General features: G+C 43.3%; 1 protein-coding gene across 1 annotated transcript; it reads left to right on the top strand.

The window, feature by feature from the left end:
- Positions 1 to 30,834: 30,834 nt before the first annotated feature.
- LOC147906074 (uracil phosphoribosyltransferase-like) lies at positions 30,835 to 71,361 on the top strand. The gene is made up of 13 exons (XM_087382976.1): positions 30,835 to 30,936; positions 30,983 to 31,308; positions 31,418 to 31,546; positions 32,118 to 32,196; positions 32,304 to 32,362; positions 32,499 to 32,576; positions 32,735 to 32,816; positions 32,929 to 32,977; positions 42,119 to 42,180; positions 42,314 to 42,381; positions 70,122 to 70,177; positions 70,270 to 70,317; positions 70,404 to 71,361. Exons 3-13 carry the CDS (start codon positions 31,418 to 31,420, stop codon positions 70,453 to 70,455), a joined length of 762 nt encoding a protein of 253 aa, XP_087239102.1. The 5' UTR covers positions 30,835 to 30,936; positions 30,983 to 31,308; the 3' UTR covers positions 70,456 to 71,361.
- The last annotated feature ends 728 nt before the right edge of the window (positions 71,362 to 72,089 follow it).

Below are 72,089 nucleotides of genomic sequence, written 5' to 3'. Positions count from 1 at the left end.
GAAGCGTGCGTGGAAAAGTGCCACGCATTCAACAGGACAGTCCTTCCAAGTGAATTGCGCATTATAATGTGTTGCGATGCTCTCGATCACATTAATTTCTTGCCACCGTGTATCGGTGACCTCGTCTGCAGTGAATGTCAGAAAGAAATCTGGGAGGCCCCAAGCATCGACCATCGTTATGATGTCCTTCAGTTGTCGTCGATGCCACGATGGGGACCCCGGCATTGTTGATGGCATGTTGTAGCGAAGCATGTGTCTCATTGCGTCTTCATCGGTCGTGGCAGGGTTGGCTTTCCTATATTGGTCGATGTCTCGTTGCAAGCATGTAGAGTTGCTTGAATTGGCAATCATCACTGCCTGTTTTAACTGGAACATGATCAACAAGTACGGCTTGTAGAGCGTGTAGATAGAGAATAAGGTGCATATTCTCATTTTCACATAGTTGCTGAACTGTATGCAGCCATCATAGTAGCCCTGTCCGAAAGGGAACAGGAAGGGGAACACTGCTGACTCCATGGTTATGTCAACGCACGCACTGCCAGCTATTGCTACTCCGTCGACGTGGAATGAAGCGACCCTCTCTGAAAGCATTTCTGTACCCCGTAGCTGTATGGAGGCAAACTCATGCTTGTCCCTTGCATCAAAGGCGCGACGGTTCACGGGTTCCACCATGTTTTGCAAAAGCAGGAGCTCAGGCTGAGATTCCGCTATTGACATTAACTCGAAGGGAGCTATCTCATCGTGTAGTTCCAAGATACCTGCAATGGTTTGAGGACTCAGGATGCACATACCCATCTTGATGTCCGCACGCTCTGCTAAAGAATTGTACTTGTGCAATATTGGATTGTTCTCGATGTTGTATGCGAGCACAGCTGACAGCTCGTTCGTCACGATTTCTTGAGCCGAGCTTAGTGGGACGTTTCGCCAAGATATCAGAGGATTGTCTAGAAGTGACCTTCGATCGAGGGTGCCACGAGCAATCGCATTTGCAGTCGTGGTAACTGAAATGGATACATCTATGATGCTTAGCAGTTGCGTGTGGAGGTGGTTTGTTTTAAGCGACTGTCGAGAGTACTGTGGCATCAACCGCACAATGTATCTGCTCCGCTGGGCATCTCGTGTGCAGCTTTGGCATTTCCAGTAAGTCACTTGCATGCCCATATTCTCGCAGGCATCCAAAAGTATCATGTTTCCGAGTGCAGCGCTGTGGCTCGAGATGCTTATGCCTTGCAAAGAAACGATCCTTAGGTTTGCAGACAAAAGCGTGGTTATGCCACAGACACCGCAGATTTGAAGGCTAGAGAAAATAGCCGCGCAATTACTAACCCATTGCTTGTATCTATCTGCGATGGTCAACCACGATGACGTAGCTGGCCTCAAGGACATCTTTCTTGATGTTATATCAAGTTGAATAGCTCGACCTCTGGCTGCTCTGAGCGTTGACGAATGGTCATGTTCGAAGGAGTTTCCGGTGGTCATTTCTACATCATGACATGAATCGATGTCTTATGTTCCGGTTTAAAACACCTACAGGGATTAATAATAAAAACCATCCGAAACTTTGCTACAATTTCACTCACGTGGTTTTGTGTAAACGCAACAGGAAAAACAAAATGGACTGAACCTCTATCTTTAGAAGGTGAAAGAATTGATAAAATAACTTGAATCAAGCAAATACATTTTGTTGTGCGTACCTTTAGGAGAAGACACTCGTTTGGAGGCTGCAAACATCTTGAAAACAGAAGTGTTGCAGACATGATTAGTATGTTGGTCGAACCAAGCAAATGTAATGTTCCCTTGCGGAAACAGAATGTGCGAAGAAGTGTGCGTGCTCAAGATGAGGTGTAAAAAAAAAAAAACCATACGTAATGTATGGTGGAGAGCCGGCACATGTCTCTCCAAAAATTATATATCATAGGGGAACGTGCCATCCCCCCGTTTCGAATAGTCACCTCCAGTGTTGGAGGTGTAGCGCATTAATGCAGACTAGAGCAACAGACGGTGCAGAAACATTTCAGAATTGAAATGACCATACATTCTACTTACATGGAGTATCCTTTGTGACATCCACAGCTCGACGAGAAGTCGCCTATTTCTTTGCTGGAATGTTGGAATCTGAAAAACAATCATGATTAGTCAATATGCATTCCTCATGTTCTGCATGTTTGGATATGTTGGTTAGCATATGTGCAATTTCCTAAAGATGATAAATTCAAACACAAAAGCTATACACAATCCAATGATCAAAGATGTAGACTATGGTCGTGTATCATGATGCCGACTATGTAGACACAGTACCTATGCATAGTAGAGAATGCATGCGCAACTCGAATTAAGGAATGAAAGCACTGCAATTCACTGCACTTCATCATCAGCTAGCCGGGGTGCCTATGCACAAAAGAGACTAATGCCTAAATCCTCGCGGTCGACTACGATTTAGTGTAGAGCACCAGAAACGACGTCACAAATTATGGGAGCTATTGAGAAAGGATCGCAGAGACTTTTGGCAAGCTTACAGCTACAGTTAGTTACTGGAGCATTGGCAGTATATAGTAAGCTAGGTATAGAGAGATTCAACCATTTATTTAGGCCTGGGTGAATGCCTCCTTTCACACTGTAACTAGGCTTGAACCTTCATCTCCTCCATCAAGTATTAGAACAATTTGCTAATGCCAGCAGGAGAGAAGAGGGTAATGTGCAATTTGAAATCTTGTTCCAAAAGGATTCCAATTCCTCTTTCAAAGAAGCTTGGGTTTTGTATATTTCAACGGTGACGCTTGCGCTTTACCTCTGCCAGACGTTTAGCCACAATGCTAACAAATCAAAGCAATTCGCTTCAGTTTCGCAAGAACAACGAGCTTCTGAGGCTGCGTGCAGGTCGCATGAGCAGAAAGTGAACTACACTAGCAAGCAAGAGTCTTCGATTGCCCTTGTAGTCGAGCATTAGTTCTCGTAGATGAGAAATTGACGGTAAACCGAATCAGCGAGCTGCAAAGAGTGCTCAGATTTTAGCTCAAACAGAGAGCTTCTAGCTTCAAGCAGAGCTATGGAGAAATCTCCCATTTCATATGGCACGATCTTCGCCTTCCTTGCCTTCCTGCAAACTTTCCTCAACACCTTCCTGCCCCCTGAATTGCAAGATACGATCAAACGGATCGCCCGCAAGCTCTTCCAAGGTTTCTCCAATTACGTCGACCTGAGAATCGATGAGCATGATGGGGTAAACACAAACGAGCTCTACTCTACAGTTCAGCTCCACCTCAGCCAATCTGCTGCTATAGCTGCGCGAAAAGTGAATCTGGCGCTGCCCAAGAATGCAACCTCTCTTATGTAAGGCTTTGTTTTCACGTTAGTACATAACAACAAAGCATCTGATCGGTGAGCACACGCCTTGTTTTTTTCTCAGAAAGCTCGGTTGTTTTGAAAAATTGAAGGTCAAAAAGCCCGCATTCCCCTTGATCTCACTGAGGGCATCGTCTCAATGCACGAATACATGGAGCAGATTGCCACCGCTGCGAACTCACTATCTGATCTCGACCTGGCAATGGAACAGGAATACACAGAGTACCTAGGATGGTGCCTTTCGCAAAGTTTTTCTGGCATGAAGTGGACCGTTTACAAGAAAAGGCAGTTGCGTGTATATACTGAACAAGGGACAAGAAGAGGTTTTATACATACGACAGGCTCCAAGACTAATCACAGGGAGAGAATGAGCTTGAGAGATATGGAATGAAGAATCTGCACCAGAGATCATCTACAAGAGGGAGAGAGAAGGCTCATGGAAGAGGCTTGATAAAACTAGAGCTACAATAGCATGAGGCTTAATGGTGGAAGATATGATGAACAAGGGAGAGGATGTCTCCTTTTATAGAGATTTTGTCACCCTCCTTCACCTGTTTACAATTGTTGCCTATATGTTCCTTTCTCCATCAATCACATAAGCCCTTATGTCACCATCCATGTCTTGTTTGGCTACTCTTGACAAGTGTCCCATCAAAATATGCTCATGACCCTTAAAACATTGAGAGATTCAAGAGTCTTCCCACATGGAACTCATAGGGACCCTCTCTTTTCCAATATGCCCACAACCTCCATATTCCACATAGGAATTCTAGAAGGATTCCTCTTGACTAGACATTCCACCACATGCCTTCCATATGCTAGGCATGTGATCTCTCTTACATTATTGGAACACCTGGAATGATACCCATCTCTTTGTATGACTCACTCTTCCTATTTTCTAAAAATCCCATAATATCCCATACACAACTAACTCTCATCCCATACCAAGGTATTTATCACTCATACACATGGTGGTTACAATGATCCATTCCACTCATCCTCTCAATTTCATACAATATCTTAGAAAATAAAATATAATTGAGAGCCACTAGGTTATCACTTGATACTCAGACTCTTATCAAACATAGATACTAGTAACATCAATGCCAAATAAAAGATATCAATTTTTGGTGTCGCATCTTTCCTTACTAGATTTGAAACATAGGTGCAAATATCCATTTGTTCAAAGCATCCTTTTTCCATGACAACTCTCTGATGATCAACAACCCCATGCTTTTAACATGTCTACTATTGGTCCAGGTTGGGGCTTGACTTAGTGAATAGGATGAGGCTAGGAGGAAGCTTGGCTACACTTTGACCATGTCCACTAGGTTAAAGGTTGGACTACCATGGGTGCCCATGTGTATGACCCTTTCATCAGAGAGCTATTAACAATTGCTACTTGTGAATTCAAGCTTGAAGACACTTGAGCACAAATAAAGTTTTGGGATCTCATTAATGACCAAATAACAATGGATTTCTCTTACCAAAATTCAGAGGCTTTATGGCAAACAGGGCAGGTGCAAACTGGCTTGCAATTCAATCAATCTGTAATGATGGACCTAATAATGCCATGGAGGGTAAAGAGAGAATATGCAATTTCTGTTGGGTGATGAGCATGAAAGAGCACACTAGAAAACTCATTAGGCCTCCCTTTCAAGAAGAGCATAAGTTCCTATGGAGGAGAGTGATATCGGATGCCACTGTAGACATTGTAAAGAGGTTCTTCAAAAATGGTGGACACCCATTCATGTGAAAGATGGTGAGCTTCCTACCTTGGAGACATGGTTGGCATGGTGGGATATACTGGATTCTCCATGGGGAGGATCGGTCATGGAACACCATAAGGATGTTGAATTTGTGCCTTCTATAAATCTATCTAAAAACTAAGCATTCTAGTATGAGGGCTCATGGGTATGCTAACCACATAAGGCTATATGAGGCCAGTGCATCATATCTAGCATTGTCTGTTCTTCAAAGTGCACACTGCAATGCATTCATGGCCAGCAACCATTCCGGAACTGGACCTAGTTTGAACAAACTACGTGAGAGAATTTTGATTGGTGGTTCTAGCAATGTATCAACAAAGGTTCTAGCAATGTATCAACAAAAAGGCTAGTTGATGTTGCACATAGTGTTATAGAAGAAGATGTGCTTCAGACACCTAAAATGCAGAGACCATCAATGGATAAATCCAAATTAAAAGGAGAAGAGGCTCCATCACAACTGCTACAATGATCGAGCATGATAGCCATAGGCCAGATTACATTTATGTTACTAGCGAATGAGCAGTTGGTGGGATAGGACATAACTCTACAAGTGTGCAAGAATGGGATGTCCTATGCAAGGAGAAAATTGTCCATGATGCTATTTGGACTATCAGAAGAACAGAGGCATGTAGTGTGGTGACATGCTTTGGGTACATCATGGCAACAAAGGCTTGATGTGGAGCACTCATTAATCCCTTGGGCCGAAGTGGAGTAGAGGGTGTACTTTGTTGGGGTGTAAAGGCCCTATGTAACATTTATAGTTTGTATACAATGTGAAACCGGTTCGTTGAACCGGTTCCACCCTAACCCTAACACATGAATAAAACTCATGGGTTGTGGTGTGCCCATAATCCATTCTTCACACCCACACATTGTTGACTCTCGTCTCCTACTCTCTCTCACTCTCCACTCACTCCATCAACTGGTATCAGAGCCTTGCTGTAACTCCTCCTGCCTCTTCAGCTCCATCCCAAACCTATCGTTGCTAGATTGCATTGGCCTTCCTTTGAGCGCTTACTACAGTAGCTGCTCCTCCTCGGTCGGCTTCATCACCTCCAACCTCTCGCCACGTGATTGCAATGGTCTCTCGCTCCGAGATTGATACATTCCCTGTTGCAACTCCTCCTCCACAGCCGATTCCTATCTTTGGCATTCATTATCTTTATCTTTGATCTTCCACTAAAGTGGTGGGTCGATGATAGCTACGAAGACTAGTGGATTTGAGGACAGTTTTGAGTCATGTCTTCTCTCCCGTAGAGGGCAAGAGCAGAGGAATTGCTCCTCTCGAGCTCGTCGTTGGCCTCATAGTCTAAGAGCAGAGGGGCTTGAGAAGACGGAGGTGTTATTGTGCATTGGACAAACTACAGCAGGAAGTATTGGGCACTTTGGCAGTGAAATTGCATGACCTTCATCACATAACACTATGATTGCACCAGTGGGTATGCTATTGATGCATTGAGAGCACTTTTGATGCCTATTGTGCTTGGATAGCACTTGCCGTTCAAAGGGCTTTTGTGGTTTGGATGCATATGCATTTAGGAGGAAGCTATTGGATGCCGTACATGCCTCACATGTTTAGAAATTGAGCTCTAATCAAGGGGCTTTTGAAGACAAAGGTGTTATTATGCATTGGACAAACTACAGCAGGAAGTACATGCCATAAATCCTCGTCAAAAGTGTTCAAATCAAGGGGCTTTTGCCTATTTGCAGTTCTGAATTGTTTGCCACAGTTTGGGGGACTATTACATGCCTTTTGGTCACTAATTGAGCACTTTAAGTTGGGGAAATTGTGCCATTTTCTAAGTATAACAGTAATTCAATGTTTCGGGACTGTTTAAGTCTCATTTCATCCTCAAACACTCATTTTTGGTGTTGTACCATCATTTACTGTTTTTGGACAGTTTTGGTGGAGCTTTCCTGCTGTTGTACCACATTTTCGAGTGCTCTAATTGTCATTAAAGCTTGCTGTACCATTTCTACAACAAGTGGGAGGTGTTATTTATCTGGGAGTGTTTCCGCACTTTGGAGATACTTTGTTGAGCACTTCTAAGTGCTTGCAGGGAGTCACACACTTTATTTCTTGGTTCTATTTGCTGATATGGCTTCATCAGGAGAGAGCTCATCTTTGCTCCACATCCGGAAGCTTGAGGGTGCTAAGAACTACGACATCTGGAGGACCCAGGTGTACAATGTTTTGTTGCAGAAGAGTCAGCATCTCCCTATAAGGGAAAATGGTGTCAAGCCCTCTGCCATTAGTGATGAGCAGTGGCTCAACATAGATGAGCTTACGCATTCCACACTCATGCTATCAGTTGTGGATTCTCTTCTTCCTGGGATACGGGATATGTCCAATGCATGGGCAATGTGGCAGCGGCTAGAGAACACTTACTCTCAAAAGAGTGCCACAGGCAAGGTTTATTGGCTCAAGAAGCTTACAAGTCTCGAGATGAAAGAGGGAACATCAGTCAGTGCACACATAAATGAGTTTAAAAGCATATTCAGCCAAGTGCTTGCACAAGGGCTGAAACTAGATGAGGAGGTATAGGCTGTAATTCTCTTAGGTTCATTGCCAGAATCTTGGGACACTTTTAGGATAGCCACAAGCAACTCCAATCCTCTCTTAAATCTGGTAGATGTGGAGGGTGCCATCCTGCAGGAAGATATGAATCAAAAGAACAACTCAAGTGGGAAAGGGAATGCATTGCAAGCACGTGGCCAAACCAAGAATAGAGGCAAGAGTCAGGACAAAAATGGTAGGAGCAAGTCCCGCTCCAAAAAGGATGTTGAATGCGATTATTGTGGCAAAAAGGGACATCTTAAAAAGCAATGTTGGAAGTTGAAAGCAGAAAAGAAAGAGGGCAAGCAAAAGGCAGATGCAAGTGATGATTCGAAGGCCATTGTGGCTCATTCTAAGAAGTATTCTGTCAATATAGAGGAGCTGAATTATGTGTCTGATGGCAGCTCTTCAGATCTTCTTTTTACCTCTACTATCAGTGCACACTCTCTACATGCGAGGTGTCTCTCAGATCTTAACACATGGCTGATTGATTCAGGGGCTTCTTTCCATGTTACTCCTTTCAAGAACAGCTTCAGCAAGTACCGTGTTCGGAAGCCTCAATATGTGTATTTGGGAGATAATCATGCATGCCTCATAGAGGGAATGGGTGACGTGAAATTGCAGCTCTATGATGGTTCAGCTTTCATGCTTCATGATGTACACTACGTCCCTGAACTTAAGAAGAATCTCATTAGTACGGGACAGCTTGATGATATGGGATATCACACCACTTTTGGTGCTCAAAAGTGGAAGATAGTAAAGGGCTCCATGGTTGTTGCTAGGGGTCCTAAGATGGACACTCTCTATCCATTAGTTGCTGGAAAAATTGTTGTATCTGGTGATGCTTTTGTTGCCGAGCTGCCAAAGGTTTCATTGTGGCATAGCCGGCTTGGACACATGAGTGTCAGAGGAATGGAAGAGTTGTCTCGTCTTGGTTATATCCCGTCTCTTAAATTTTCAGAATTGAAAAATTGTGAGCATTGCATTTATGGTAAACAGAATATGTGTCCTAATAAGAGGGGTTTGGGTAAGAAAAGCTCACAGTTAGAGCTTGTGCATACAGACACATATGAAATGCCAAATCTATCACTGGGGGGGGCAAAGTATTTTTTTATATTCATTGATGATGCCACACGTAAAGTGTGGGCCAGTCCTCTTCGTTCGAAGAGTGATACCTTCATGAAATTTAAGAAGTGGCTTGCCTTGGTTGAGAACCAAATGGGTAAGACACTCAAATGCCTGCGTTTTAACAATGGAGGGGAGTATGTGTCGAAGGAGTTTGATGCATTTTGTGACTCCAAGGGTATTAAAAGAGAGATTACTGCTCCTTATAACCCACCTCAAAATGGAACTGTAGAGCACATGAATCGAACCATTCAGGAGAAGGTTCGGTCAATGTTGTCACATGCTGCACTATCCCATGGATTTTGGGCAGAGGCCATGCAAACAGCCATTCACCTCATCAACAGATCGCCTAATAAGAGGCTAGATAATAAGGTGCCAGAAGAGATATGGAGTGGAAAGCCTCCTTCTTATAAGCATCTGCGAGTCTTTGGTTGCATAGCATACATACATATCCACAAGGATTTGTGCAACAAACTCGAGCCTAAGTCTCATAAGTGTGTATTCCTAGGATATGGTGATGATGGGGAGATGGGATATAGACTTTGGGATCCCGCACAAAGGAAAGTCATACGCAGCAGTGATGTGATCTTTGATTAAAATAGCATGCACAAATAGCCCATGAATGCTCCAGAAGGCAGAAGGGTTGTATATGATGAAGATGCACATCCTGGACAGTGAAACGAGAGGGCTGTACCACAGCAAGAACAGCCCCAAAATCAGCCCAATCATGCTGCAAATGATGGTCTTGATGACCAACAGGAAGAGGGAAACGATTTCCCAAATGTTATGCCACCGCTTGAGGAGCTTCCTGACATTATCTTACAACCGTACCTTGAAGGACACATGCCAAATGATGATGATATGTAGGCTGAACAGCTAGTAGAAGGTCAAGAACATCGGGTTTGGAGGTCCACTAGGATCACAAGACCACTTGATAGGTTTGTCCCAGGGGCTGATTATGTCATGCTTACGGATAGTGGTGAACCCTCATGCTTTAAGGAAGCAATGCAGAGGGATGATAAGTCAAGTGGGAGCTTGCCATGAAGTCAGAGATGGATTCTCTGAAGAAAAATGAAACTTGGGATTTGGTGCCATTGCCTAATGGTAAAAAAGTATTGCCATGCAAATGGGTTTACAGGCTAAAAGAGATACCAAATGCTAGGCCGAGGTATAAAGCCAAACTGGTTGCCAAAGGCTTTAAGCAGGAATATGGTGTTGACTTTGATGAGATCTTTTCTCATGTGGTTAAGATGACTACCTTAAGGACTATGTTAGCCTTGGTTGCACATGAAAACATGGCATTGGTTCAAATGGACGTGAAGACTGCTTTTCTTCACGGTGATCTCCATGAGGAGATATACATGCAGCAGCCTGAGGGTTTTGCAGTAAAGGGGAAAGAGGAGCTTGTGTGTATGCTCAAGAAGAGCCTTTATGGTTTGAAACAGGCACCAAGGGAATGGTATCATAAATTTGATGCTTTCATGAAATCCCAAGGCTTCAGGCAAAGTGACACAGATCACTGCTTGTACACCAAGAGGGTATCAGATGGTAGTTTGCTAATTCTCATTATATGTGGATGATATGCTTATTGCCGGTAAATCTCTCAAGGAGATGGATGTCTTAAAAAAGGGTTTGCATCAGACCATCGACATGAAGGATTTGGTACATGCCAGCCACATTTTAGGTATGCATATCACTCGGGACAGAAATCAGCATTTGCTTTATTTGTCTCAAGAGGAATACATTGGCAAGGTCTTGCATAGGTTTCATATGGAGGGGGGGAAGACTATTTCTACTCCGTTGCCTCCACATTTGAAACTCAATGCTAAGGACAGCCCGCAGAGTGATTCTGAGAGGGCAAAGATGGCCAAGATACTTTATGCTTCAGCTTGCGGTAGTCTCATGTATGCCATGGTTGCTACACAGCTCGACATTGCCTTTGCAGTGGGAGTCATTAGCAGATATATGGCAAACCCTGGGAAGAAACATTGGGATGCCGTGAAAGGTGTCATGAGATACCTAAAGGTTACGAAGGAGATGTGCCTTTGCTTTGGTAAGCATGATGCCATTGTTCATGGGTACATAGACTCAGACTATGCAGGTCATCCAGATAACCGAAAGTCTACTACCGGTTATGTTTTCACTTTTACAGGTGGTGCAATTTCATGGATATCTCATTTACAAGGATGCATTGCCTTATCTACTACTGAGGCAGAGTATGTTGCAGCTGCTGAGGCTTGCAAGGAGGCCTTATGGCTTGCAAGGCTTGTGGTAGATTTGGGATTCCCTGGTGATGTTCCATTCTTGCATTGTGATAGTCAAAGTGCCATCCAGTTGGCACGAAATCCTGTTTTCCATGCAAAGACGAAGCATATTGATGTGAAGTACCACTTTATACGTGAGGTGATTGATGACAAGTTGCTTCAGCTTGTCAAGATTCGCACGGATGATAATCCTGCAGATCTTCTGACGAAGAGTTTACATGCCAAGCGGTTTGCACATTGCAGATCACTCATGGGTGTTGGATGAGGCCAATTTCAGATTTGTGTTGGTCTTGTATATCATTGTATACTTGCTATTTTTTTTTCTCACTCTCCTACGGGAATATTGCCTTTAAGTGGGAGGTTGTTGGGGTGTAAGGGCCCTATGTAACATTTATAGTTTGTATACAATGTGAAACCGATTAGTTGAACCGGTTCCACCCTAACCCTAACACATGAATAAAACTCATGGGTTGTGGTGTGCCCATAATCCATTCTTCACACCCACACATTGTTGACTCTCGTCTCCTACTCTCTCTCACTCTCCACTCACTCCATCATACTTGCACCTTTTTTTTTTTTTCAAAAAAGAGACCTCTATCAAGTATTAAAGTACTTGCACCTTTTTTTAAGGGGAGAAGACAATATCTTAATGGTTTGAAAGAACAATTTGGTTTTGTAATACTTCTATAGCCCATACATGGAATGTTGACCAATCTATCTTGGGTGTGCTCGGTCATTCACCTAGAGTGTGGAAGGATTTTGTTGGAATATCCATAAGAAAATGTAAAAAAGAGTGGTTGCTAGAAGCTAGTTTTGTACTTGAGGAGGATGAAAGTTTATAGTGTGGAAGGTTTCTATTGGAACATACATAAGAAAATGTGAAAAAGAGTGGTTTCTAGAAGCTAGTTTTGTACTTGAGGAGGATGAAAGTTTACATGTTTAGAGACCAAACGTGCAGAGGAATGTTGTGGTTATGAGTCATGTTTGTCCTGGTCAAAGAGACTATAGAAAAGTGAAGTGGAGATCTAAACTGAGCAAAGACTTTCAAGATATGATTCAAAAGGCCGAGTGTTTGAATATAGAAGTGGTCCAAGAGAAAATAATAAGTGCTAATGAAACGCATCTTTTTCATGCACGTATTCTTAGTTCTATTGCAAAGGGCCTAACATACACAGTGACAATATTATTGTTCCCATGTTACACTTGCAAAGATTTCATGCAACAAGATGCAAAGAAAGGGATGTATATTCCATGTAAGCACATAGACTATATCTTCATTGGTGTTCTAGGATTTAGCGATAAAGCGCACGAGTTCATGCACCAGCAAGTAGGTCTTACAACGGTTGAATTGTTCCAAGAACTTGCTTCTAATAGAAACCGACCAAGTATTGGCAACCTAGTGGTATGAATTTTGAGACTTCCTAGGATCATTTTGGACCATTACTATTTTTTTAGGGGACTTGTATGTGGATATGTTAGCATAATTTTGGAAATGCTTTTCAAAAAGTAAATACTACAGTTTGATATGTCTACAATGTAATTTTGGGAACTTGTTGTTACGAAAATTAAAAATCAGACATTTTCACAAATTCAAGATTTACCAAAACCATAGAAACCAAGAACCAAGAAACAAGTGGGGGAGAGAAGAGAAAGAGAGAGCGACACTGCATGGGGTCCAATCTGCCCCCCCTAGATGGTGGTTCTTTCTTCCCATCTAGAGTATTTATAATTCTAATTCCAAAAAGCAAAGAGCCAATAATAGTACATCCAAAAGAATCCCTTGTCCATAATTAGAGGGATTGCTCAACATAGCTCCACGAGCTTAAAATATCCAAGGCTTAATATGCCCTCATCCACAATTAATTAAAATAAATTAGCCCACGGCTTAAAATTCATTACTTTACAATATGGTCCATGACCTTTGAGGACAGCCATTAGATACTTCGATCAATCCAAATCACCTTCACCATCTCCGTTCCTCATTATCCAACTCATCATCTATACTCAAGCCACCAAATGTGTTAGTTGTTACAATCAATTGATGAATCATCACACCAACTAATCCCAACACAATTATACGCTTAATATAAAGACATCAAAATACACACCTTGCGACCAATTGCAATAGCACCAGTAACACTAGCGACATTAGTGTTAACATGGAATCACCCATGATACTAACCATGTAGCCTGGCAAAAACACAGGTAGTTAGGCGTCCCCAACTAAACCCCACAAAGCATCCACTAGGACCCCCGCCACGTCCGGTGCACTCCTATGGAATACTTTGCCATAGTCACACTTGAATAAAATAAATAATTTCCATTGCAAGAAATATCAAAAATACAATTCTGTAACATCCCTCTTGCTTGATTGCAACTCACCTTAGTTATGTATTTGACTTTCCGAGTGAACGAGTGGAGAAGTGAAGAGTAATCTCTTGGATATTCATCAAGTATCATCATGGTCAAAAAAATTCTTCAAGAGACATTAAGCTCTCATTAACCAAGAGATAATGAATTTAGCCAATTCAGAAACTTATGAAAGAATATTTTTATTCTTATCTTATACATTTTCTCTAATTCAATTCACTTTAGCATATTACTTTATCAAAGCATATCGGTAATATGTATTACACAATAATAGATTTGTTATCTACAATGGCACCTACTCAAGCAAGTTATGAGGATACAAGCCTTTAAGTAATTGTATTTCTTATGATATACATCTCATCCTTATCAATGCACATAATCATGCCTATTTAATCATTTAAAAAAACGCTTAGCTTACCTAGATTATCCTAGATCTTATATAGGCTATCATATTTTATTCTCTTTTTTTATGCTATGATTTATCACTCTTCTTCAAATTCAATTATTCTTTTCCATTGCAATACCATTCTTTCTTGTCTCTACATGAGTATTTCTATGAGAGTAAGAAAAATGAAAATATAGGAAAACAAAAATATGGAAATAGATACATATCTCCTTTGTCCTTCCAAATCTTTGCTTGCTTGGTTGAGCCCCAATCAACTTTCTTTTGCTTCCCGTTCAATCATCAGTCTGATAACTTTTGTATTTTAAAAGAGATTCCTTGCAGAGCCTCTCTTTCATAGTGACCTCATCATATGCAACTTAAGAAAAACAATTAAGTAAAGCAAAAAGAAGAAGGATAAAAGATGTCTCCAGAGATGCATTGAAGCAATAACATGCATATCATGCATCTATTTGTCCTTCTCTCATCTATAGCTCTCGATTCTTAATTTAGTCCTATTTCTTTCTTCCAAATTAAATAGCCATGGTCTTTCCCTTTGGAGAGTGACATTCGGGTTGCAATTTTCATATGACTTCCATTCTTGAAATCACATCATGATGCTACTATTAATTTGAATATAATTAATTCTATAAGAATATGAATCTTTACTGTCCTCATGCCCTAAGGTTTAGTCATATTTGGTCATGGCTATTCATCTTTCTATCCAAAGACTACTTCTACCAATTCATTGACAGTAAGCACTAAAAAGAGACAACCATAAATTTCTTACCTTAAGTCAGAATACATTGAACCAACCACTCACAAGATCAATTGTTTACCTCAACTCAGTGTACACTCATCAATACTTTTGGCTTTAAAGAAATCCTTGATGCAAATACCTTGCCATTGTTAGAGCACAGTCGTTGCCATGGCCACTTGGACACTTGTGGCACAAGGAATTTTTCTTGTTGATGCGGGAGCTAGTACTTAAACTTAGTAAGAACAAGTTATGCACCAAGGGGATTTGCTACACCCTTGTATAAGCTATGAGCATATTGCAATCATTGAACCAAGTCTTTCCCTCCCATAAGTTGTCCAAATTTTTGAAGAAGACTAGCTTTTCAAGTGGCAAGTTGAAAGCATCTCTTTCACAATTTTTCTAGCTAAAAAAGCCTACCAATATGTTTTCAAACTCCATGAAACAACACTTTATATGCCACACATATAGAAAATTTTCACACAATGCCATATGAGTGCATCAAAGTAGATAGTTGTCCACCACATGAAGGAATATGCATCTTTTCACACAATGTGTGTGACACCCTCATTCTCTTTCACAATAAAAAAGTGTCCATGATTCCCATTCTAAAATCCTTTCATGCATAGTATGGAATGACTACATCAACAAGCAATTCATATCTAATATATGTGTATGCCTCTCTAGATTCTTGGGGGGTGGAGATTTATGAGGTCAAGTGCATAACAAGGAAATGGATTCCCAAGTAGCCTTATGGAAACTTTATTTGCAAGAGTCTGCTAGAATATTCTTAACTTTTATAGGTGCAATCTAATTAAATTCATCATCATTATCCTTTAGGGTAAGAACATAAGTAGTGTTGTGTAATGGGTATCTACGTATCCCTCCTTAGTATCAAAGTATCTAGAGCATAGATAGTATGAGGTACATGCAAGTATGGTGGCTTAGAATAAGATATATGTTATGTACATAGATGATGAGCATTATTGATGGAACATCAAGTTATATTGCCATCAATGTGACTTGTATTTAACATTTTGAAAATGGAATACGTGAATGGTACCATGGCAGCATTCACCTATATTGATGTTTTTTATATAGATGATGAGCATTTTGGGTGGAAGGTCAAGGTATTTTGTCATCAATGTGACTTATATTTAACATTTTGAAAAATTGCATATGTGAATGAAACTATGGATCATCTTGTTTCAAGTTTGGCTTTTAGTAGAGATGATTTATATGACTAAGTAAAGGTATTTTTGTGTATTTTTGTGTTTCTAGGGAATTATTTTCCATGGGTTGCTTGTTATGGGCTATTGGTGTTTGAGAGTGTAAGAGGGATGAATGTCCCAAGTGATTCATGATGTTACATTTGAGGTGGAGCTCTATGTTTCATATGATGGTTATAGTCTTAATGAAAGGGCTAGTCTATTTGCATGCTTGGCATTCCATGAGTAAATAACCCATGAGGCTTCAGGTCCCACTTGAAAGGGTCTACTATGATTGCACACTCATGGGAAGGGTTTCTTACTACGCTAAAGCACATGTACCGCACTTGTTACTTCACCATGGGTTGTTGTGCATTGTGTTTATCCATCTGCTATTATATAAGTTCCACAACATATGCGGTGCACTTGGTTGTGTTTGGGCACTAAGGCACCTATTTCAAATGGTTATTTTGTTTTGTTGCTTATTTTTTTGAGTCTAGCATTAAGTGCTAAAAGGGCTTTTGGGAGTTTGCTAGAGTGATGGTCAACAGTCCTTGAGAGGAGTTTATTTTTGCCAATGAGGTAGGCAATGATTGAGTTGATTAGGCACTATTATTACAAGTACAAATGTTCAAGTGATCATGTAGGGCTACTTCTTGTGCATGAAAAAATAAGGGAATGTGCATGGCTTCTGTGTCATGAGTGCATCATCATATGTAATCCAGTAAGGTATCTTGCAACCCTCATGGAAGTAAATCCCCATGGAAACACTCAATATCATTCCCTCACTAACTCATTTTTATTTACTCCACACACCCATTACATAACTTCACCCTTGGCAATCTAAAATGCCTCTTTCCAATCATTGAAAAACATATATAGGCACCCATATCCAAAAAATATGTGCTGTAATGCCCAAACCTAAACAAAACAAGTGCATACAACCCATGCTGTCACCTGTGCAAGGAGCATAGGCTATCTGAAATCCATATAATAAGTATTAAATAGAGTGGGTGTAGGTGATACTAACCATGTTAATCCCATACTTGTGGATGCATACAACCTTATAGTTCCCTCTAGGAAAAATCTAAGGACCTTATGAGGATACACCGCGTGCTACATTTGCACTCACATGAGAGATGCCATGCACATTTTCATTCTAGGATGATGTTTTTGTTATTATGATATGGAAATATTGTGGATTGCTATTATTGGTGCCATGTGCATGCCTCCTCAAAGCTACAAAGGATTTTTTATGACCATGATTGCAAGAAAATGGTTGGCTCTAGTCTCATTCAAGTAGTTTGGTGGATCCAAAGGCAAGGCCTACCTAGTGAAAGGAAATGACAAAGCAAGATTCAATGAGGCCAAGACAAATAAGGGTTTGAAATCTATAAAGGTGCAATTTGATAGGAAGCACAAAATGTATTTCAATTGTGGCAAACCAAGACATTTTGCTAGAGACTTCTGAAGCAAGAAGGTCTTGTTTAGGTTGCTAACAAAGGCATGGTGGGAGCTCAAGGGTATGTTTGAGCTAAACAATGAAGCTACTTGTCTTCAACACCAACCTTTACAACATGAAGATGGGATTTGATTCAAGACTATATCATATAAGTGAAATTGGTTAGAGTGCAACTCGCAATAGTTGGTCGAAAAATGAAATCATCCAAGATTACCATGATCATAGGATAAAGGTCAACTCTAGTCACGTTCAAAATGACAAACATGAAGATAGAGCTATCTAATGCTAACATCACGAAGGAAGACCTATTCAAGGAAGATGTTCAATGCTCTGATAAAGAGTCATATGCAAGTATAAAACATGACAGTGATTTCAAACCATCAACGAAGTGGGGTTTGAAGCAAGTACCACATGATAACCGAAGCTATGCCATAAAAGGAACCAAAACAGTGCCATTTAAAACAACCACCACAAAAGGAAAAAATATTAGGGAACTATTTTATATTGAGATCCATGTATTAACCTACTATTTGCATCAGCTAGCTTGCAAGAAATCCAATGAGTATAGTCTTTGGAAAAGACGATGTTGTGATTTGATCCAAAGCCACCAAAGCAATGATTGCTAGAGGAGAAAGGCCTCTACAACATACATGCTATGCTAAGAATTTTTAGCATTGATCCTAGGCAAAGACACTCAATATATGTGTCAGTGTTCTAAATCAAATTGCAACAAAGGCAATCGAAGGAAAGGCACATCTAGATCCATACACTGGGAAGAAGCCTATCATTGAGCATCTCTAGGCATTTGGTTCTAATGCTTGGATCAATTTCCATATTGACAATAGGACCAAGCTAGATTCAAAGAGCTAGAAGTGCATCTTCATTGGCTACACTAAAAATCCACAACCTGTAGGTTGTTCAATCCAATGACACAAAAGCAAGTGATCAGATAAGATATGATTTTTCAATATATCAACTCCTTAGATAGTGGAGTAACCTTGAGATCACACTTAGTGAAGAACCAAATCGAATTGTAGTACCCAACCTAGATCCAAAATCTAGGATCAAGACACGCTATGTCAAATCCTGAATCAAAACCCAAAGAGATGGAATATTTTATCATAGAGGAGACTGTTGTGGTGTAGGAAGACATTGGAAGACTCCAAGAATGCTAGCATACTAGAGAATAGTTATGAAGTGGTGCAAGAACATAGTTCGATGGAGACTAGTTTTAAGGTAGTGCACGAAGGTCAACTTTGAAACATACTTTTAATGAACAGCTTAGATCAAGTTGATATAAGGGTTAAGGCCCTTTTGCCAGCATAAATATTTTGCACATTATGAACCTCTTAGTTTTCCTTTAACTTCCCTTATGTCATGGATACCCTATTCAAGACAATTGAGTCCAAGGACTTTGTCTTTCTAAGTAATTTTCCTTCTAATTACCTTGAGGAAACTTTTGGTTCTCTCTATGAATTTTATTGACTTTGCTTATAAAAGCATTAGAAAATGAAGGATAAATTGATGTAATGGGATCTAGAGTCCTAAGGTCTAAGGTTGTGAGTGTGTGAACACATGTTGTGCTTGGATAGGTGTCAGTAGGTGTGATTGAGTGAATCTAGGTGTGTGGTGTGTGATTGAGACAATCATGGAACTAATTGAGAGATTTGTGGATCTAGATGCTCTACTGAGCTCACATGTGATGTCACTACTGGATGTAACTAGTACCTATATATTAGGCCTATCTCTCTTGAATAAACTTTGTCGTTTGCTTCACTTGCTGAATCCTTATTGCAACTCCAACATGTGGTATCAGAGCTTTGGTTCACCTTCCTTGAGACCTCCTTGAGTGCCAAGTCATCATCTTCTTCACGATGAAGGATTTTGAATCTTTTCTCCCCTTTCTTCCCTAGAAATTTCCTTGAGCTTGTTCTCCTTCATCTGTGAACCATTCCCTGCGCCCTTTTAGCTCAAGTATCTCCTTGATGAGTCTAAAATGATGGCATACAAGTCAGGTTAGTTACATAAATCCATAACAACAAACCACACCCGATATGTAAAGTCGAAGGTCTTGATCATGATATCTCGGAGGACTCCCATGGGTCTAGTTGTACCTCCGCTGCCAATTTAACCACTAGAGATGTGGTTTCCATCTTCGGTTTACCCCATTTTTTCCAACATCTTTGGATGATGATACTTACTCCTACTCCTCCATCTAGAATGGCAATGACCTTTTTGTCTTGATGGATGATGGGTATCATTGCGTTTGAATCATCGCTCTCAAAGTATTGGCCTAACTTGTGTAGGAATACCTTGGGCATCTCTGTTTTTCCTTTTGGTTGAGCAGTCTTGCTACAAACTACATGCTCCTGAGTTACTACTTGTTCGTTCATCCAATCCGTAAGATCCCTCCATAAGACGGGACTACTTCAAAGAAGTGAACTAATTGGCACTTTGACTTCTGTAGACAAGAAGTTTGACAAGCTTGCTATATCTCTCGGTAGGTCCATAACATCTTGGCCTTTCGACTGGGGTGTGTCAATGTCATAAAAGGATAGATTACCATCCTCTTGTAGTTGTCATAAGGTAGAATCCTCTTCTAACATTTTTTGCATTAGGGTAGGCTCTCCATCTGAATGTTCAAACACTGACTCTTCAGCCACCATCTCTGGAATTTGTAGGATTCTTGTGGGTTGTCTAGATATTTTATACCTTGGGTGAGTTGTGTCTGTTGCCCTACTATTCTTGAGTCTCTCTTTGAATTTCTCTTGGCACTCTCGTACCAGTTTTTGAGCTTCTTCGAGGCATTGCATCTCAACAAGAGGGTGTGGATACTCCTCTTGTCCCTTATGAGTGGTTGTGCTAGCCTCTATGTGAAGATAGTGGGAGAGGGGGAAGGAGTCTCACTTGCGGCTTTCTCACATACACAATGGGGGAATACACACAAAGGTGGAGGCTGAAAAACAGTTTTCCTCTTCTTAGTTGTGTAAGGCAAAAGAACTCTAGTACAAAGAAATAGAAGAAACCTATATGTGGGTCTCAAACCAAACTCAGCTAACTAAGGTGGCATACTAACTGAGCCACGAACTAGAGTAGAGAAGGATAACTATCATCCAGCTATTATTCATGGGCGGTGTACCAACTGCATCTGTAGCTAACAAGTCGGTGACATAAATGCACAATGGTCACCCTGGCATATCACAAGTGGAGCTTGATATCTCAACACTCCCCCTCGAGCTCAATCCCAATTCTTGCACACCAAGCAAGTCTTTGAACTTGCGCAGCTTCTCTACACCCAATGCCTTTGTGAATATGTCAGCTACTTGATCCTCTATGCTGACATAAACTAGATAAATAAGACCTAATAAAACCTTCTCCCGCACATAGTGATAATGCACCTCAATGTGCTTTGTTCTAGCATGATAGACTGGATTATTTGCTAAGTGTATACTGCTCATGTTGTCATAATAAATGACAACTGGCCCATCTGTAGACTGATGCATATCATAAAGTAGCTTATGCAACCAAGCTACCTCACATGCAGCCATTACTGCACCCCTGTACTCAGCCTCTGTGCTTGATAAGGCAACTGTAGGCTGTTTCTTACTGCTCCAAGTGACTGCAGCACTCCCAAAAGAGAACACATATCCACTAGTAGATCATCCATCAGAAATACTACCAGCCCAATCAGCATCAGTGTATCCATGCAATTGTATCTGAACCCCAGCCTCATAAAATAGTCCATACTGCAATGTGGACTTCACATACTTGAGTATGCGTCTAGCTGCATCAAAATGCAGTTTCCTTGGAGCCTGCATAAACTGACTTACCAACCCAACAGCATAGCTCAAATCTGGCCTGGTAATAGTCATGTAAATCAAACTTCCTACTATGCGTCTGTACATAGTAGGGTCTTCCAGAAGCTCACATGCATCTGCGCTCAGCTTCACATTCTGCTCCAAAGGAACTGAAATAGGCTTACAGCCTGTCATCCCATATTTGGACAGCATGTCCAATCCATACTCCTCTGCAAGAGCTGTATCCCACTTGGTGATCTAATCACCTCAATGCCCAAGAAATAACGCAGCTCTCCCAAATCCTTCATCTCAAACTTCTGCCTCAATAGCATTTTCACATGAAGGATATCTTCATCACTATCACCTGTGATGATCAAATCATCAACATAAATGACAAGCAGCATAATCCCTTTCTCTGTTTTTCTCACATAGAGTGAGAAATCAACCTTGGAAATCTGAAAGCCAATAGTGACAAGATACTGTCCTATCTTGTCAGACCATGCTCTAGGTGCTTGCTTCAAGCCATACAAGGCTTTCTTCAACCTGTAAACAAACTCAGGATGAATAGCATGAACATAACCTACTGGCTACTCCATAAAGACCTCTTCTTGCAAATCACCATGCAAGAAGGCATTCTTTACATCCATCTGATGTAAAGACCATCCCTTTGATGCAGCCATAGCAATGGCTGCTCTTACGGTTGCCATCCTTGCAACCAGACTGAAAGTTTCTTCATAATCAATGCCATATGTCTGTGCATACCCCTTGACAACTAATCTTGCCTTGTATCTATTCACAGAACCATCTGCATTGTGCTTGATCTTATAAACCCACTTACAGCCAATTGTATTCTTGTCTTTAGGCAAAGGCACCAATTCCCATGTAGCATTAGCATCCAAGGCATCCATTTCTTCATCCATGGCTTTCTCCCATTTTTCATTTCCCATGGCTTGCTCAAAAGAAGTGGGTTCTGGTTCCTGTATCACTTTGACCATATAGGCATAGTGAATGGCTGTAAATCCATCATATTTCAGCCTATCCACAGGATACCTAACCCTGGTAGACCTACGCAAAATAGGCTCACTTCCAGGTGCTCTCAAAACATCCCTGGTCTTCCTTACTCTAGGTGTAACAACAGAAGGAATACCCAACTCATCATCAATGCTCTGTTCTGAGCCACTGGATTCACCATCCACATAAGAGTGACCTGCATTCACATCAAACATGGGCTGATCTACCTTCTCTTTTCCTTTTCGTGATACCTGCATACCACTCTCTGCATTGCTTTGAGGAGATTCTCCTGATCTCAATCTGCCTGTCCATGGTGAAGTATGTGAACCACTACTAGAGGACACTCCAGGTCCACTAATATTTTGTGATTGCTGCTGTGAATTCTCTGCAACATTACCATTTTGTGCATCTACATCAATCATTACATTTACCGGTTTATACCAACTGCTCATCTCATCAAAAACAACATCTCTGCTCACTGTGAACTTTCGTGTAGAAGGGTTATAGCATCTATACCCTTTCTGCTGCAGAGAATAACCAATAAAGACGCACTTCTCAGCTTTTGGATCCAACTTGGACCTCAACTCATCTGGCACATGGACATAGGCAATGCAACCAAAAATTTTCAAATGAGAAATATGTGGTTTCCTACCAGTATACATCTCCTCTGGCGTCATGCCATGTATTGCTGCAGTGGGAGTCCTGTTCATTATATAAACTGCTGTAGCAACTGCTTCATCCCAATAATAATATGGTAGATCTTTTTCATTTAGCATAGCCCGAGATACCTCTCCAATATGCCTATTTTTCCTTTCTGCAATTCCATTTTGCTGTGGGGTATGACTGCATGAATATTGCTACTTTATATCATGCTCCTGCAAGAACCTTGCAAACTCATTTGAGAGGTACTCTCCCCCTCCATCTGACCTTAGGCATTTTATTTGCAGGCCTGTTTCTTTTTCAACCATAGCTTTAAAAGCTTTGAAGTGCCCAAACACTTCACTTTTCTTTTTCATAAAATATACCCAAAGTTTTCTGCTGAAGTCATCAATAAATGTGACAAAATAGTGACAGCCTCCAATAGATGTAGCTTTAGTAGTCCACACATTCGAGTGGATTAATTCCAATGGCTTTTTACTCTCTTGAACATGCTTAGGAAATGGTTTCCTTGCCTGTTTTCCAAATTGATAGGCTTCACACACCTTATGCATTTCTGCAACCTTGAATTTAGGCAATCCTACAACAATATTTTGGGCCTACATTGATTTAAGTTGCTGTATATTAACATGACCAATGCATTTGTGCCAGATATCAATATCTGCAACTACACCGGTCCCATGTGCAAACATTGCTGCACTCAATTCAGGCATGTCCGCATCCAACGTAAACATCCTGCCCTTCTTCTTTCCTTTTGCTATCAAGCGACGATTATTTTTCATATCCTCAACAAAGCATCCATGAGGATTAAATCTGACTTGCAAGCCCTGCTCAACCATCTGACCAATAGAAACCAGGTTCTTGGTGATGTTCGGGACATGAAATACATCAGACAAGTATTTCTTTTTCCCATCCTGCATAGACAAAGGAATTTTGCCAATCTGCACAATAGGATGTGCAGTATCATCACCAGTCTCCACAAATCCTAGTTTTTCCATTTTCCTTGCATCCTGCATCCATTCAGCATGACCTGTCATGTGGTTTGACGCACCTGAGTCAACATACCACACATCATTGCTTTCTTCTGCACTTGTCACATAATTTGTCATATGCTGCACCATAAACAAATGTTCATTTCTGTCATCACCCTGTCTACTAGAGGATGCATAATTGCCTTGCTGCAATTTTCCATTCATAATGTCATTCTGCTTTTTGTAGCAGTCTTTAGCCATATGCCCCATTTTACCACAGTAGTAGCATTCAACATTGCTGTTTGCATTTTGGCCTCTCTGCCATCCACCACGACCTCTTTGGCTCCCCCTGCCTCTAGAGTTACCACGTCCTCCTGCATAGGACTGGTTTTCTTGCGTTTGCTGCATATTCTGATTTCTACCACGGCCTGCAGATCGGCCTCCTCTACCTCTGCCAGCATTTGAGTAGAAGATAGTTTCTTTTGAAGTTCCTGCTGAAGAAGATGCACCACCATTTCTCTGCTCTTCAGAAATAAGAAGAGCAATCAACTCCTCAAAATCAGGAAATTTTTCACGGACGGCAATGGATGTCCGGAACTGTGCATAATCCTTTCCTAGACCATTCAAGGTCACAGAAACTAAATCGTCATCATCCACTGGCGACCCAATGGAAGCAAGTGCATCCGCAATTTTCTTCACCTTCATGTGGTAGTCATTGATACTCATATTTTCTCTCTGCACATTGTGCAGCTCCTGCTTGAGCTGCATTTTCCTGGCTTGCATATTTGTGCTGTACATTTTTGCCAAAGTATCCCATGCCTCCTTTGGCGTACTTACATCCTGAATACGCACAATCATGGAGTCCGAAATACTGATAGACAGCCAGTACATAACTTTCCTAGCTCTCTCATGCCATCCTTTAAATGCCTGAATTTCCTGTTGATTGGGAACATTAGGAAGAACATGTTCTTCTTCATTTCCTATAATGAACTCCCAATAGCCTTTTCCCATAAGGAAATTCGTCATATTAAACTTCCATGCTTGGAAGTTGTTCTTATCAAGCTTTTCAGTGACAATCTGTGAAAGAGAATCAGATGCCATTACAGAACACTGCAAAATATTCTGTCACTACAAAAAACACAGCTTTTGCCTCACACGGGCAGATCTGCAAAACTGACGAAAGTGGTATTTCACCACACAGTCACTTCCTAGTGACGATTTTGCATCAACAGGCAACAAGCATGATTCTGCAACTCCCAATATCTCTGCACACAGGCATACGATACAATTTCTATGGCAACTTTTCACCGACTAGCCGAGCAGTGGTCGCACAGCCAAAACAAGGCCTTTTTCGGAGTGCTTGCGAAGAACTTCCGCCTTCAAAACGAGCCCCGAAATGGCCTCGAATCAGAAAAATAAAGTCACTGAGGGCTTTGCCCATTCCGCAGCATATATTGCGCTCTCGCCACACTGCGAAGGGCGTCTCAATCTGAGACAGTGCACTCTTGCACTTCTGGCTGTGCTACCTGCAGAGATTTGCTCCCAAACTCGAAATAGGAAAGCAACACTGGTCCTCTTACCAGGACACCACGAACTTGGTTTGCTTTCTTGAGCTCCTTATCACGAACAAGGCTTTGATACCATGTGAAGATAAGGATAGCTGTCATCCAGCTATTATTCGTGGGCGGTGTACCAACCGCATCTGTAGCTAACAAGTCGGTGACATAAATGCACAACGGTCACCCTGGCACATCGCGAGTGGAGCTCGATATCTCAACAATGCTTACGTGATAAAATGTCACATTGTTAGAGCCGAGCCTAGTACAATTACCTAATAAACTCTCAAGTATTGAGAGTAAACTTCAAACCATACTTTTTCACATGCAGCATTGGTAGATCTATATTTTGATTTAGTAGATGATGAAGCTCCCATTGGTTGCTTCTTATTCTGCCATGACAAAGTTATTGAGCCAAGCTTAAAGGAGAAACCATTAGTACACCTATCATCCATACTACTAGCTCAATCTACATCATTAAAACATAAAGGTCTAGATCTACTAATTTGCTCGATTTGAGTCCATTATCCTATGTACCATAAAGATACCGAAGAACTCGTATTCCTTAATCTAATGAGATATTTTGGGATTCTACATATACTGACCTAGAAAACCAACTAGATATGAGGTTTTGAGCTTGGTAATGGTCAAATAATTCAAATTGTCAATGAGTTATTTGTATTGCTAATGATTTCTATTTGGTGTCCTATCATAAGTTATGTTTAGCTCCATGGGAATAGGTAGGGGTTTGCAAACTTCATGCATAACTACTTCAGAAATTTTTAAGTGTAACATAATGCCATGTGTATATCTCCATATTTCAATGCTAAGAAAATAATGGATGTCTCCCATGTCTTTCATGTCAAATTTTGATGTGAGCTAACTTTTGACTATAAGAACCTTCTACCTATCCATTGCAATTTAAGAGGGAATGTTGAGAATAGTTTAAAATTTGCCATCTAGAGAGGACTATAATGGGATAAGGACAAGTCCCAACCTTAATCTTAAGGGGTGAGCTTGAATAAACTCACAATTTTTGTACTGCAATGTAGTGCAATATTGGTAATCTTGAGCTCATCTTTGTGTGAATTCCTCTCTCTCTCATGCCCATCTTCTTCAACACATTCATCCATATTGGTAATCTTGAGGTCATCTTTGTGTGAATTCTTCTCTCTCTCACCCCCATCTTCTTCAACACATTCATCCATATTTACCTTATCCTTTGGAGGGAGAAAACTGACACTAACATTCACCTTATGAGGTATGGCAGGTGTTTGAAGGTGTCCAAGAGAAAATGTGAAAACTGATGCATATACCCCTCCATACACCCATATCTACCTTACCTTTTGCAAATGTGAAGATAAAATGTGAGAATTGATACATATACCCCTCCATACACCCATATCTACCTTACCTTTTGCAAGAAAATGTCTCCCAAATGTTTTCAAGTGTAGGAGATGTGTGATGTGTTTGAGAAGATAAAACTCTCGAGAATTCCCCAAACCATGAAAATTTGAGAGATCATACGTAAAATCCCTTGTTTTCTCATAGATTAATCCCTAGAAGCACTCTCACTTCTTCCATATTACTATGCTTGGATATGTGGGAAATAAACTTCAGGGATAGGTCAATCCCTATGAGCACTCTCACTTCATCCCTATTATGATGCTCTTGATTATATGGTTGGATATGTCAAAAAGCTACTTGTTAGCACATGGACATGAGAATGACGTTGATGGATTCATTCTCACAAGTGACTTATAACACTTGGAGGTGGATGTTTGGAGATGTGTTTTTATAATATGATGCTATATAGCTAGTGGGCATGTCCATTAACAACTTATTGGATGCTGCCTTTGTGCATGTCCTCTTGCAATTCATGGGGACAATGAATGGTTTAGTAATACTCACTTCATCTCTTGCTCTTCAACTCTCACCATACATTGTCCCACACCCCAAACTACCTTTCTAGCTTGAAACAAAAGAGAGTGCAAGGGCAATTTGTCCTACATAGGTATTTCCTTCATAAACTTGTATTTTTGTTGTAAAATCCCATTTGAAAATCCCCTTATAATTTTATTAAAAGATGTGTAAAATATATAATTAAAAAAATGTATTTTTGTTTTAAAATGCCTTTAAAATTCTATTAGAAAAAAGTGTAAATTATATAATTGAAAAACTCCTTCTAATGATGACACATGCTATATCTTGTGAATTACTTAGTGGACCCCCTAGGTCCTTAGACCTCTCATAGAGAATAGAGAAAGAGAGAGGAAAAGAAAATACTAAACATATATTTGAGATCATGTTTTCCAACCATCAATCCATGATAAATCCATGCTCCCATGTTTTCAATACCATATGAAGACCCAACAATCAAGTAACCACTTAGTACATGATGCCTTGACTAAAAGATCCCTACAGTTAAAGTCCTCAAACTCTTGCAAAGATGGTATGGTTGGAAAGAGCTCAAAAAATTGTGAATCTTTCTCTTTCAAAGATAGAGATATCTAAGAAATCCTACTCATAAGACTTCTGGGAATTGTTTAAAAGTTAAAAAATGTGTCGATATGGTTCCCCTCATAACAACATGTGTCATTGTCAAGAAGGTAGGTGATCACCTTTAACCTTGAAAGGTGGAATGTTTTTTACATGAACATCACGCACTTACCACGGCCATGATGTGAAGAGGCATTAGAGAGGGCAATATAGACATAGTAATATGATACATACATACATACATACACACACACATATGTATGTATGTATGTATGTATGTACCTATCTACCTATCTATCTATCTATCTATCTATCCTATCTATCTATTCATCTATCTATATACCTATCTAGATACCTACCTATCTATCTATCTATCTATCTATCTATCTATCTATCTAGATACCTACCTATCTATCTATCTATCTATCTATCTATCTATCTATCTATCTATCTACCTACCTACCTATCTACCTATCTATCTACCTATCTATCTACCTACATATATATATAGATTAAACGTGGTCACCTTTAACCTTGGAAGGTGGAATGTTTTTGACACAAACATCATGTACTTACCATGGCCACGATGTGAAGAGGCATCAGAGAGGGCAAGATAGATAGAGTAATATGATATGTGTGTGTGTGTGTGTGTGTGTGTTTGTATGTATATATGTATATATGTATATATATGTATGTATGTATCTCTCTCTCTCTCTCTTTACATACATACATACATACATACATACATACATACATATATATATATATGTATGTATGTATGTATGTATGTATGTATGTATGTATGTAAAGAGAGAGAGAGAGAGAGAGATACATGCATGCATATATATATATATATATATGTATGTATGTATGTATGTATGTATGTATGTATGTATGTATGTATGTAAAGAGAGAGAGAGAGAGATACATACATACATATATAGATATATATATACATACATATATATATATATATATATATATATATGTATGTATGTATGTATGTATGTATGTATGTATGTATGTATGTATGTATGTATGTACGTATGTATGTACGTACGTACGTATGTATGTACGTACGTATGTATGTATGTATGTATGTATGTATGTAAAGAGAGAGAGAGAGAAAGAGATTATCTACAAATGGAAGAAGGGCCTTATGATGAGGGATTATCTACAAATATATATGATTAGTAAGTGGATTTTAATCCATACAATCATGTGATGGCTAAACATCACAAAATTTCATATGTACTAATGTAGATGGAAGGGATTCTTGCTAAGGGCCTTATGATGAGGCATTATCTACAAATATATCTTCTTGCTCTGCCTATAACCGGGCTTCCTCGGCTGCTGCGGCTTGCTTCCTAGCTTCTTCAACTGACTCTCTGTTTGCCTCGAACAATCATCTTTGTTCCGCTTCTAGGTGAATTCTTGGCTTTTGCAGCTTCTTGTTCTTTATCTTTATCACCTGCGGTACCCGAGGGTCCTGCCTTCTCCATAGCATCCTTTTTTCTAGCATGTTGCCTAGTAGTGACCGTGGGGTCCGATGCTAGAGTATCATCGACTTCGATAATGTCAGACCTTGTCTTTGCTGCAATGCCAAAGTCATCTCTCACCGACCGCTGGGCACACAGGTGATATATGATTGGCATGTAAAACATGCGGTTCCCGATGCGCTAGTTGTGATGTTTGTATGATTGCTTCACCTTGGCATAGAAGCATTCCGCCCAATTAGTGACATGCTTTATATAATCTTGCGAGGTGTGAGGCCACAATCACATTATGGTGATCTGTGGGTTCTACCCTTGTGAGAAAGCGCAGCGCCCTTGCTGGCTTTTCGAATACATGATCCTGCAATTCTGTAAAGGGAATCCCTCCCTTGTGTTTCTTCATGTTGTAGCGGATTAATCCTCGAAGATGATGATCCAGTTTTTTGTAGTGCTTGAATGACTCTGGTACGACTGGGAGGTTGAAGGCATTTCATACAGCATCAATGTTTAACCGCAACGTTTGTCCATTCCCCCTTGTATCTTCAATATGAGTCTCATTTGTCGAAGGGTTGTAGTTAGCAACAAATTGAGAGATTGCTCTCATATTCATGAAACAAGGCAATTTATGGGCCATGGTGCCGAGGCCGATTGCCTGAAGGTGTGGCTGCACTTGGCGGTCCTTTAGGGCCTTGTAACAGTTTGCAGAATGATAAGAGATGCGAAAATCTTGATCTATATTTGGAATGCACCACTATGCCATTCAGTTGATCGACCCACTCTTGTCCCAAAGGTGATTGGCATGGCATTACCACCCCGTGCTCTGTGTCTACCACGGGTGGAGGTGGTTCTGATCTTTCTCTTTTGCTTTTTGGTTGGGTCTCCTCTTGGTCCTCGGACACAGTTCTACTATTGGATACCTCCGTTTGGCTTCTTTGTGACCGAGTGGTAGTTCTGGAAGTGATGGGAGCAGTTGGTAGAGCTTCCTGCGATGGACTTTCTCCCTCCATGTTAATGACACAACCACTGACATCGGCATTCATGTTGAAGGTGGTCGTCTCCACACTATTTCCATGAACTCCACATGGATTTTGTGGGATGTACAGGACCATCTTCTGGTCATGGGAGATGATATGTCCAACACTTTGTTATGATCGAAGAGTGTCTAGAAGGTTGGAGAGATCCATCCCCTTTCATGATTTCAACCCTCGAGTTGCACTGCAAATTGGGATGTAACAGTTTTATAAAACTTTAAAGTTATTATGCACCTTCTTTAAAAACTTACTTGATATGACTTTTTTGAGGTACATATATATGAAGTCATCGTCACTGTTTCATTTCAAAGTCTTGGCATGCATATGCATCATTGCTATTTTTGGCATATGGATCACTGCCATTTATGATGGGAGTGACCTAGGGTTTATATAGAAAGGGTCATAAGAACATTATAAGACCAAGATTGAGCTATGAAGGAAAGAGCATATTGAAATTTCAAGGGTTGGAAAGACACAGTCTTCTAGCTTCATATTGGCCATCATGGTGTACCAAACCACATTCATTGCGCTACTAAACTATTTAATGAGAGAGCTACTTGCAACTCGAAAGCTGCAAAGGAAGAGCGGGGATGAGAGGAGGAGGGAGGTGGAGCTGTATAAGGAAAGAGGTAAGGTAAAGAGAGTGTGTGTCAAAACTGGCTTTCCCTCCCAAAATAAATGTAAGGTTTGAATAGTGTTCTAAGGACACCATGAATCCTTTCAAGTTCTAGCTTTGAATAGTGTTCTAAGGACACCATGAATCCTTTCAAGTTCTAGCTTTCTTATCGACGCTTCCTCTTTAGCCATTTCCTGAGAATCCCAACAACGCACACTCGCTTGCCTTCATCCATGCATCTCTCCCTTTCCACATTTTGCACCTCTTCATGAGCTCCATTGAGCTTCAGTCCCCCTCATTCAGCTTCTTTCAACATACATTTCTGTCCTTTCGTGAGGAAAGGGCTTGATCCCCATGGATCATTCCCCTTCCGAAGTACATCTCTGCTCCGTTTCCCTCTGGATTAGCCGTGCACGCGCCTGATCGTACCTGACAGTGGTGGTAAATTTTTCCCTTTCAGACGCTCTTTTTGCTAAATTATCACATCGATCCTGTCTGATCGAAGTACGTCACGTGCTGTGTTCTTACGCTCGTCGGTTTGCATGTGCAGATGATGCACTGCTTGAGATTCTCTAATGCAGCATCTGAAACTCAACAACCTAGAGATGACCGAGTCCCCCCGAAGTGTCTACCGAGATCTGCGCCAACTGAAAGGAAAATAGGTGAAGAATTGATGCTGGTAATTTTGCTATACTACAGCACTCCTTTGGCTGTTCATTTTACTTGGTCATAAATGCATTTAACGACACAGAGATTCTTTGCAAACACAAAATCATGTTATTTTCAAGCGACGGCGATACGATCTCTCATTGATACCATACTCAAGCGATTTTGGCTTCTCAAAGCAGCCGTAGCGTGGTTGAAGGGTGATTATTTCTCGAGTTGGTAGCTGTAATTCAGATTCTTATCTTCCCTCGTTTTCCGACCTTTTACAATAGCAAAACTTCATGGTCATGCGTCCTCTGTATATACATGCGTTTGTCTGGGATTACATCCCTAAAGGATTCTCAACACCTGCTGAGACACTAGTGAGCTCAGTGACCAGACTGTAGTAGCTAGCTAGTCCCTGGTATGTGAGGCGTGAATGACTGTCCTACAAGGCTACAAGTTTCAGTTCTTGTTTTGCTTTAGTGGATCAACATTCCTCGATCCTTTATTTCAATAAGAGCCTGTATTTAAGCGTTTATCATTTAGTGAAGTGCTGACTTCATTCAAGGCAAATCTTTACATTCAGGAAGGTTTGGTGACAGGTCTATGTACCTCCTCATCCGCTCATTAAACACTGGCTGTCAGTTCTTCGAAATGAATTGAGTCCAACACCTATATTCAGTACGGACTACTGCTTTTGCATAACATGTTTGGTTTTTAAACGTCTCTAGCTGACTGTTCTTCTTGTTAACCATCTCTCCATGCATCTTGCCATGCAATGTTAGCAGGGAGTGCTCTGGCAGAACTGGGCAGGTTTCTGATTTATGAAGCAGCCCGAGATTGGTTGGTGAGTTAATATGCGGTAGAATATACTGAAGGTCATGGCTTTATGGTGATGAATTCGTTTACTATATTTGCTAACAGGAATTAGTGGCAAGGATTTGAGAAGTTAAAGATATCATTCTAACGTGCCATGTTGGCAGCTAACAGTCAAGGGTGAAGTGCAAACGCCATGTGGGGTTGCAAATGTGGAGTTCATCGATCCAAGGGAGCCTGTTAGGGTCAGCAAGTGGTGACTGCTTAGCTAATCTGAATAAGTGAACAGGCATTAAAATTCTTTTAGGAATTATGAATAACTTTGAAACAGAATTTCCTTTCATACCTAGCTCATTATCAGAGTTTCTGATGAGGTTCCCTTGAACTTGAACAAATATCACAGGTTGTTCCCATTCTCCGTGCTGGTCTCGTCTTAGTTGAACATGTGTCATCGGTCTTACCCACAACTCAAACTTATCACATTGGTATCTGAATTCCAGCTCACATGATTGTTGGCAGGAAAGCTAATGAAGTCCTTTCTTGAGTTATGGAGTTGGGTTGTACCTGATATGAATTTATGTGTTGCTTCTGTAACAGGATTTGTTCGAGATGAGGGTACACTACAGCCAACACTTTACCTGAACAAGTCAGTTTTCTTACAGATGCTTTATCGCACCTTTTTTTGTCATCACCCAATACATAGTTTTCCATGTTCTCAACATGGAACAATCAACCAATGGTTGATCTCATATTTTCAACATGAAACTTTCAACTTATCTTGATAAGTATATCCAAAACGTGTTTGCCAACACATTCTTTGCTAAAGGCTTTCTGAAATAGAACTAGCTACTTTGACCAAAAGCTCCTTCACTTGTCTTGCCACGTCCTTCCTTTCAGCCCTTATAGCCTATAGGGTGCTTTATTTACTGGTTAACCCTGGCTCAAGAGTAATTGCATGGTCAACATCCCTTTTAGGTGGTAAGTGATGAGGAAGATATCAGCAAAAGCATCTTAAAATTGCTGCACCAACTCTTTTATATCCTTATCCTCCACAAACAGTCCATTGCTGTCCTCTGTTTTAGCTAAATGTACAGCATAGAGTGCACAAACCCTTGAGGTCCCTTGTCTAGGGGAGGTCTTGATCAGGGTAGTAATTTGAAAGACAAGGGGAAACCGGTTTACCTAGTGAGCTGTAGGATGGATCAGTAAATTGGAAGATTACGTTTTGTTATATCCAAAAGGGGATGAGGAAAAGATAAGGTTTGTTGTGCTTCATCTAGAAGATTTTGCCCATACATGGTGGATGCATCTACAACAGGATGGAGTTGTAATTAATACTTGGAAAGAAGTTAATAAATGTTCCATACTTTTCTAGCCAAGGATCAATACTGATGCAAATTCACCTAGCAAGGATCGATTAAGAACTATGTAAAATAACTCTGGACGTTTGCTTTATTCATCCATGGCATTGATGATGTAATGGGCATCCACATGCCCGTGGCCATGCTAGCTAGTGCCAGTGCAGGCAGCCAAGTGAACGGCCACACAGGTGTCCGTACAGCCATTCAGGCAGCCCTGTGCAATCAGCAATCAACACACCATTAACAGGCAGTCAACGCCATGTCATCGCAGGTCAAAAAATGCAGAGCTGACTTTTTGGTCAAAAGTCAATGTGTTGACTTTTTGGCCAACATTGACGTTTTTCACTGACATGGCCAACGGTCAGCGTTGACCAGCTGACCAAGGTCAACAGTCAGCGTTGACCAAGTCGGCCAGGCTGACCTATCAGCCTATAAAAGGGCAGCCTTTGGTCCTCATTCTTCATCCACTCCTCAGGCCTTCAAGCCTTTAGAGCAGCAGAAAGCCTCCCCGTAGCAGACCAGCAGGGTAGCCTCAGCCTCTTTAGGGATCTAGTGAGGATTCACCTCCTCTAGGTAGTTTTGCAGTGAGGGTTTCAGCCCCTTCATACAGTTGTATTCAGCCCTTTGGGCATTCATTATTCAGTTATATCTATATCCTCTTCGGAGGCCACTACATTCTCTCCCTCTAATTCTCACTCACATCCACAGCATCACTTTGTGTATTGAGTGCATCATTTTGCAGTTGCAATTAGTATTGAGCAGGAGAGAGTGAGGATACTCTATCTCCCGCTACAGATGAGAGGAGCAAAATGCTTAAATTTATGGTCTACATCATCGCATTGCCTCAGATGTTGCAGCTCAAAAGCCAAGCACTCCTAAGGAGACTATGCAATTAGCAAAGTTTTATTGGACAAAAAATCTAAATTTGTATGATTGGACTTATTCTAGTCTTACAAAGGTATATATATATTTTATTGATCCAAATACAACCTAAAGGAGAAGACCATTGGTATTGGCCAATTTGGTGCTAAGACATCATTTACAGAAAGCCCTCTTGATGAAAACAGGCCCCTTGCATATTCTGTAACTCCTATCCCTAGATATCCCACGCAGTGATATGGGCCATGCAAAAACTACAAGGCTGAGGATGCAAAGGCCTCATCTAACCCTACCCCAGGGATGATTTACATAATAATAAGGAGAAGATGGTGAAGCAATTATCTCAGGCCCTTGTGGATGAAAGGAAAAAGAAGACTATGTGCTACCTATGTGGTGAAACATGGATCCCGGAGCACCGAAGTGTATGCAAGGCTAAGGCAGAGGCAAAGTCAACATGATACTTGAGATTGATGATGATCTAGCCTCTGATGATCCAATGGTGGATTCAGAATTTCATGATTGTGAGAATGATGGCCAAGATGATAATGTAGTTGTTCATAAATCCAAAAAGGAATCTTCTTTCCTCTTTGATCCTGGTGGTTCTACCTTGGGAAACACCAGGATTAGTGGTGACTGTCAGTCCAATCACCCAAGAGTATGCCAACCATGGAATATGAAATTTGTTCTACATGGATGATAGTAGAGATTTGGAAGGCAACTCTTTTGTTGAGGATGATGAAGTGTTTTAAGGCACTCAATATGTTTTGTACAGCATCTCTTCAACGGCTATAATGGGCTTTAGAGGTTCTTAAACTCTCAGATTGAAGAGAGTTACTAATGTCAGATCTGTCCACATATTGGTTGATAGTGGAAGTACCCATAACTTCATCTACTCCAAGACAATCAAAGCAATGAGAATGCATGCAACCACAGCATTGGATCATGGATACAAAGTAGAGGTGGCTAATGGTGAGCACTCCACCAGCAAACAATGTTGCCAAGCTGCTCAAATAAACTCTGTGAAGACTTACCTTATCTACTTGTTCATGCACTTGTTTTTGATATGGGGCCTATTGATGTTGTACTAGGCTGTGAATGGATGAGGACCCTAGGTGAGTTCACAATGGATTTCAATGATATGTTTATGAAGTTTCTGCACCCTGGTAAACAAGTCACACTTATGGGCTTCAGACCTCCTAAGCTGATAGTTATATCTTCACCCTTTGGATTTGTCACATGCTCAAATTCATCATCTGAATCAAGAGACAGTTTTAAGGATACTCTCCATGGGTCTCTTCCCTTCTTGAATCTGGTTTCTCTTGAGATGATCAAAGCCTTTGTTCATAGTTGTAGACAAACTTTGCAGCTTTTTGTCCATTCTCTGATTGTTGAAATTGGTTTCATTAAACTTCTTGGAGATAGGGCCCAAACAACTTCGAATGATTGTTCTTGAATTGATCACATTTGTTCTTGATGGATTGCTTCCATAGAGCCTTGATTAAGGTCCTCAGGCTCTTTAGTTCTATGCCCCTTCATTTCCACCCCTTTGTGCCTAGCTTGCCAAAAGATCTTCGACATAGGCTCCCTTCCTCAGTCCTTGTGCAAGAGGTGGATTTGTTTGATCCGGAAAGGGGAAGATAGGTCAGACATTCGGCAGTGGAGACCAATCACCTTGCTTGATACCGTATACAAGATCCTCACCAAGGTCTTGAGTTTGCGTTTACAATCTCATCTCACTGACATCATCCACGACACACAGATCGGGTTTGTTCAGGAGCGCAGCATTGTGGACAACATCTGGAGCTGTCGTAGCGTAGCAAGGATTTGGATGGGAGCCCTCAGGATTATGACTTGCATGCAAAGCCTTAAGAGGAAATATACCTAGGGGATGGTGGCTTGGTTGATCGAGGGAGGTCACGCGTCCCAGATTGATGAGGTCTCTCCAGCTTACCGGATACATCGTCAGAGCATTAAGAGGATAGAGCTCCATGAAGCGGTCCGTCCTGATAGCTCGGATCCTCATCCCCCTTCAGAGGATAGCATGTGGGAGGTAGTAGCCAGTATCACGGCATGGAACATTGGGGTTGCTCGATGCAGTTTGGTGATGGGCAAGCATCCGGTTCCACCCTCGGCTGACTTTGGTTGCCATTTGGCAAGATATGATCTACACCTTGCACTCCACTTGGGAACGTGGGACCTTGGGCTCTAGGGCGATTGTTGTCGCGAGGCGCGCATGTTTACGCAAGGCTTGGCAGCCTAGACAAAACACAACAAGTGCTACCATGATTTCTTAGTGATGAAGGATGCATGTTGGTTGGAAGAAGATAGGGACATCTATAGGAAGAAAGAGTCCCGAATCCAAGAGGATACTTGCTTGAGAGGTCATTGGGAGCTCATGGTCTAGGTATTTTGGAGTTATACTTGGGTTAGGGAGATCTGCATGGATCAGCCACAAGGGTTTCTATGTACAAGTTGGTGATTTGGATGTGGGCCTTGCTAGAGGAATGAGACAGACCTTGGGAGCACGGTGCTTCAATGACTCTAGGCTGTCCACTTATTGTGAGGGGGACAATTGGATAATGTTTGCATTTGGATTGCCCATGATTATTGGTCGGATCATGATTAAAGATGGTGGTGCCATGGATGAGTGGCACTACCAAGGTTGGACTTGTGTACTAGGATGGTTCTCATATGCTGGTTTGGAAGAAGGCTGAAGTCAAGCCATCCTCGCCGCACACTTCTAGGTCGGGAGGGCCTTGAGGGCTTCCCAGAGCTCCTCATCCGTGAATGGCTCCTCCAAACTCTTGCACAACTCCTGCGAGACTACATCGGAACGTTGTCCCAAACTAGCTCACGGGCCACCAGTCAAGTTGGAATCATCCTCTTCATTTGAAAGAGTTGACTGTAGAAAATTGTGATCAACTCTAGAATCGCTTGCAGATCAGTGTGCATAATGCCTTGCGGATCTCGTAAGCGTTGCAACTGCATGTCTCTCAATCTAGGTTTAGTGGTTTGTAAGAACTGCTTTGTCATCTTATTCCCTTGCTGAACCCATTGGGCTCGAGAGGATAGGAAAACTAAGCCCGTCGAACCTTCGAGTCGTGAAGCTCAAGGTGTGCGCTCTCAAATCGGTCACTAAGCCAGTGGGATCCTGGGTCTTGCTCCTTGAGCCTCTTTATGGAGGCGAGGTCTCTCCACAGTGCATGCTTGTGCTCTTGAAGAGCCCTCTTTTATCTAGGGCGTGAGATTATAACTCCTCATTGCTCCTCTAGATCTCATTGGCCACCCACGAAGCCTAGCCCTCGCAAGGTGTTGACTTTGATTGCTACCGAATCTCTACCATAACTTGCTGAATCTCCTCATCTTGCAAGAGGTCCTCTAGAATGCAGACCCCCTTTTCGGGAAGACCTCGGTGGGGTTGCTCTAGGTGGAGTATTGCTAGAGAGGTTTGACATTACGGTGCTTGTCGGAATCTCGGTAGAGCCGCATTTGTGTAGTGCCCAGTCCCCAATGTAGAAGCGGTCCAACGTCTCAGGCAGTCCATCATGTCTCCTATGGCCGAAAGAGAAGAGGAGGCTTTCAGGTATCTTGTTGAACTTTGGCTCTCGCCACGGGTCTCTACCAGTGATCATGAAGATGAACTGCTCGTAGGTGCTCCGCTCTATTGTTGGCATCTAAGAGAATGAGGCATCATCTTGCTTGTCCTCCCCAAACTCCAGGTTGTTGAAGTCTCCTCCAATGATCCAAGAGTCAACATTTGGAAGACACTCTGTCAGCCTCCTCCAAAAGGTCGGACGGTGCTGTTTGCACGTTGGGGCATACATGTTCAAGATCCCAATCTTGGACTCTCTCATCTTGACTCCCATCCAAACTTCCCATCTTGGGATGCGGGAGCGGCCAGGCGGGTAGTGGGAGCAATAGCTCTCTCTCCTATGCTCAAGGCCTCTTGATCTTGTTGCTCCTATTGTGCGATTGCAAGCCTCAATTGGGGGATTTATGGGGTGTTGCTTCTCCCCTCTCTAAAGAACAATCAGTTTGTGTCTCATTGCCCTCTTCTCCATATTCTTAGTACTTATGCTGCATAATAGCATGTATCTTTGAGGCTATATCTCAACATCAATTCATAGTGTGCATAGCACTAACACAATGTGTACTAAAAGACAAGGGTTGAAAACCTTGGCCCTAACCCTAACCCTAACCCTAAAGGGGTATGCACATCTTTCTAATCTATGGCTTGCGCCAGCTTGGCTCTTTTCAGCCCCACAGCCATTCCACGTGGGGTGGCCCTTTGGGTTGCCCCAAATAAACCCTAACAGGGACTATGGTTTGCTGCTCATATGGTAGCCATGTTGCTGCCCACATGGCAGCCTCACTCCTTCCCCCTAAAGGTTCATCTATCCATAAATATGATGAGGTGTCAACCCCTTGAGATCTCATTTGGGTCCCACAAGTGGGGCTTTAACCCTATTTCTCTTTCAATGATAGGCATTGGTGTGGCTCTGTCAAATAACTACTCCATCTTCTCCTTTGCAAAAGCTCTGAGGTAAGGAAAAATAAATTTAAGGGATAGATTTTATCCCAATGGGGATTTTAGAGACTTGTCTAAGTTAGAGCTTCAAATTTGATACATTCACCTAGAAATACTTGGGGGGTAATATTTAGAGCCATAAATTTGATAAACTTGCGAATATTTGGAACTCTACATTGATCAAAGATTCGTCCAATGACCTACACTTCTATAACTACTGTCACTAGAAAGTTTCAAGAAACATTTTGCGAAATGTGTTTCGCAGGTTTTGTTCAAAAACATTTTGAGAATTTGCACAGTCAAAAACATTTCGCAAGGTAGTCTAATGCTAGAGGCATGTTGAAAGATTCACCTCCCCATCTCTAAGCCCCCATATGAGAAGAGCGTGGGGGAGGTAGACTTAGGGATAGGGCTATAGCCCACCGCATGGGCAGCTTATTGATTGTCATGTGGGTTGCAAACTCAGGGGTAAAACCAAGCAGAGAAATGCCTAGGGTTATGCACTGACTTACAACGTTAATGATTCAGTGTACTACTTGACTTTCATGGATGACTACAATAGATCTTGTTTGTCTATTTTCTCAAAGAAAAATATGAATTCTTTGCTAGATTTCAAGAGATGAAAGTCATGGTAGAGAACTAGACATGCAGAAAGATCAAAGTCTTTAGATCACACAGAGGAGGTGAATACATGTCTTTAGCATTTATGAACTTTTGCAAAAGTAATGGTATTTGAAGGCAATTTACATATGCAGATGCTCTTAGCAGTAGAATGCAGTAGTTGAAAAAAAGAACAAGACTTCAGTAGATAGTGCTAGAAAGAAAAAAAGTTTATTAATGTCTATGGAGGACCAAAAAGTCTGAGGTTGAAAAACAAACATACATAATGAAAGCTAAGGATGGGACCACTAAATGTGCATCCATACCCAAGGTTGATGTTTCTGACGAGAAAAGTAGTGTATGGCTCATAATACATGCATTGCGAGAGAGGTCCAAAAGAAATAAACACAAAGTGGAAAATCCTTGGTTGCTTATCAGTCGATCAGCTATCGATTTGAGTGATTGGATCCACATATATTGTCTGTAAAACCAACTCTACCGGTCGATTAAGGAGAGACATGGGGAGCTCGGTTGTCAATGGATCAAGATTTGGTGAGGGTTAATGTTGAGAAACAAAGTCAACAATAGATCATTGTGGGTGTTCGGACTATCGAGGTCCATCTCTCCTTCTTTGTAGTCTCAATGAGATGCATTTGCAAAAGCAATCCACATTGCAAAGTACTTGCTTAATAGGCTTCTGAGGATTATTTTTATACAAAGCGTCCATTTCTTTATTCATAGCAATTAGCCATTTAGGCGTGTCAATTGCATCCTTAAAGTACATTGGCAATTCTATAGCTATGCTAGTAGTTATTTCAGCAATATTCATGCTTTCAACCTAAATTGCTTTGCCTTTTTGAGCATATTTGAATATGTTGGTGGTCTAGTTTCTCTTGTGCGGGTTCTTCTAGTACTTCTTGCTCTTCTTCATCGACCTTTTCGGTATGTGACTATCTCTTGCGGATTTGATGCCTTTCATTTTGATTCTTCATCAAACACTACAGTTTTGGAGGTTATGACTTTTCGATTGATGGGCTCTTAGTGTTTGATGAAGAAACTTGTATGCTTTGCTCTCTTCACTACAAGTAATCATGATGCATTTATATGACTTGACATCCAACATTATGCAATGATTGTAATGTACGTGGACATATGCTATGCATCCGAATGCGTGGATAAAACTAATGCGTGGTTTATTCTTGTGAATGTCTTATAAGGTTTCATAGCTTATACGTTCAATTCTTTTATGCCATATTATTTGAGCTTGTGTTGGCGTAAGGTAATAATGCAGTCATTTTGTAGACATCTTTCTCTGACACTCCTTAGCAACTAAATTTCCTTCTTTATCAAGGATCTTCATACCGTGTAGAATATACTCTACCTTCATTCGATTCCTTTTGATAGCATGAATGAAAAGAAGATTTTTGCAAAGTTTAGGAACAAAAAAATACATCAGATAATAGCTGGGTGTTACTTGTTGTGGTGATAAAAGAAATAGTGTCGATTCCCTCCTCCAAACATAATTGTTTCCGATTGTGATGGACAACCTAGTCTCCATCTTTCTAATGGAGCTCCACTACTCTTGTTCATTGGGCATGTCCGTAATTGCATCACTCTGAACATAGGAGACATCTTCTAGGCTTTTCTTGGATGACGTCCTTGTGAGATGCTTTCTTTTTGCACTCCTTGGTGTAGTATCACACATCTTTTTGCAGTAGAAACACTTGATCTTCTTCTTCTTTAAATATGAAGACCCTTCATTCTATCAATCCTTTTTACTTGGAGGTTCTTGCATGGGAAGGAAGTCAAGTCTTTTACTTTATATCCATCTTAGTCGAACGTTGGTTTTATTGTTGGTGTTTTGACGGCATAAACATCCATTTTAATACCTTGGAGTGATAGTCACAAATGCATCCACGCATCTCACAAATTCATCTAGGTCTGAAAGTAGGTTAAATAGCACCTTTTAGAAAATAAAAAATAGCTGTATTAGGATTAAAAAACGTCAAGCTTGAGTAGAAATGAATATATATAAGCTCCTCCTTGCCTAGATGTATATGGAAGCTAAAGGAAGTGCCCACTTTAATGTTGATGTTGTTGAATCACTCTACCACCTCTTGTATCTTAAATCTCAAATGGGTTTGATGTTCTAGTCTTTAATGGTGTAACCTATGGCCTAGGATTCATGCTATGTTAGTCGATAAGTGTTACATGCAATTAGTGTACTTTAATATCTATATTGGGATGATTCATTGTATGTAGCTCATTCTCTTTGTGTGATAACTCTAACAACGTATCACTAAGCATTTGCTACTTGTCTTCAAAATTTGTGTTGAAAACTTTTATGAATCAATAAATTTGTAGAAGCAACTATGCTTTTAGCAATGACAAACTTGTTTTGATATTTGTTTGAGAACAGGTTACCAGACAAGTTTCCAGATGGAGTTAGAGTCCTTGTTGCGGATTCAATGCTAGCAACTGGTATTTTTATGCAATATCGCTATGGGCATCTCTTGTGAGAGAAGAATACATGCGTTAGTTTTTGTTGTAAGCTTGTATAGAAAATTTAAAGACATTTACAATTTATACACCTAATTGTGTCTTGGATGGACAGGAGGAACGCTTATTGCGACGATTGATTTGTTAAAGCAACGCAATGTTGACCATAGATTGATACGGGTGGTAAGTTGTGCCCATTAAAGCCAATTATGTATTACTTTTTTCCAATTATGGGTTCTTGTGTTGGTTTTATAAGGATTGACATATTGATGCAAAGCTAAGATTAGCATGTGGATGATATGTACTAAGTCCCCAAGCCATGTGGGGTACTCTTGCATTGTGAACTTAATCGTGCATGAGGGTCTTGTTGTTGATATGATGGTGTGACCTTTGCATTATGCTTTGACACTAAGAGCATTAGTCCTTTTTGATAAATGGAGAGAGGGAGCAAGGTGATCAAACTTAGTCTCAAGGATTGATAAACAAGGGTGGTTGTAGAATAAAGGGATTGAGGCTACACTGCCCCATTCAATTTTTTAAAAATAGTAAATATAATGCTTAAGAGCTCATATTCAAGCCTTAAAGGAAACACATGTTTTTAACAAAATAGCATGATAGTTGTCCATGTTTTTGCAAGATTTGCTTTGTGGCATTGCATGCCAAATTCAAGTGCTTTCTTGGTGGGGACCTCACTTGTAACACCAAGAATAAAAAACAATAGTTTGGCAAGGTGATAGTTTATGGCTTCTTAGAAACCATGGATGGTGTGTCCCTTGTTGTGCCTTAACAAAAGACATGGCTTCTCTTGTAGGTTCTTACCACATTAATCACTTCTTAGTAATGGTCTTTATGGACTCATTGAAGTAGTCTTGATTTTGGGTAGGAAAACAAAGCCCACATGTACCAAGGGCATGCCAAGTTAAAAGTTTCTCTAGAGATTCAATTGAAGAGATGGGTGAGAATTTGGAGTGCATGTGAGAACCACCATGAGCCAAACACACATGCACAAAAATGATGTCCACATGTACACACAAGAACTCACTCAAAGATGAGAAACATAGAGGCACATCTAGAGTCATAAGACTTGTCCATAATGCAAATTTGTACGAGACCTACGAGGAAATGACTCACGTGAGGACCTTGCTCCACCTATGCTCTAATGGGATCCCTAATTACCCTCTCCATTGGCTTCTTCAAGAAATCCTCCCAGATGTCCTCTTAGATCTCTAGATCCTATTGCTTGCAACACATCACTACGCTTGAGATCAACGATTTGCATTTAATTTTTTAATCTTATTGCCTTTTTCTTTTAGTTGCATTGTAGATTGCAGCTGTCTACTTGATTGAAGAATAGGAAAAAGTGTGAAAAATCTATTGTTGTGTGCAAATTTGCATCATTACATATTATGAGTAGAGACATGCTACATAGCTTTAATGGCACAGGCTTCATGTTACTTTTGACCACAATGGTGAATCATCCCACTTCCGTTGATCTTGTGAATGCTCCTTACATTAAACAAGATTGCACAATAGTTTACGAAAATTGATTGGATTGGATTGCTGAGTGCCTTAGAGCTCGAGCCTGTGCATGATAGAGGTGAGTGATGGGGTCAGCCCATTTAGGGTTCGAGCCAAGCACCGTCGCTTGCATGATGTAGGAGGTGAAGATCCTAAGGTATCCTTGATGATAGAGGAAGATGGTGACCAGTCTATGAGGTTGTGCAAGGGGGAGGGGCAAACGGGGGCTCCATAGGAAAAGCAGGTCTAGAGAAGGGGCAAATGGAGGTTCTGTAGGAAAAGGAGCCCCCATCTTCCATCGATGCTTTGGCGAGAGCTTTTGGGAGGGTTTTTTGAGTTGGATGATGAAGTTGACAAAAAATTGTTGCATGTAGAATTGGGAAGGCATGCTCAGGAGGTGGCGCGTAAGCTATGGTTGAATTAGGTAAGAAGCATAACACTGCGTGTCATCTGCAGCTCGAGGATGCTAAGTTGGAGTTCATTTGACTCACTAAAGGAGGTCTCTGCTTCTTTTTCAATGGTCATGTTCCATCTTTCACGGAGCTGGAGGAGTTCCACTTGTATGAATGATGTGATATAACCGGCTTTGATAGGTACCTAGGAAAAGGTTTTTTCCTTATCTATTGCATTTTTGAGGTGTTACAGGATGAGTTGTTAGTGTGATCCTTTGTCTTCTTAGGTGCAACGGTGCTGGTCATTCCTTGTAGTACAACGCTTAGCATCGCCGATTTTTTGTTACCATGAATACTCCCGTTGGAAGGGTTTCTTAGGGCTTTGTTTCTTATCTTTAGAGGCAGTTGAAAGGTTGACCTCAACTTTGGGAAGGATTTTGCTTATCCCCCCCTGAATGAGATCTTGGTTAGGCCCCAACAAGGCTTGGATATTGTGGGATTGGAGTTAGGAGGTCCTAGAGTTCATTGAGATTGCTTTCCTCGATGGAGTGGTGGTTGCGCTGTAGGTGTGGTTTGGCCCCTTTCCAAAATCTTGGGTTGTTTTTCATGAATCGGGTCATTTTGCAAAGAATTGTCCTAAGAAAGAGGCAAACATGAAGCTGGCTGCAATCGAGAAGACTGATAACACATAGGTCTCTATGGAGGTTCTCCCAAAGGAAAATACTACTGTAAAAGCAAGTACAAATTCGAAGGTACCAGGTGACATGCAAGAGAATATGTTTGATGTAGTCAGATGGAGGTCTTGATGGTGATCCAAAACCCTATTTTTTTTCCTTTAACAAAAGATGCACTTAACAAGTGAAATAACTTTGGTCAAGTGTCGATCATGGTGGTCAAAGCAAGCAACATGTTAAAAGAAAGAAACCTTTGGAACACATTGAATGGCTAGCTCATAGAGAAGTAATGCCATGGGATGCATCACTTCCTATTGAGAATTCAGGTTTTGAGTCAAGGTGTTGAGAAAGATGTCTTAGTTGATTGTGGGCTCTCTCTCCAATGTCATGTTAAAATTAGTACTTGCCACTATTGAAGGTGAATCCAAATGAAAGCTAGTCTTGTATGTTGTAGTGTAGAAACACCCAAATGATGCAAGTGCGTGTGCACACTCTTTTTTTTAATAGTGAATGCCATTTGTATTATATTACAAGAAATTGTGAAATCGTCCCCTAAAAAAGAGGGAGCAAGTAGTTACAACATCTTTATGTATATGCACATGCACATTTTTATGTATATGTGTGTATGTATGCATGTATGTGCACGCATGCACACACACCTTTTAAAAAAAAAATTTCATTAAGAAGAATATGAGGGTCGTGCTTAATGCAGAGGCGGATTTTGCAATTGAATAACTTAATAAACTCAGAATTTCAGAAATTAAAATACTATACACACATTCCATATCTTGTATGATAGAGAAAAAAAAGGGAAAGAAAAAAAGAAAGAACAATTGGTACTTGACTAGGTATGAATAAGCTTCACCCCTCCCAACTACGCAAGCTTAGTTGTATATAATATTCATCATGCTTAGTCCAATCAAAATTTGATACAGACCTTTGGACAAAACCTTGAGGACTCTTGACTCCTAATCATAGATCGAAATAATGGTTTCTTCAAGAGATTAGACTGAGATAAAAATATGCTTTTGGACTTTCCAAGAAAGTAACCGTTGGTAGCCCCTAGTTGGACTTTGGTGAAGAGTGTCATGGTTGTAGCTTCAATCTTTCTCCTGAACCTTGAAATAGAGACACAATCCCCCACACCCGTAGATGCACCCGAGATAGTAGAGTGTGCCACAGGCAGTGAGACCTAGGTGGACTCTTGCAGTCTCTGACAGACAGAGATCCGGAGATGGATGGAGCCTTGGATCAGCTAGGGTGGCAGAGGGTCAGAGTAGTGGGCCGTCTCGGCAAGGAGTGGTCGATTGACCCCTCTCGCATCTTAGATCTGGATGTAGCTCGTTGGTGCTTATGGTTATGGGAGGGTTGTCCCCTCAGTGAGGTACAGTGGGACCCAAGCGAGTGGTTCTGGTCGTTCAGAGTAGGCCACTCAGAGAGAGTGGAGGAGGTGCCCTTCTTCTCTTATACTACACGCATAGGACGTCACTTGTAGTTGGAGGCAGTAGCTTGGACTTTGTGGAGAGAGAGGCATTGGGCATCGAAGTAGGTACCTCGAGAGGTGAGATCCAAGTTCGGGACACGCCTCTGGTCTAGTCTTCGACTGCGGAAAATCTACTTTTTTTGGATGATAGCGCATGGTCTTCCTGTTGGCCCTTGGTTGGAGCAGATGCGGGTGGATGGTAGCTACCATAGATGCACGATTGGGACTTTGGAGACGAATCACGATCCCCCATTGCCTTTGGAGCTGCCTAGCAACACAGAGGATATGGCGAGGAGTGCTTCGGATCGTGGTGCGGCTTTAGGGCACGCAGAGGGACTTCACTTGGGGCATGGCTGCTTGGTTGTCAGAGGGTGGCCATGCCTTTCCCATTGACGTGGTCTCTCCAGCATACAGGAGACACGAGTTGTGCATTCACAGCATTGAGTTTCATGAGGCGACCCCTCCCACTAGTCATTGACCTCTTCCTTCGTCGGAGGATAGTAGTGTGGGAGATAGTAGCCAGCATTACGACATGGAACATCTGGGTTGCTCGTTGTAGTTGGGTTATGGGCCAGCACCATTATCCACTGTCGGCCACGTTGGTAGCCATTTGGCAGGACATCATCTTCACGCTTCGTGCCATTTGGAAGCGAGGCTCTCCAGGTTCTCGAGCTACCGTCGCACGACGGGAATGTTTCTGCAAGGCTTGGCCTGCATGTGTTTTCTACAACATCATCTCGAGAGGGATCAGATGATTGTATAGTCCGCCACCCTGGTTGTTAGCCCCTGTTACAGAGAATCCCTAGGCAGTGAGCTGGGATCTCTGGGGCAGCAGGAGTGTCTTTTTGACAGCCAGCATTTAATTTTTCGTTAATTTTCATGGTTGGCACCTTTATGGTATTGCCAACTTGTATGATCATTTTTTACAAGCATTTAGAAGTTCCTTTCTTTGGAGAAAAAAAAAAGACTTCTAGTATGGTGAACTTTGTAACTAAGTGGCCCAAAGTGCTGAACATGTTTAGAGCTAATAGTGATCTTAAACTCTTGAAACCATCGAAAATGCGCTTTGCATACATATTCATTGTGGTGGAGAGATTGGTCAGAGTGCGGCCGGGCTTGTTGCGCATTGTTGTGTCCTGTGAGTGGTTTGCATGGGAAGATAAAGACCAGCCAAAGTCAGGGGATCCTTTGGACAAAAGTCAGGGGATCAGCCAAAGTCAGGGGATCCTCAAGGCTCAAGCTCAGCCCTTCACCTTGGATCTCGCCCTTGTCCAGCCCCAGTCCCCTACTCGGTCTAGACTCTAAAAGTCACTGCACACTCAGCTTGGAAGTTGGAGCAAGCATCAAAGTAAAGCTAAAGCTGCTCTCCCTTCCAATTTCCAGCAGTTATGGCTGCTCTCTTAGTTTAGTTGAAGGAGATATTCAACAGCCTACAAGGCTTCAGTCTTCAAGTCCTCTTTTGCTCCTTTGCCTTATTTGCCCTCTTTTGCAAATTTGCAGCTTGCAGGTCTGCAATTTGGAAAAGGGAAGACAAAGAGGACTTAAATGGGATGGAGTACCGATCTGCATAAGGGCACATTTTCTTGGGCTTGGTGGCTTAGGAGTTGAGAAGTGTACCGCCCCTCTTGAAAATGCAAAAGATACTTGTCGAAGATTGTAGGCAAGGGTAGACTTGACAAAGGCTGCAACACAGATTGATGCTAATGTGGCTGATTTGGAGGATGCCTCGATGAGTGGTACTGCAAGTGGAAGTGCATCTGCATATGAGCCCAAACAAAAGAAATGGAAGAAGTCAAAGGGAGCCTTGGCCAAGGCATGGGAGTCACGAGGACGAGTGGATGCATACATTGCCCTCTGTTGCTTTTTCTTTGTAGAGGACATTTCTCATTGGAAGGTGAGGAGCCCTTATTTTTTCGAGATGATTCGTGCAATTGGCCAAGTTGGGCCTACCTTCAAGCCTCCATCCTACAACGATTTGCGCATGAAGGAGATAAGAAATGAAGCAGTATGCATAGATCAAGAGATGCTATAGTTTTGAGATAAGTGGGAAATAATGCTGCAGCATAGGTTGTGATGGCTGGTCTAACACTCGGCGTCGGCCTCTTGCATTTTTGGCTCTGCCTTCTTGAAGTCAGTGGACACGAGTGGGCAGTATAAGTCAGGGGAGTACTGAGAGTGCTCTCAACGGAAGCAAGAACGGAAGAGGGAGAGAGAGAGATAGAGAGCCACACAAGTTTTGGTGGGTGCAGAACCACCCTAATCTTCTTTTTCATTCATTTATATATGTGTTTGAGTATTGTACATAACCGGGGTAAAGGCACAGTGACCTTTAATCCCCACAACCTCCCACTTAAAGGACAATGTGCCTTTAAGGGAGAACAACCAGTGAGCATACTATCCAATGCCCATCAATACACGACAATACTCAAACCGCTGACTAGGTAGACTCTTCGTCAGCATATCTGCAGGGTTATCATCTGTATGAATCTTGACAAGCTCTATGCGCTTGTCCTCAAGTACCTCCCTGATGAAATGGTACCTGACCTCAATGTGTTTGGTCTTTGCATGAAAGACCGGATTCCGTGCTAGCTGAATAGCACTTATGGAATCACTATGCAATGTCGGTACACGTGTATGAATCCCCAAATCTCCCACTAGCCGATCAAGCCATATAGCCTCCTTGCAATCCTCTGTGGCTGCAACATACTCAGCCTCTGTGGTAGATAACGCAACGCACTTCTGTGCGCGAGACATCCACGACACTGCACCACCTGCAAAGGTGAACGCATAACCGGAAGTGGATCTTTTACTATCCACATGCCCTGCATAGTCTGAATCTGTGTACCCAAGTACACGCATGTCTCCTTTACCAAAGCAGATGCACATCTCCTTGGTACCCTTCATGTACCTCATGATGCACTTAACTGCCTCCCAATGCCTCTTTCCTGGATTAGCCATATACCGGCTAACAACTCCCACTGCAAATGCAATGTCTGGTCTAGTAGCTATCATAGCATACATAAGACTCCCAACTGCTGATGCATACGAAACCTTGGCCATCATGGTCCTCTCCTCATCTGATTTGGGACTATCTGTATGACTTAGTTTCACATATGGAGGCAATGGAGTACTCACTGCCTTCCCCTCCTCCATATTGAAACGCTGCAATACTTTTGTAACATACTCTTTTTGTGAAAGCCAAAGGAGTTTCCTACTCCGATCACGTGTGATGCGCATATCAAGAATATGACCTGCAAATCCCAAATCCTTCATATCAACGGCCTCATGCAACTTGGCCTTTAATGCATCTAGCTCATAAGTATTCTTGCTAGCCAATAGCATATCATCCATATATAGTGCCAAGATTATTAGGCTATTATCCTTAGCTCTTTTAGTGTAGAGGTAGTGATCAATTTCACTCCTTCTAAAACCCTGGGACCGAATGAAAGCATCAAACTTCTGATACCATTCTCTAGGTGCTTGCTTAAGACCATAGAGACTCTTTTTTAACTTGCAAACTAAATGCTCTTTGCCCTTTTCTTCAAAGCCTTTCGGCTGCACCATGTAAATTTCCTCATGCAAATCCCCATGCAAGAAAGCTGTCTTAACATCCATCTGCATAAGCTCCATATCCTCTGCTGCCACTAGTCCAAGCATGCATCTAAGTGTGGTCATCTTCACAACCGAAGAGAATATCTCATCAAAGTCCACACCCTTCTCTTGCTTGAATCCTTTAGCGACTAAACGGGCCTTGTACCTAGGCACATCATCACCTGTGACCTTCATTTTGTAGACCCATTTACATGGCAATGCTTTCTTTCCATGTGGCAAAGAAACCAAGTCCCAAGTCTTATTCTTCATAAGTGAACTCATCTCTGATTGCATAGCATACTCCCACTTGTGTTGATCCTCACGCATCATAGCCTCTCTGTAGCAAGAAGGCTCCCCGCAATCAGTAAGCATCACATAGTCTACCCTTGGAACAAACCTATCAGGTGGTCTAGACACTCTAGATGATCTTCTCAAAGGCATTTCAGCTTGCTGTCCCATTTGCATATCAGCCACATTTGGCTCATTATTTCCACCAATAGATGATTCATCATTTACCCTTGATTGTATACTTGTGGGAGTACTTGGTGGTACCATTTCTTGCACATTTGGTGCATGGACAGCTTGTTGTCTATCAACATATGCAGGTGGATTCACATCCTGGAAAGTGATTCTCCTTATTTCCACATCCCTCATGGGTGTCTTATGCATCTTCTTCTCATTGAAGACCACATCATGACTGCGTATGATCTTCTTTGCTTCTGGATCCCAGAGACGATAGCCCATCTCTCCACTTTCACCATAACCCAGAAAGATGCATTTCCTAAACTTAGGATCTAGCTTCTTTCGAAGCTCTTTTGGCACATGTGCATATGCCTCACACCCAAATATACGCAAATGAGAATAAGAGGGCTTCTTGCCACTCCATGCCTCTTCAGGAATACCACCATCCAAGCTCTTACTAGGTGATCTATTGATCACATGTACTGCAGTCTTCATTGCCTCAGCCTAAAAACCACATTTGGCTCATTATTTCCACCAATAGATGATTCATCATCTACCCTTGATTGTATACCTGTGGGAGTACTTGGTGGTACCATTTCTTGCACATTTGGTGCATGGACAGCTTGCTGTCTATCAACATATGCAGGTGGATTCACATCCTGGAAAGTGATTCTCCTCATTTCCACATCCCTCATGGGTGTCTTATGCATCTTCTTTTCATTGAAGACCACATCATGGCTGCGTATGATCTTCTTTGCTTCTGGATCCCAGAGACGATAGCCCATCTCTCCACTTTCACCATAACCCAGAAAGATGCATTTCCTAGACTTAGGATCTAGCTTCTTTTGAAGCTCTTTTGGCACATGTGCATATGCCTCACACCCAAATATACGCAAATGAGAGTAAGAGGGCTTCTTGCCACTCCATGCCTCTTCAGGAATACCACCATCCAAGCTCTCACTAGGTGATCTATTGATCACATGTACTGCAGTCTTCATTGCCTCAGCTCAAAAACCACCAGAAAGACTTGCATTGGAAAGCATGCATTGCAACCTTTCTTGAATGGTACGGTTCATCTTTTCTGCAACTGGATTTTGCTCTGGAGTACGAGGGGATGTAAGCTTCCTCTTAATCCCACGTGTATCACAGAAATGCTGAAAGTCATGAGAGAGATACTCTCCACCATTGTCAGTCCGTAGGCATTTAAGCGTTCTACCTGACTGATTCTCAACCAAGGCCAGCCATTTCTGAAATATCTGGAACACATCACTCTTCCGAGCTATAGCATAAGCCCACACTTTCCTAGTTGCATCATCAATGAATGTCACATAGTATTCAGCCCTGCCTAATGACTGTGTAGGCATGGGACCACATACGTCTGAATGCACCAAATCGAGCTTTTCAAACTCTTTCTTTTCCCTTCTTTTATGGGCTGATTTAGTCTGCTTCCCATAGAGACAATATTGTGCTCACAAAATTCAAAATCAGAGAAACTCAAATGCGGTATATAACCCAAACGGCATAAGAGTTTCATTTCATTCTGGCTCATGTGCCCCAACCTGCAATGTCACAAAGAAGTGCTTGGCTGCTCGGTTATTGCAACAACATGATCAAATACCCCTGATACATGTAAGGGATACAAAGTCCCACACTTGGCACCCCTGGCCAAAAGCATAGAGTCCTTCTGAATTTTCCAACTCTGAAAGCCAAAAGTGGTGTGAAAACCAGCATCATTTAGCTGACCCACTGAAATAAGACTCTTGGTCAGCTTAGGCACATGTCTCACGTGTTTCAAAACAAATGCAGACCCATTTGTAAAAGAAAACTTTATGTCACTTGCTCCCACTATGTCACATGCATAGTCATTTCCAAGATGCACACAACTTGTCTTTCCATTGTCATAAGTGGAGAACAATGATGAGTAACATAGAAGTTTTAGGACCTCCTAAGTCCATCGGAACTGACAGATCTGCAAATGGTTGCTCCAAACTTGAGTTCCAACACCCGGGCAAAAAACGCAAAAACTGATACAGTGAGTCAGAAATTCAATGAAATGATCCCAGTTTCCAAGCTCCTGAAGTGAAGTGGACACCAAAAGCAAGCAATAGTTGCCTCTACAAGTCAATACTGAGTCTCTGTCATCGAACGGAACAGGGATAAGCTCAAAAAATGACTTTTTCTTTGAAAACACTTAACAGGCTTTCAAAACCACTTCGCAAAACCAAAGTGACTTTTCCAAAGGTTCCTCCAAGGTCTCTGCACACTCGGATGCAAGTAAAGTCGCCCACAAAGCTTCCCACAGAGCTTCTCCTTCCTCCCACAGAGCTTCTCCTTCCTCCCACAGAGCTGCTAAGCTTCAAGCATTCACGCACGCTCAGCTAGATCACTCGGGCTCTGATACCAGTTGAGAGTGCTCTCAACAGAAGCAAGAACGGAAGAGAGAGAGAGAGAGAGAGAGAGCCACACAAGTTTTGGTGGGTGCAGAACCACCCTAATCTTCTTTTTCATTCATTTATATATGTGTTTGAGTATTGTACATAACCGGGGTAAAGGCACAGTGACCTTTAACCCCCACAAGTACATTTTTGGGATATTGAAAGATGCCATCCTTGATTTTGGGGCTGAAAATGTGGTGTAGGTGTGTATGGACAATGCATCTAATTGTGTGCGAGCAGGAGAATTGCTGGAGGAGAGTGGGCTTACACGCCAAATTTTGTAGCAGTTGGCTCTTCGAGTGCTCTCACAAGGCACATGTGCTTCTCCTTGTGAGAGGAATTGGAGCACATCTTCCCTTATCCATACTAAAAGAAGAATAGGCTGCTTCCAAAGAATACTGAGAAATTAGTATACATCCATACTTTTTTTCCCTCCAAAAAGATTACTTCATTAAGTATGAATGAAAGCCGCAAGAGCAAGCTCAAATGTGGGAGTACATCATGTCATGCATGAGAAAAAAACCAGCTCAAAACGAGCTAACAAAATCCAAGGTGGAGGCGAATACATCCATACTCATCACCAAAATCAAGGAAAGGGGATTTGAGAAGATAGAGGTGAATTGGAAATGATCAACAAGGAGAAGAATGATGACAGGTTGCTCACTTTGCAAAAGGATACAGAGAGGGACAAGAGATTGCAGCCCCTATTGTTACAGGACAGGTTGCTCACTTTGCAAAAGGATACAGAGAGGGACAAGAGATTGCAGCCCCTATTGTTACAGGAAGGATGGATGTTGGTGCAACTTCAAGCAGCTCTACTCTTTTGGAGTCCCGTGGTGGCGAGGCAGATGAGGATGATAGTGATGATGAGGAGGAGGATGAGGAGGAGGATGGCACTGATGCAGATGATGATGAGGATGAGGATGAGGACGAGGATGAGGGTGCAGCTTGAGGCTTGAGCCTCATCGGTTGTGAATTGTGATGCATTTTAATTTTCAGCTTTGTTTATGAGCTGTGGCAGCCTTTCTTATATGATGTTTTGGTGTGATACCTACTTCCAACTTCTACTACCTACTACCTTTGAATCTTGATCATGATGTTTTGATGTAGTATTGATAAATCATTGACACTATGTATTAGAATCCAAATTTGAGATGCCTTTGGTCTCTAGAGGTTGGACTCTCATGAATCATGATTTTAATATTAATACAAGTTTGAAGTTTGAAGTTTGAAGTTGAAAGTTTTGTAGCTCTATGTCAATGTAATGTGTTTGGGGGTAAAATTAGGGTCATGTATGGTTCAGCCCCAGGGGCTGAACCATACTCCAACCATGCTTCCGTACTCCTATGAAGTATGTGTATGGTAACGTATGGAAAAAACTATGTGAGTATGGACTTACTATTATGACTCCGTACTCCTATGAAGTATGTGTATGGTAACGTATGGAAAAAACTATGTGAGTATGGACTTACTATTATGACTCATGAGTCATGACTCTTGAACCTTGAATCTTGATGGTGATGTTTTTGTTTTTTATTGAATGACTTACGGCTGAGTATTTTGTGGCAATGATCAGTCGTATCATAATCATTGTGAATTTCTATGAATTTTGAATGGTGTCTTGAGACATGGTTACTGTTGGTAGCTTATAGTCAACTTTAAAGAATTGAAAGTGTGTGCACATTATGTGCTGGAAAATACATGTTTTTTCTTCATGTTTATTGAAACGTTTCATAAAAATATTGTACTTTTAAAACATTTTTGAAACCCATTTCAAATCAGATGTTTCTGAAATGCCTGGTAACTATGCCGCCTCCCAAGGTAAAGGCCAAGGGACCATAGCCACCAGTGCAACAGAGAGGCACTAGAGTTGTAGTGGGTTCAGTGATAGTCTCTTCTTTGGCTAATCACCTTGCCTTGCCTCGTTTGCCCAATCCACCCTCTCTCTCACTGTTCATCCCCCCCCCACTTTCCTCCTTCCATTGTAGCTATTGTCATCACTCACCCCTACCTCTCCCTTGCTCCATCCCTTCCTACTTCCCCCTCTGCCACAGCAGCCCCCTCCTCATAAGCCTCCTCTGCCTCCAGCTCCTCATCCTGGCCGGAGGTGGCTCCTCTTTCCACAGGGCAGGGGGAAAGCAAGGGTCTCTCTCCCCACCCCGTCCTCCTAGGTTGAGACTCCCCATCCCCAAAAGCAGGCCAATAGCCTCTTCAACCGCATTTAGAACAAGTGGCCGCTTCTTTCAGTTGTCAGGTCTGAGACCGCCGTTCCCTGGGTAGTCCTTGTTGAGGGACATCTGGAGGTTGGGACCTCAGAATTATCTTGAGGTAGCTGATGCGTATCCTCTTGCTCTTGAGATAATTGTGTTGATTTGACAGCCTCTCAAAGAGGGCTCAATTGGGGTGGTTGGCTCTCGTATCTGTCCTTTCTGTAGACTTCACTTCGCCTCCACCGAAGAGGAGCAATGGATCTTGTCTTTGTTCGATTGCATGATGAATGAGTAGATGTGGTAGTGGATGGGGTCCGCAAGGATCGACTTGTGGCACAACCACAATGATTGCCATTTATCAGCTTGGCTTTTCAACATCGTGTTTGGGAGAGGGCTTGGCAGTTGCCATGATTTGTCTGCTCCCAGAGGTGGAGATCACGCATTTGACTTATTGGATGCTCTAGTAGTGCGCCGATAGGTTTGGGGTGGATATTTCCTTCATGATGTAGTGGGCACAAAAGGTAGGCATTGAGCCGGTCATGCCCCTAGAGTGTAGACGTACAAATACGGATTACTCCCTTTTCAAGCCCCGCAGGACGTCACAGAAGTCCGAGATTGGGGAGCAAGCTCCCACACACAAACAAGCCTTGTTCATTCTTTCTTTCTTCCCATGAGTTGGACCATGGTAAGTTGGAATATGCACGGTGTCCACGATTGCACAAGGAGCGAACCGTAGTACTTGCTACTCCTTCATCCAGGAGTTGCAGAGGGTAGTGGTAGGACGAGCAATAGATTTTCTTTTAGTTCAAGTGTATTTGTTCTCAGTAATATCCATCAGCCGTCGTGGTTATCACTTGCTTCCAAGGAGAGTCTCAGAGGTGTGGTCTCTCATAGTAGGCCTACATCTCAGTGTCCCAGGCAATTGCTCCATAGATTTATGCCCAGCATGAGCTTATCACGGGTTGAGCAGTTTGGATGGAATTCTGCATGGGTGAGTTTAGGATTGGCATCTTGAATGTCTACTCACAAGCTTGCAGACAACATCGCCGAGCTTTTTGGAGACGTTTGATGAGTGTCTTCTAATGTGGGGGCAACTTCAACAATCTAGAGCTCTCGCCAAAGACAAACAAGGAGGAGGTTCTTATGCAAAGATGTTGCCATGAGACAGGAGATGGGAACAATTCATCTTCGCGGTCAGTGGCAAGGATACGTGGAGGGAGGTAGAGTTTACTAGGACTCTAGGCAGCTTGCTCTTTTCCTTTGGCCAAAGGAGACTCGATGGGTTATTGGAGCACTTGGACTAGTTTTATACAACGCTAGCTTCACAGGGATTCCGGCAGGTACCACATTATCAAACCACTCCCTAGTTGTGCTGCACCTAGATCCGCCTCATAGAGGTCTCCCCCAAAGGATCCCAGACAATGTTCTTCAAGATGAGAAGATGCAGCATGTAGTTGCAAGGATCTAGCAGCAGCGAGGAGAAGGACCTATTGAGGGTTGGGCCACTTGGATGGCTGATGGGATCCACAGGAGCTGCACAGAGCTACAGTCACAAGCCCTCAGACAACAATTCACCACAGCCATCTGATTCCAATGCTCCTCTCAGGCTTCTTGCTTCCCCTTGTGATTTCTCCACGTGCTCCTTGTCTCAAGATCTCCTTCCTTTTGGAGCTCTCTCTTGAATCCTCCCACCTTGCCCAATCCCTATCATGTGAAGTCTTCCTAGTGTGCCATGTGTCCTAAAGTCTGCCATGTGTCTTAAAGTGACCTTTCATCAAACCTCTCTCAAGGGTACTTCAAATGCACCTTCGAATAAATGCCTAGGCTTAAGAAAATCCCTAGACCGCAGCTCTTTACTCCACCTATGCAGGCATTGTGTACCCCTCTTGGTTGTCCACCTCATATCACGGCCTCGATATTATAGTTGACTTAACATTCCTGTTCTCTTAAGAATAGCTTACGTCCTCGAAAACAAAGTTGGGAAATCTCCATTGGAGATTGCTTATCCTTTTTCATGTTGAACTCTCTTCGGGTCTATTTTTCCACTTAACCACACATTCTTGATATATTGTATGTCTTGTTCTTTTTTCTTGTCTATCTAAAATTCTTTGCGGTGAAGTAGCAGGTTCAATGAGTTCAACTAGTACTTCATTCGCAGTGAGATTATCATCTCTTAACTTCCTTTTTAGCCTACTTCCATGAAAACTGGATGTACTCTACATCCCTTTGGTAAGGCTAATTTGTAAGTAAGTTCTCTAATTCTCTTTATGTATGGTCCATAATACCTAGGAGACAATTTTGGACATTTACAGTCTTTAAGGATTTTGAAGATTCAAGTATCCTGAGATAGACTTTCTCAGTTTCTTCAAACTTCAACCTTCTATGGCGGGGTTTGCATAACTTCTTGCTCTACTATCTTGAGCCGTTATGATGCTATCTTTAGCTATTGTAAGCATTTGATTCATATCCTCAAGAAAGTCTTTGGCCGCTTGAACTCTCTTTTTCGAGTCCCACAGCAATTGGGGCTCTAGGTTGAAATTCATACATCATCATGAATGGACTAAAACTTGTTGAATGTTTGGCATTGTTATATGCAAATTTTAATATGGGTAAATATTGTTCCCAATTAGTTTGCTGTTTATTTACATATGCTCGAAGCATATCCTCAATGACTTGATTGAGCCTTTCAGTTTGATCCTCACTCTGTGGATGATCCGCGGTGCTTATATTCAAAATAGTTTACAACCTCATAAACACAGTTGTCAAAATGGGTTGTTAAATTTGCTATCTTGGTCACTAACACTATTGATTGGTGTCTCATATAATTTATAAATATGTTCCACAATTAGTCTAGCTAATTTTTTAGTTTGAACCTCTTCATTGGTTGGGATAAAGTAGGCCATCTTGGTCAATCGATCCACAATTACCCACAAAGAGCCATGCTCCCTTTGTGTCCTAGGTAATCTAACAATAAAATTAATGGATATGCTTTTCTATTTGCTAGATGAAATATCCAATGGGTGTAGGAGACGTTCTACCTTAAGGCGTTTAGCCTTATTGACTTGGCATTGCTTGCACTTCAATACATAATCTTGAACGTATCTATTCCAAGCCAAACGAATTGCCTCTTCAGAAGCGCATACGTCTTTTGAATTTCTGGGTGTCCAACACTCAAACTATTATGACACTAAAAAAGAATTTGATGCCTAATGTCATTATTATCCGGGACACATACTCTACCCTTGCAGAGCAAGTAGCCATCTTCATTATCATATTTTTTCTATTTGAGTCCTTTATATACCAACATATGGTGTGTCACCATTTCCACGTGATTCCTCAGTGAAAGCCCCTTGATTAGTTGGATCCCTCCACATAACTGCTTTACATATTTCAGAATAGTGAGGATCAAACTCACATTGAGTAAAACTCAATTCATTAACAATTGGAATTCGGCTTAGGGAGTTTGCTACCACATTGAACTTCCCCTTCCGATATGTCAATTGGATATCAAACTCTTACATCATCTCAACCAACCTAGCTTTTCTTCCTTAAAGATCTGGTTGATTGCAAATCCACTTAATGCTTTCTTGATGAAAATTGATCTCGAATTTGATACCATGTAAATAGTGCCTTCATTTCTTCAAAGCATACACTATAGCATATGGTTTCTTCTCATATGCCGAGTGATTCCGTTGGGCATGGTCTAACTTTTTGCTTTCAAAAGCCACTTGTCGTCCCTTTTGGAAAAGTACCGCTTCAACAGCAACCACTAGCATCTGTTTCAACAATGAATGGTTCATTGGAATCCACTACCTTTAACATAGGAGCAAATGCTATAGCTATCTTTAACTTCTCAAAGCTATTCTTTTGATGTTCATCCCATATGAAGGTACTTTCCTTCCCCTTAAGCTGGTCCGTCTTTGGAACATCAATCTTAGCATAATCTTGGAAGAATCTCCTATTAAATCTAGACAAACCTAAGAATGTTTGCAATTCTTATAGGCTTGTAGAGTGTGGCCATTCCAATATAGCCCTTATCTTTCCGGGATCCATACGAATCCCTTCTTGGAATATAATATATTCCAAGTACTTCTTCTTTTGCAAAGAATTCACACTTGGATTCTTTTGCAAAAAAGAGAATTATCTCTAAGCAATTGGAACACTTTTCTCAAATGTTCTAGATGCTTTTTTCGTGTTTTACTATAGATGAGGATATCATCTAATAATACTACCGTAAATTTTCCTAAGTGTCGTAAACGTTATTGGAGCATTTGTTAAACCAAATGGCATTACTCTAAACTAATAATGCTTGTACCTAGTACAAAATGATGTCTCAGGGGCATCTTCTTGTCTAATTCGCACTAGGTGATATCTTGATCTTAAATCAAATTTATCAAGCCAAGATTCTTGCCTTCCTTCCATCACCTCTACAAGTTCAACCGTGCAACATCATCTTGACTTCCTCTCTTGATCTCTTGTAGGTATACGAATTAGTGTCGAATCTTCTTTGTTGGATCCTTACTAAAATCACAGCTATAGTAGATCACTTTTGAAGCTACCATCAGGCTTGAAAGGGTTGGTACTTTTTTAATCCGTGCCAATTGAATTTCGATAGTCTCAACAAATTAGTTTTACTCCTTTCGCTATTGTTATTGTAACAATGGGCAACCAGGAAGCCCCTAGCCATCCTTCTATCGGATTTCGAGAAGGCTTATGATAGGGTGGTTCTTCCTGGAGGGCACTGTGTGCAGAGTGGTTTTTTCAGACCATTGCATCCGGGAGATTTCAGCTCTCTATGCAGCGAGCTCTAAATAGGTGCTCATTGGTGGCCACAAGGGCAAGGCCTTCTCTCTTTCCCATTTTGTACGATAGGGTTGTTTCCTTGTCCCCTTCCTCTCCCTTTGTTGCCAAGGCGCTTGGTTACTTCTTGCGCTCATTGGCCAGGAGTGACAAGGATGAGACTTTCGATTTGGTAAGAGGAGGAACTCTTGGATTCATATTTCGCAGATGATATGGTGATGTACATGGAGGGGTTAGCACAGCGAGCCTGGAGGCAGTTAGAGGAGCTTTGGTCATTTATTGTGAGGCCTCCAGGGTTTGGATCAGCTAGACCAAATCAATCTCCTTTTTGATAGGGATGGAGGTCTAGGAGGTTCAAGATTGGGGTGTTGCCTCATCCGGCGGAAGCTTGTATATTGGAGCTCTGCCAAACTCTCTCTAGCAGGAAGGGCTCTTATGGCTAACTAGATTCTCTTAGCCACTGCCTGGTATGTAGCTTCCGGATGGTGTTTGCATAGGTGCTTGGTGCACAACTTCCTCTTGGCGAGTTCAAGTGGCATGAGGAACACTAGGGCCAGGGTTGCTTGGCGGATAGTCATCAAGCTGGGCATGAGCATCATTGATCCGGAGAAGCACCCTAAGTGTAGAGCCTTGGAAGATCCACTTGCAAAGGGGGCTTCCCAGGAACACCCCAAGCACATGCAATCAGTGGCAGCAGTCCCACTAGTGGTTGTTCTCGGATGCCCCTCTCACAGGTAGGGGATCCCCATTGATACTGAGCGTTTCAAGGGTCTGGCAGACAGTGTCATAAGAATAACGTTTCTAGAAACGTTTCGAGATTTTGACAGACGTTTCATCTAGAAACGTGTAAAATTAGTGTATTTTATATAAATAATAAAAATAGTGTATTATTCAAAAAAACTCACGTTTTGCACGTTTCTTAGAAACGTTTCTTCACGTTTCTACTGCTTGAAATGTGTTTTCTGGTTACACTGCTGGCAGAGATTGGTAGGAAGACTCATATCAGTCTCACCTAGTTGTAGAGAGGAGTTTAAGCGCCAGCCCCTTACTTGGCACTTGGAGGTTCGAGATTAGGATGGCTGTATGCGGACAATGATGGACACATATGGGCTGAGCTCAGTGGGACAATAGACTACTCAGCTCGTTTGGGGTTTGGAGTAGGCTCCCAAAGGCGTGCTTGAGGACTCTCACGTACGAGGAGCCGAGCACTTGATGAGGGAGATAGACACAGCCATATCAAAGACTTGGAGGATAGCTCTACAGACTTGGACATATGCCAGATGATTGGGCCAGTTCTCTAGGGCGTGTGTCCCTTCGCAAGTCATGATGTGGCGAGGCAGTGGTCGAGCCAGTGTCTTCAATAGAGACGGGGGGGACTTCTACATCCATTGATAGAGAGAGACCCAGAGATTGATGGGAGCCTACACTCACTCCCTTAGCAGTTGATCATGGTGGTGGGCCGTTTAGGCAAGTCTTGGCTTATTGACCCCCTAGCATCTTGGATTAGGATGCCCCTCGGTGGTGATTCTGGCTTTGGGAGGGCTGTTCGTTCGGGAGATCCAGTGGGACCAAGGAGAGTGGTTCTAGCCGTTCAAGGAGGAGATATCCTTCTTCTCCTACACGACACGAATTGGAAGGCGACTACAGATGGAGACATTGACCTAGACTCAGTTGAGAGAGAGACATTGCCTAGAGTAGCAGGTACCCTAGAAGGTTCGATCTCGGTTTTGGACACGGCTATGGTCTAGCCTTCACCCATGGAAGATCTCATACTCCTTTTGGTTGACTGCTCACAAGGGTTTGCCCATAGTCCCTTGGTTAGAGTAGATGCGGGTGGATGGGCGCTGCCATATTTGCGTGGACGGTGTCTTGGAGACGATCCTGCATTGCCTTTGGAGCTGCCCAAGCACGCAGAGGATTTGTCTAGGATCCCTTCGGATTGTGGCACGGGTGCGGAATATCCACCAAGACTTCACTTTGGGCATGGCGGGGCTGGTTGACAAAGGGAGGACATGCCTTCCACATTGATGTCTCTCCAGCCTACATGATACCCACACTGAGCATACATCGGATCGAGCTGCAGGAGGCAATCCCTCCATCTCAACACCATCCTCCCCCAGCTCGTGAGGATGGTGTGTAGGGAGACAATAGCCAACATCATGGCATAGAACATCTGGGTTGCGATGCAGCCGGGGGGGCAGCAGATGCGGCGGCAGCTTATGCTGCTACTGCTATCCAATTCCTGTTAATTCTTCTCCAAGATTGACTCAGTGATAGCTCAACACTCAGCAAAAATAGCATATCGACCAGAACTTCAGAGTTGCTAGGCCATTCTTTTACTTACCCTGTTGCAACACACAATCCTTCACCACAATATATGTGTCTATATACAGTTGATTTTCCTGGGATTCCTTTTGGCAGACAGTTGTGGTTGTTTGGTTGCTATACCTCTAGACCAGACTTTACGCACTTCTCCTCCTGGTGTCGCTTTCGGGCTCTATGGTCTGACCCGAAAACGCAGCTCACTTCCTAGTGTATCTCTGTAACAAGGGCTAACAACCGTAAAAATAATTGGTCTGTGACAACGCTCCTGCGAGCCCTCCTCCCCTCGCCATCGCGTCTACCTCCCCTATCTCCTCTTCCGCCCGTCGCCTCGCCTCGCCATCGCCTCTCTCTTCTCTCCCTCCAACCCGTCCCCTCGCGTGCGTCTGCTCCTCCCTCTCCGTCGCCATCTGTCCGAGCTCGCACTAGCCGCCTCTCCCCCCCGTTCAGGGCCTCACCGCGTGCAGTCTCCCTCAGTATGCTGCCGCCACCGCTGCCGCCTGCTCATAGCTCAGGGCCTCCCCCCCGTCCAGCTGCTCGAAGCTGCCCAACTGCTCGTTGCTTCGCCCAGGTGATCGAGGTCCCAGTTGCTGCAGTGCGTGGGGCAGTCCGGTTGCTGCCTCGATGACATCTCCCCCCGGCGTGGCCTCGCTCGGCTGCTGGAGCCGCATCTTTGTGAGCCTCGTTCCCTTATCCACCCCCAGGCTCCACCCTTCGTCTAGCTCTCCTTTTCGGTGGCAGCCTCTTCCTCATTGGAGTTCTTGCAGTTTGTCTCTGCGGTATGGCGGCTCCCTGCCCGGAACCGGAGGCCCAGCCGGACCCCCCCTCTCCAGAAGCCTACCGCGTGATTCTGACAGAGCAGCAGTCTTCCCTGGTAAAACAGGCTGCCAATGACTTTGCCCACACTTCAGTTTATGGCAGAGTCATTGGACACTCTCCCTCCAGGCCAGCCATCAGGGATTGGCTACAATCTACCCTTATGCTAGAGGATAGCCACATCGAGGAGGTGGCCCTTATGGGAAGGGGGATCTTCTGGCTTAAACTCTCCACTGCGAAAGCTGCGAGCAACCTGATTGCTGGTTCCCCCACATCTGTGGATGGAAAGATCATCATGATAGTCCCTTGGTAGCGAGGATTCAGCGCAGCGGACTTTGATGCTCGTTTCCGTATACCTCGCCACCCAGTGACGCTAGTATTTCCAGGCCTTGCTGCTGAGTTGCGATCGATAGTCAGGGACCTGGGTTCCCACTTTGACTGGGTGATGCATGACAATTTTGTCGACGCGGTTGCTGCGGCAGGAGCTCCCAGAGTCCGTGTGGCTGTGGCAGATCCTACGTCCCTCCCTGCAGAGATCGAGGTTGTGACAGATGTTGGCAGCATCACTCAGAGCATGGTGGTCACAGGACAGCCAGGCCAGTGCCTGCGTTGTCATGGCTTTGGGCACCTGGCTGCTGCTTGCCCGCACTTCTCCAGCCCCCCTCGACCCCCCCGCCCCCTCCCCCGCAGCCCCCTCTCCCCCCCTCCAGGAAGCCACGCTAGGCAAAGCAGAGGCAGCAGGAGTCCGGTCCAGAGGTGGTTGGTGGTTGGACCGAGGTTAGAAGGAAAAGGGGAAAGAATAAGAAGACTTCTGACAAAGGCATGGTGGCAGAGGTTACCCAGCCTGCAGCAGTGTCTCAGAGATCTGACAGGCAGCTGTCCCAAGGTCTAGGGAGAGCTTCTTCTTCGTGTGTTACTCGCCCCCCGCAGCTTCAGGTCCCCCTCTCTCCTTGCCCCCAGCCCCCCCTCACCCAGCCTCAGTCCCTACCCCAGCCGCAGTCCCCTTCCTCCGCCCCTCAGCCTCAACCCCCGCCTCTTCCCCTTCAGCCCTAGCCCCAGCCCCATCCCCCCCCCGTGCCCCTCTCAGCTCTCCCGCAGTGTCAGCTTCACCGGTGGTATCTCAGCCGCGCGCAGTCCCTACTCTCTCACCTCCGGCTCCCATGCTAGTCGCTTCAGTGGAGTCAGTGTCTCCTACCCCACAGCCTCCTCTCCTCTCCTCACCCCGAGACTGCACCACCCCAAGAGCAGCCTTCCTTGTCTGCTAGCCCGGCCCCCTCAGTTGCAGATTCTGGCGGGTCTCAGCTCCAGGAGAGAGAGCTCCCTCGCGACTTCTACAGGTCCGGTCCCTGGGATTACTTGGATGTGGTCGACCTCGGGACCTTCCCAGCTTGCCTCGACATCATTATCTTCTTGCTCCGCAAAGGGACAGATGGGAAGATCGCAGCCTTGGCCCCGAGGGATGGACCCAGCTTTGCCTTCACTTTTCTCAGCGACGGCACCGAGAGTTGGACAGACGACTCGGTCTGGGAGGCTCTCAGAGAGCAGACACACGCTCAGATTTGCTACTGGATAGGCCCGATGGGTGGACAGCTTCTCGAGACCCAGTGGCTCGAGGGTGACGTGCGCTTGCGGTGGCGATGCGTCGCCAAGTGGTTCAGATTGTTTGTGATCCTCAAGCCCCCTCTGCCTTGGCCCCTCCCCCAGGATGTCAGAGTCTGGACAGCACAGAAACTTCGCGCCTTCTAGGGGATGACAATCTCAGAGATCTCGAGCTGGCTCGAGAAAGCGTTCGTCCATGGCACCAAAGGCCTCACGTCTTTGCTAAAAGTTTTGAAGAACGGGCAGGATGACCCCGCCTCTCCCTCAAAACCCTCACAGAAGCGTCTGCGCCTTCATTCCGAACTACCATCCTCTTCATCGACCTCGGCCGCGAGCAGACAGTTGTTCGTAGCCTACCAGTCCTCACCATGAGCTTACATCTTGTTTCCTGGAATGTGAACGGGTTTCATTCTTCTGGCACCCGTGGTCCTAGGAAGCTTATCTTGAGACAGGAACTTCAATCAGCAGTGATTGGTCGCTTGGATATGCTCTTGCTCCAGGAGCATAAGCTTTCAGTGGCTCATACTAGTAGTTGCGGGAAGATCCTCCCTGGGCGCTCACACTTATTGGGAGCCCTCGATCGGCGAACAGGGGAGGAGTGGTGGTGTCTGCACGTCCGTCTGCGAGTCGATTGCCCAGGGAGTTTTTGACCATGGTACGTTGATATTAGGCTGTGTGCTATGGGTTGGCCTAGAGTTGGAGGGCTCCAAAATAGGAGTCCTCAACATTTATGCACCCACAGATCTCCGACGCAGAGCTACATTTCGGAGAACACTTACAGAGCTTCTCCCAGACATGGATTCGTGGATTGTTGGAGGTGACTTCAACAATCTTGAGACCTTGGAGAACCAGCAGGGCAGAGGTCCAGAGTTTACAGGTATAGCTCAGGCAGAGCAGACCGCTTGGGACTTCTTTCTCTTTGCGACAGGAGGGAGGGACAGTTGGAGAGACCTTGCCTTCCATCGATGGCAAGGGAGCTTGGACTTCTCGTGGGGTTTCCGCAGGGAAGGGGGTAGACTCCTGGAGAGATTGGACAGATTTTATGTCAGTGATTGGGCCATCAGTAGAGGTGGTCAGGTGGGTGTAGTGCCAGGGACGACGCTCTCCGACCACGCGCCAGTGCTCTTGACACTAGACTCGGCAGTTCAGTCCCTTGCCTCCCGTTCGTGCAGGATTCCTGATTCCATCTTTTCTAGGGAGGAGGTGCGCAGTAGTATCGGTAGCCTTTGGGACAGAGATTGGGGCGAGTGCGTGGATCTGATAGAGTCGGTGGCTCAGGCCCTGTAGGAATCCAACAAGATTTGCCAGCTAGCAGCCCTTAAGGTTCGTCAGGAGTGGTGGAGCAAAGAGAGAGCTCTTCGTAGGGACCTCGCCTTCATTCAGTGGCTCCAGCAGGCAGCTCCGGGTTCGGAGGAGCTTCGGATCCAGGCCCTTTGAGCCAGAGCCCTTCTTGAGGAGACTCTCCAGCGTCGCTCGGAGTTTTCTTATCATGCCTCCCTTTCCTATTGGGCTAGGAAGGGCGACAAAATGAGCAGAGAGTTCTTCAGGATGCATGGTCAGAGGGCGGCAGGTGACCAGATTCGGAGTCTTAGGGCATCAGAGGGCCACATCATTACCGACCAGGAGGAGGTCATGGGGTTGGCTACCGACTTCTACAGGACTCTTTTCCAGCAGGAGCAGCTTGCCCCCCGTACCAGACGTTCCCGTGAGGAGGTGTGGAGGCACATTCCGGCCCTTGTTCAGTCCAGCATGCAGACGACGCTGATGGCACCGTTTACCACCGTCGAGATGTAGGAGGCATTTCCTTGGTGAGGATGGGCTCTTTAGAGCTTTCTTCACCTCATTCTGGGATCAGATCCATCAGCCCCTCCTTGCAGCTTTCTAGAAGATTTTCAACAGCGGACATATGCCAGAGAGCCTCTCTTCGGGATTGATGTGCCTCATCTCGAAGGGGGCAGATCGGCAGGAGATTCGTCAATGGCGCCCGATCACTCTCCTCATTACTGCCTATAAAATCCTTGTCAAAATGATCAGCACCAGAGTTCGGCCACTACTTCTTGACCTCATCCATGACACTCAGATAGGCTTTGTCCAGGATTGCAGTATTCTGGATAATGTATTCACCTTCTCAAAGGCGACGGAGTGGGCTCAGCACAGCGGGTTTCACTTGGCCATCCTACTTCTCGACTTTGAGAAGGCTTACGATCGAGTGGACTGGTCGTCCCTGGAGGGTACTTTGGAGAGATTTGGATTCCCTGTGGGATGGATTCAGGGCATTTCAGCGTTATACAGGACAGCTTCCAGCAGGGTCATCATCGACGGCAGGATGGGAGCGATTTCGATTGGAGAGATCAGTGCGTCAGGGTTGCCCACTTGCTCCTTACCTGTTTCTCTTCTTCGCCGAGGCGATGACGCACTATCTTCGTGCGAGGTCGACAGGGATTCGGGGGTTCGCCTTCCCATCAAGGAGGACACTGAGCTCCTGGACTCGGAGTATGCAGATGACACGGCACTGTATGTTCACAATAATGAGATGATGCTGGAGAGGGTGAGGTTGGCCTTAGAGGTCTTCTGTTCGACAGCCGGTGTGAAAATCAACTGGAACAAATTAGTTGATTTTCTCACAGACCCTAGGGCTTGCTCACAATGGAGGAGGTTTTTGGATTTCAGATGGATCCCGCGGGGGCAGACTACTAGATATCTCTGTTTTTAGGTCGGCCTGGACATCACGCCAGCTCAGCAGTTTCTCCCAGTGCTAGATTCCATACGACGGAAGCTGGCTTTTTGGAGCACTGCTAAGCTCTCTCTTGCAGGTCGTGCCCTTGTGGTCAATCAGGTTCTCCTGGCCATGGCTTGGTATGTGGCCTCTTGTTGGTGCTTCTCGCGATCTTGCGTGGCACAGCTCGGGAGGATGGTTCGGAATTTCCTGTGGTCCGGAGGGGATGGTCTCAGAGATACCAGAGCGAGGGTAGCTTGGCAGACAGTCATTCTTCCGCAGACTGAGGGTGGCTTGGGGGTCATTGATCCAGAGATCCAGAGTCAGGTCCTGCAGGGCAAGTTAGTTATCCGCGGTTTGACCTCGGGGGGGCAAACGTGGAAGTTGCTACTTCAGCAGGGGATCAGTTCTTGCACCCCGCGCCAAGGAGGAGAGTGGCTACCGTCTCTCAGGTGGATCTTCACCTCTGCACCGCTTACCCGTCTCCGTTCCCCGCTCATTCGTAGCTTGCTTACGGTTTGGAGGCGACTTCGTCTCAGTCTCATCCAGTCGCCTCCTAGCAGTCAGGAAGAGATCGACCGCCAGCCGCTCATTTGGAACGGTCAGGTCAGAGATGCCTCGGGCCTTCAGCTGGGGGAGAGGTCGCATATCTCGTGGGATGGTTGGATGGGGGGGCCCGCCCGATCCCTTCGAGTTTGGAGGGACACTTACAGACACTTGGAGATTGCTGCACTAGCAGCCGCAGCCGGGGGCGTCCGTGGAGCTCAGGCGAGGCGTACAGAGATAGATGGAGCGATTCCTGCCGGATGGTTGGTTCCACCAGAGATTCAGACCCTCATGCCTGGTGATGCCCATTGGCTTGGACAGTTCACCTCCCGTGGCATCCCACTGGTTGTTGCGGGTCGGCTGGACGACACCTCTGTCTCCTTCGTCGTTTTAGGGGACGGTCGACTCAGGAGAGAGGGTGAGCTTATCGACCCCCTTCTCTCGTGGCAAAGGGTTCGTGTCGTAGGCCTTGTGGGGAAGGTTTGGCAGGTCGATCCTAGAGTTGAGCAGGATCAGCTGCAGTTGTGGCGTCTATAGCTTTGGGAGGGGAGGGCCCTTTCAGATGTGGCATCTCTAGCTTTGGGAGGGGAGGGCCCTTTCAGAGCTTGACTGGGACTTAGGAGAGTGGAGATGGCCAGAGGTTGTGGCAGACCAGGGGCCGACCCCTTTCTTCGCTTACAGTACGAAACTCGGCAGGAGCGTTCTCGGGAGGATGCAGAGCAGACCGCCCACCTAGCGGCCCAGTTGGTATGCTCAGGGTATTTCCAAGCTATTTCTGCAGGCCTTCTGGAAGGCCTTGTGGGAGAGTTGGCGGCCACGGAAGATTTCCTACTTCCTTTGGCTACTCGCCCACAAGGGACTTCCAGTGGGGAGCTGGTTGCGGCAGTTTGGTCAGGAAGGACTCTGCCAGATTTGTCATGAGGACGAGGAGTCACCAAAGCACTGCCTATGGAGTTGCACTCGCGCCCAGAAAGTGTGGAGGTGGACCTTCGGGATCCTTACTCGTGCAGCACCGAAGTTAGGTTTGATCACTTGGGGCGTGTTTTGCTGGTGCAGCACCACACGTGGCTATCACCAGCTGTTCGAGGCAGGCCCGCATGACCTTATGTTCCTCATCACACAAGGGACTTGGGGGCCGCTTGAGGGCATCCCGCAGCACTTGGCAGAGGTGGACACAGGATCTCAGGTGAGGCAGCCAGTCTGGGAGATTATTAGCAGCATCGTTGGTTGGCACATTTGGACCTCGCGCTGCGCGCAGATCCTCGGAGGTACCTCCCCCTCGATTGCCCAGGTCATGGCCGACATCTGGAGCGAGATTATCCACGCGCTCAGAGGACAGTGGGACCAGATCCAGGGGGACTCCCGGGCTGGCCGGGAGAAGCGGAGACGTTTCCTCCGAGATTGGGAGACGCAGGGCCTCTTCTTCGAGCATACATCTCAGGGCCTTTAGTGGCGCTACTCACCACCTCTCTGGCTGTTTATTCACACCCGCCTGATCCCTCCGTGAGAGAGAGCTTTTTGATTCCTCTTAGGGCTGCGTCCAATTTGTGAATGCAGCCCCATCAGCTGCAAAACTGACCCCATGTATTCTTGTTTTTCGAAGTAATATAATCAGCACTGTTTTTTCGGGGGAAAAAAAAAACAAGGGCTAACAACCAGGAGGGACTATACAACCAGTGAATCCCTCGCAGCGTGAAAATGTAGAAAACTCTAGTAAGCCATGCCTTCCCAACTTTCGGCTGTCACTCGAAAGTCTGATGCCTCACACTCCCAAGTAGGGCGCAAAATATAGATGATATCTTGCCAAATAGCAACTGAGTGGCCGCCGGTGGAACACGATGTCTTCCCATCACTACGCATCAGCAGCCCTAAGGATTGGCTCAGGTAAATGCCTTCTCTCTCTCTCTCTCTCTCTGGTCTGCATCAGACCTGATGGTTGTGAATCACTCCCCTGCTGTTTCGTCCTAGATTTGTTGAAAATTTTCCTCTTTGTTAAGGTTTTAGCCCTTTCATCCCGATTTCTATGTCCGCCTCTCACAAAAGAATATTTGTGCCCGATTGCATTGGTCAAAGCTTCACACCCTATGGGTAACATCGCCTTGGAAGAACTTCTGGTGGCTGTGCAAGAGCAACTGGGGCTGGAGCCGTGCTGGAGCAATGTGCAGGTTCCCTATTAGTATATATATGAAAATATAGAGACAGATTAGTTGGGCTTCCCCACTCGTTCAATGGTATACAAGGTTTTTGTGGGAAAGAAGACAGTCCTAGAGACTCTGGCTTTCTTTTCTATCGTTTTATGTGGAGTAGGGTCTTGATAAATTTTACCAAAGGTAAATCATGTTAAAGTTTTGTGTCTCAGGTTTCTGCTGCTGCTGCTCCACCAGCATTGGATCAACTAAGTAAAAAGTTTCCCGGGTAAAGATAATTGATTCTTTGAATGAAGAACTGAGCAAGTTTAATCAGCTGAGTAAGTTGTCAAGCTAATAGATTTAGTGTGAGAATTGCAGGCTTCGAATCTATACTGGTACCGTTGATGAGGTGGTCAATGAAAGAGGGTGAGCAGACCATCCCATTCCTTGCAAATGAAAGGTTGTAGTGTGATAAGCTTACGTGATTTATCTGTCCTGTGTATGTCTTGCAGTGACATAGTACCAGGTATTGGGGATCCAGGGGACCGAAGCTATGGGACGTGATATTTGTAAATTAAATAAAATCCAGGATCATTTTTTGTCCCAGTGCTTTTTCTATTTATGCACAAAAGGTAACAAGCACAGGCGAAGACATCTAGAGCCTGACACAGCTCAACAAGGCAGCACTTCGGCAATCAGGAAGAAATCAAATCAAGTCATCCTAGGCAATTTCTGGTATGACAGTATGCTCACCATGCATCGTAACCTGACTGACCCTTCAGCAACTCAATTTGGGATCTTTTTGGACTGATTTGTCATGCCTATTGTTGTCTCCTCTACGAGCTGGTAACAGTCTGTGTTCTGTTCTACTATCCTCTATGAGCCTTGACGTAAGCCACAAGGCTGTCTTTTGAACCCACTTTTTGAGTGTTGTGTTTTTTGATCTGTTTTATTGTTTATTCACTCCCAGAGTCTTGAAAGATACCTTGCTCAAACTCGAGGTGTTGAATTGACCTTGTTTCAACATTATGTATATCATGCCTGTCTTTTCTAGACTTTGCTTCGTCTGATTGAAACTCTACTGCTGAAGGCGGCAAGAATTCCTCAATACCTCGCCTTTTCCGAAGAGTTTATTCCAACCCCGCAAAGCTGTATTTCAAAATATTCAATGGACTCTTCCCATGCTGGGAATAACATGCCTTGATTCTTTATTTGGTAAAGGGTCCTTGTAAGGCTAATGGATAAAGGCACATCGAGCAAAAAGCTAGTACCAACTCAGAAACTACCAGCTTTTCTGGGTGAGACATCAATTGTAGGCACATGCTCTTTATTCCACTATCTGTGTTTTGCTACTTGTTACACTTCAGGCTGTAAAATTTTGTTGTCTGATGAACCATACATAGTCACATACAAATGTGTATTAGGGAACCTGAAACTCAGAAACTTTCAGCTTTGAAAGCTTCAATAAAGCGTTGAACCAGAGTTCTTTTAATTACTTTTAAATTTTCTTTTAAAAAGGTTCTCCTAATACATATTGTATATATTACATGTATGTATGCTACAGATCTTTCATATGTAATATGTATGTTAAAATGAACTATATAAAGGTGTAGTCTGATATAATGTATTTTGTATAAAAAGAGTGTAGAAAGTTTGTGTATTGTATATTTGAGATGTTTCATATATCATATATCTCATGTTTATGTAGAGTATCTTCCAAATATGCTACAGATCTTTCATATGTAATATGTATGTTAAAATGAACTATATAAAGGTGTAGTCTGATGTAATGTATTTTGTATAATAAGAGTGTAGACACTTTGTTTATTGTATGTTTGAGATGTTTCATATATTATGTCTCTCATGTGTATGTAGAGTATCTGCCAAATATGCATTTTAGACGATTCATTTGTTATTTATTTCATCATATATAATGTGTGCAAGCATGCGCATTTCAAATATAATATTTTGTATATGTATGTAGAAAATTTGCCTACTATGTATTTTAGAGGTTTCATTTGTTATGTATTCCATTTTATATAATGCACGCATCGGTGTAAGTTTCATATATTATATATTTTGTATATGTATGTAGAAAATTTGCCTAATATGTATGTCAAATGCAAATTATAGAATAAGCTATGGGTCTTCCAAAATGAGCAGCTCATTGCTTAATGATACATACTAAATGGATGTGT

The sequence above is a fragment of the Dipteris shenzhenensis genome, chromosome 1 (assembly GCF_047967505.1).
Source record: "Dipteris shenzhenensis isolate YYH24624 ecotype China chromosome 1, Dip_SZ_1.0, whole genome shotgun sequence".
NCBI lineage: Eukaryota > Viridiplantae > Streptophyta > Polypodiopsida > Gleicheniales > Dipteridaceae > Dipteris > Dipteris shenzhenensis.
This window is presented reverse-complemented; position numbering and strand designations above follow the sequence as displayed.

Excerpts from the sequence above, each read along its gene's own strand:
- LOC147906074 (XM_087382976.1), top strand. The coding sequence starts at position 31,418 with ATGATGCACTGCTTGAGATTCTCTAATGCAGCATCTGAAACTCAACAA. Across the intron at positions 32,363-32,498 it reads AAGCAGCCCGAGATTGGTTG|CTAACAGTCAAGGGTGAAGT; the intron begins GTGAGTTAATAT and ends CCATGTTGGCAG. Across the intron at positions 32,577-32,734 it reads ATCCAAGGGAGCCTGTTAGG|GTTGTTCCCATTCTCCGTGC; the intron begins GTCAGCAAGTGG and ends CAAATATCACAG.